Raw genomic sequence first — 72,089 nt, 5'->3', positions numbered from 1 at the left:
GTTTTTTTTTTTTTTTTGTAAGTGAACTGATTGATTTTGCACATCCATACATATACCTCAATAAATTTGTTCGAAAGTGTTATAAACGGTTTTATTCTCGCTTGCTCTTCGGTAATTTTCCTGTATCTAATTTGCGTTTGTAAGTTCGTTTACACATATATTTTTGAATACGTTAAATGTTAGAATTCGTTTAGCTTAAGTGTTAGTGCATTGAGAGAGAATATCAAAAGATTCCTCTCATTGCAAACACAATTCTTTGTTATGTAACCAAAATTAATTTTAATTAACATGAATCAAGTGTAAGTGGTATAAAACTATGTGATCTCAGGCGATGATTGTTATATTACGTTGGGACGGGAGAGATGTTTGACTCTCGTATAATGGTTGGGAAGGGAGAGAGCGGAGACTTAATAACATCTGAGTCTCCATAATGCAGTCCAATTCTTGTCGTTCTGTTGTCGTCTTGTTTCGCTATAACTTACGTTCCCCGTAGGAAACAATTTTCCATACGTCCGTCCGCTTACCTGATATTCTGTGTTGTCTGTGATTATTATCCGATGTGTAATTTGCTGTTGTTTATATTAGAATTTTATATAAGAAGAAAATCAAGTGCATGAAAATTATGTTTATGCATGTAAGCAGTGTGAATAATTATACAAGTATCCACCCCAGTCGAAGAGCTTAGACCAGGTCCAACTAGCATGCACGCCCGTATATTATTGCACTGCCGCTGTAACATCTAGCGAACCGAATTGGTATATTACATAAAAATGGCGCCCAACTAGGGGCCCTCGCTTTCGCGGGTACCCGCATAAAATTTTATCTGTTTATCAGTGTCAGGGGTGACAGAGTGTTGGAATTAGGTTAAAATGCGGAGGTCGTTGTCTTAACCACATTCAGTCATACTTTGACGAACAATTTCTCACTGCGGTGATTGATCTCATTTGCTTTTCTTTTGGAATAGAGTTGAAGTAACATGTTTGTTACACTCTATCATTGAATTGCTTCTGAATTTCAATCTTCTCAAACTATTATACTTTGGTAAACATTTGTATGACTTTTGATAGGTTGAGTGTTTAGAATCAATAACAGTCAGCAACGATCTGGCAAACAAACGATTTTATTTTAATGGCGAAGCAGACGAGAAGAAGGAAACATGATGGCCTCTTGAAATCAGCGCAGGATCACATATAAATACAAGGAATTTTATAAGAAAAATTTTGCTGAAAGATTTTCTGCATTTAAAGAAGAAAGATTTGATAAATGATATTTTTTTATATACTTTACATAACGTTTATATTTTTTTGCGCAAGTGATAATTCACGGAAAGCTAAATTTTCTGGGCAAATAAGACCCTTTATGCTAATTACTTTGTAGGTAATTTTGTTTGTGGCTTTTAAGCTGATTGAGTTTTGTTGTGCTTAACAAAATGCCTGTTCATCGCAGTGATGCGAATTTAGAAGTAGAGGTTGCACAAGATTCATTGTGTACCATTTGCAATTAAACTTTCTTGGATTCTGACATGGTATTTACTCCTTGTCAGCACAGATTCCATGGAGAATGTATGGCAAGGTGGGTGTATAGTAGCAATTCTTGCCCACTTTGTCGCAGACAAATTGATAGTAATTCTATGACCAATCATGGCGGACAAAATATATCTCTGGAACCCATATCAGAACCCATTTCTATGGGTGGACGAATCACTCATAGACGTTTAGCAGGGTCAGACACGGAACATGGTGAAGTAAATAACACAGGGGATTCGCGACGACAAAATCGTAATTTTCGTATTAACCGATTGAACCAAAATAGACTGACCCATCAAAATGATCTTGACCGTATAGAAGAAGTAGTAGAAACGGTAGTACGTCGACAACAAGAAATAGTAAGACGCAATATTCAAAATACTATTGAAAGGTTATTAACGAATTCTTTAGAAGGTAATTTTTGAGCGATGAACCTTAATCAGTCACGACCTCGCAATGATTTAACTAGTCAGGGTAGGGCAGCTGTTAATTTACAAAATAGTATGGTAGGACAAGCTTCCGCTGATCCGACACCTTACTATGCAGAAGCTACGCGTACACGTTCTGCTCGATCGCAAAGCGAAGAAACGTTTTTATCAGCAGGTGGGATTGCTAACATAATTTCAAATTGAAAATTAGTTGTTGATGGTTCTTTTCTAAGGCATATCAGTTAGCGAATTTATTTATAGGGTGAAAGCATTAACAACACATCGTTACGTGGCGACTTTGATGCCCTTTGCCAATACGCACATATTTTGTTTGAGGGTAAGGTCAAAAATTGTTTTTGGCGATACCATCGCGCTAATGGAGTATTTGAATGGTTTTCCTTCTGTGATGCTCTGAAAAGAAACTTTAAGGACATTCGTACAGATTTTGACATTAAAGAAACTATCCGCAACAGGAAACAAAAACCGAATGAGTCTTTTGAAAAATTTCTAGAAGGTGTATTATGTCTGTGTGATTCACTAAGCACTCCGTTGTCTGAAAGAGAGCTCGTGGAAACTTTAATACAAAATCTCAAACCTGATGTACGACTAGAATTACTACATTTCGACATTTCATCTCTTAACGATTTAAGTCGTTTTTGTCTAAGAGGCGAAAATTTCTTTGACACTGTGCAAGGTGCACAAAAATTTCCTTTTAATCAATTTCGAGTTCCAAGCAGATAAATTTCGGAAGTCGAACACGTGGATATTAATGAGGAAGTTAACAACATTTCCGATTAAATATCGGCAGTATCAGATTTAGCCAATAGGAAATGTTGGAATTGGGACGAGGCGGGACACAATTACAAGCAATGTATTAGCCGCGGCGTTTGTTTTGTTACGGTTGCGTTCTAATAGCATTCCTCTCGCCAACTAGTAGTAGGAAAAAGCCGGTTCTGGACCACATTTTGTATGGAAAAATGTGCAAGGAAAAGTTTATACACACCGACACACATATATATAGCGCAAACAATTTCGTTGCCTACTTTTAGGCGCATACGTTCTTAAGCTTGCAGCTTCTTGCATTTTATATAGAAAAACTCGGAGCATGACTCACCCTATCAACTCGTTATACGTTCTTCCGGTTTGTGTTCTGGCTGATCTTCCGCTAGGTGGCGCATAAGAAAAAGCTTAGTGGTATATAAGAAAAAGCTTAAAGTTTTTACCTTTAGCAGAGCTTATCCTGTTTTCACACAGAAACTTAATGATCTCATTTCACCTGCTAATGAAATCGTAAATTGTTTGCTTTCACACAGAAGAAACTGCTCGATTAGTATGAAGGATGAGACAGACAACCATGGCGGAACGATACAAGGTGGGAGCATGGTGACATACCTACAAACAAAAAAAATTCCATGTACTTGTAAATTCGATGGACAAATGTCAAAATCGTACTGCGCCGGCAGTTGATGTATCAAATCAATTAAAAAAGGTTATAATCAGCTGTTCGATGCGGCCACCTTGTATCGTTCCGCCATGCAGACAATGACATTTGCTTTGAAAACTAAGAAGCGGAAACGGAAGCGGAACGCTGCCAACAGAGTTGCATTGTGCTTTTGACTTCATTGGGCATTCGATTAGCTACTAATGAAATAATAATAGATTGAGCTCAATAAGCGTCTTAATGTAGAAAATTGCCTTTATTATTCAATAAGCCGTCTGTGTGAAATTAGTATTAGCTGTAAACATGACAGCACATAAATTATATATATATTGTAACAAATTTACTTGCAAATCCTCTTATTTGCCCTTTTGCTAAGTTCGTATCACTAAACTGTTGAATAAATAACTCCAATATTGAATAATGGAAAAATGGCCTTCATTAAAGTACTTAACAATAACACTTATATTTTGCAACTAGCTGGCTTAATAACCAAACTGATAGCTTAAATGAAACTGACTTTCAAAATAATACTGCTATGGCTCGCTAGAAAGCGTCTTAATCGAAACTGCTTGATAGCTCAAACCAAACTGAATTCCAGCGCCTCTACATTTGCTGCCTTTTATACTCTCAGATTTCAACGTTCGCATCTTCTAGGCACTTCCAGAATCTACTAGTTGCCATCAGCTCTCAAACTTCTCAGCTGTAACTACAATTGCACGATTTTATAGCTTCTCTCATTGCATACTTTCAGGAGTATCTCAGATATATGCATGTGTTTGTGTATTGATCCTCCGCTGCTCGTATACGTACATGGTACATATGTGTAGACGCAATTATTGTTTCGTTTATGTAGATACATAATGATTGAGTTATTGATGTGAATTCACGTCACTGCTTAGCATCGGCTTAGAGATAGCAGCACCCCTTAGTTTTGCTAATATTCGTAACACTGCCCTCCACCTAAGTTTGATCGTCCCGATCAGACAAATCTCTCGATCTAAATGCTGCTAGCATCGCCAAATGTACCACTCTTCTATTTCGTGATTTCCCAATTGCTTGTATGCGGTAGATGACATCAATGATCGTCTTCACAATTCTGTACGGGCCTTCCCAACTGCACCGATATTTGGATGGAACACCTTTCTGCCGGCCAGTGTTGTATAGCAGTACCAAATCTCCCTCCCGGAAACCTTCCGAACTATTTTCCTTGTCGTACCTGTGTTTCATCTTACTACTCATTATCCTGGATCGTTCCCTCGCACTCTGTTGCTTGGCCAATGAACTACTTCGTAGAGCTTGCGCTTGGCGGATTGGCTTCGCATAATCAGTATCGTTCCCACGTTTCACAACAGTAGTGCGCTCCGGCTTGAAACTACCCTCGCATTCTTTCTCGGAAATTCGTTGCTTCGTTTTCCTGCATCTTTTAGGTTTGGTCAATGCCAGTGTTTCGCTCGCAGGGTCTTTTGATTTTGATTTATTTGGCCCATTCGACCTATTAACCTTTGCCTTTGACCTCCGTGGTTTTTGTCGAGTCTTCTCCACCAGTACTCGATTACTACTGAATCCTTTCTGCAAACTGAAGTTAACTGGTATATCCTGGTTATTGTAACGCTTCACCCTTTTCTGCATATCGATCCTGATGTCATGGTCAACCAAGAAGTCCACTCCCAATATGACTTCTTCAACGATCTCCGCCACAACGAATTTGTGTAAAACCATGACCTTCCCAATTAAGACTTCACAGATCACTTCTCCCCGGACTTGGTTATACTCGCCAGTGACCGTACGCAACCTCGCTCCAGGTAATAACTTTACTCTCCTGTAGACCAAATCAGATCGAATCAAGGAATGAGATGCGCCCGTATCTACAGTCAGTACATACTCCTTGCCATCCACATTCCCTCTGACAGTAAGACTGCTTGATGTCCTTCCAATTTGCGACACAGATATCACAGGACATTCAATAGATGGATCTAGCTCTCGATCTCTACCTCTTGCTCGCTCTTGCTCATCTCCTCCAGCTTTGCGTTTACGGCCACTCACATTGTTGGAACTATTAGGACCAAGATCGCAATGACGTGCAATGTGACCGGACTTCCCGCATTTGAAGCATTTGATAACTTTTTCACTCCGCTTTTGCGATCCTTCCAGGGCCTTTAATATTGCGTCTACCCACTCTGGCCTTTCTACTTCCACACGGCCTGCTTTGAAAACTGGCTTACACAGAAGCGATGCTGTTTCCTGAATCAGAGCTTGTGACGCCGTTTCTGCGAATGTTGGCTTTGGGTTTGCTTATGTAGCTCGCTTTGTTTCGACGTCCCGTATGCCATTTATAAAGCTCTGAATCTTTACCCTTTCAGTGTATTCCACGGGTGCGTCCGCATTCGGTAAATGTGCTAGCCTTTCAATATCCGACGCAAACTCTTGCAATGTTTCACCAGGTCTCTGGAATCGGTTCAGCAACTCAATTGGGTATATCTGCCTCCTATGCTCAGTTCCGTATCGTCTCTCTAGAGCGCCCATCAATGCTTCATAACAGTTCCGTTCGCCCTGTGGAATGGTTTGTAAATCTCAGCTGCAGGCCCTTTCAACGCCATGAAGAGTGCAGCAACTTTATCTTCAGCATTCCAGTTGTTCGCTGCTGCGGTCTTCTCAAATTGTAGCTTAAAGACCTGGAAAGGAACATAACCGTCAAAAGATGGTGTTTTTACCTTTGGATTGCATGCTGAAACAGCTGGGCGGTTTAATTGCAACTGCTCCATACGACCCTTCAAATCATCGACTTCTGCCTGAAATTGAGCGATTTTTGCATCCTGCGCTTTCAGCTTTGATGTTACCCTTGCTTCCTGTTCTACTAACTGCGAAGACATTTGTGCCACCTGCAATGATAAGCGCTCCTCTTATTCTTCCATCTGGGATGTTATGCGTGTCTCCTGCGATTCCAGTTGGGATGGCATATTGGATGTAATCTGTGTCGAAATTTCTGACATACGCGTTTCTTGTGCTTCAATCTTCGATGTTATTTCTGACGACATTTCTGCAATATGTGCCTCCTGTGCTTCTATCTTGGATGTTATCTGTGTCGACATTTCTGACATACGCGTTTCTTGTGCTTCAATCTTTGATGTTATGCATGTCTCCTGCGATTCCAATTGTGATGACATGTTGGTAGATATTTGTGATGACATTTCGGACATTTGTGCCGATATTGCAGCCAATATCATGTTCAGGTCTGTGCTCGCCATTGTCTGCGGTGTTTCATTTTTCTCTTCAATTGTTGTTGTTGTCTCGTCCCCATCAGGATAAAAGACATACTTGTCCACATCAATTCCTTCTGCTTCCATTGCCTCTCGTAGCCGTTCCTGAAGTTCGAGTTTAACGCCGCTTGTATTCAATCCACGGCTCTCCAACTCCTACTTTAGTTGCTGGATCTTAAATTCACTGAACTTTGCCATGTCCTTGTTCTCCTCTGGAATTTATTCAACAATCCCACTTCTGACACCAATTGTAACGAATTTACTTGCAAATCCTATTATTTGCCCTTTCGCTAAGTTCGTAACACTAAACTGTTGAATAAATAACTCCAATATTGAATAATGGAAAAATGGCCTTTATTAAAGTACTTCACAATAACACTTATACTTTGCAACTAGCTGGCTTAATAACCAAACTGATAGCTTAAATGAAACTGACTTTCAAAATAATACTGCTATGGCTCGCTAGATTGCGTCTTAATCGAAACTGCTTGATAGCTCAAACCAAAATGAATTCCAGCGCATCTACATTTGCTGCCTTTTATACTCTCTGATTTCAACGTTCGCATCTTTTAGGCGCTTCCAGAATCTACTAGTTGCCATCAGCTCTCAAACTTCTCAGCTGTAACTACAATTGCACGATTTTACAGCTTCTCTCATTGCATACTTTCAGGAGTATCTCAGATATATGCATGTGTTTGTGCATTGATTCTCCGCTGCTCGTATACGTACATGGTACATATGTGTAGACGCAATTATTGTTTCGTTTATGTAGATACATAATGATTGAATTATTGATGTGAATTCACGTCACTGCTTAGCATCGGCTTAGAGATAGCAGCACCCCTTAGTTTTGCTAATATTCGTAACAATATATATCAACAAACCGCAAAATACATACCGACACAGGCACACCCATCCATATACATACATTTAGATAACGGCTAATTGTCTCATTGCATATAAATTGGACCTCTTTTCGGTAAAATAATGTAGTAAATTGTTGAAACCCGCTCAGCATTCATCTATATTTCACGAATAAACATTTACAAGGATTTTCAGCCGTGTTTAACCAGGATCACTTCTTGGAAACAGGAATAAACTTTAATACTTATACATCGTTACTTCTTTAACACCGTTGCTTATTGTAGGCATATTTCACATTATGAATCAAGCTCTTAAGGATTTAAAAGCAATTACAAAGGAAAAAAGCGCGAAAAAGCCAATTAATAAAAAAATAAAAATGTATCCGTGTAGTTCTTCTAAAAAGATATATACTCGAAAAAGGAGTTTAGTTAGACATATTACAATGAAACATCAAGTTATAACAAGTAAGGAAGGCTAAGATCGGACATGGCTCAATCAAATTTTTTTTTGATCCAGATGATTTTGATATATGGAAGTCTATATCTATCTCGATTCCTTTATACCTGTACAACCAACCGTTATCCAATCAAAGTTAATATACTCTGTGAGCTCTGCTCAACTTTTTTTTGCGAGCAACGTAAAATTCAAGTGAAACAAAATGTATGGTCAGCACACTTGAGAACAAATATACATAAAAAGAATTGTATGCATAATGTAAATAGTAATATTGTAACGAATTTACTTGCAAATCCTCTTATTTGCAATCCTCTGCTAAGTTCGAATCACTAAACTGTTGAATAAATAACTCCAATATTGAACAATGGAAAAATGGCCTTTATTAAAGTACTTCACAATAACACTTATACTTTGCTACTCGCTGGCTTAATAACCAAACTGATTGATAACTCAAATGAAACTCTACTATTGGCCGCCAGATCGCGTGCTTAATCAAACTGATTGATAGCTCAACTCAAACTGAATTACTTCTTACTCGTCTGCCCCGCTTTTATAGTTTACGCTGCATACTTCTAGGCTCTTCGATTTCCAGAACTTACTAGTTATTTTCGCTACAAAATCGCCAGCCACAACTACGTGCACAAATTATTGCTCTCTCTTGTGCCAACTCAGATAAGATATATGCATGTGTCTGTGCATTGCCGCTCCGCTGCTCGTATACGTACATATGTGTAGACGCAATTATTTATTCGTTTATGTAGATACATAATGATTGAATTATTGATGTGAATGTTTGTAGTTTACAGTCTCTCGCGCATACATAGGCGCATAAGTAAATGCATCTGTGTGTGACATCTCCTTCGGCTGCCTTATATATGTGTATACATGATTTGATTATTGACGTAAATACTGCTTGGCATGGCCTTAGCATCGCCTTAGTGATGGTACAGCTCAGCGATGCCAATATCCGTGAGAATATTAAATGTATTGACGCTATGTTTAATAATCGTATTGAGACATACGTTTTGGAAAACGATCAACCCAATGATTTAATTGTTGAACATTTTTTTGAAAAACATTTCAACGAATTATCTGCACTTTTACAGAAATCTATAGAAAAGCATGAAAGCATCAAATTTAACTTTGAGTTATTTTGTAAATATATTCAAATAAAAGAAAATATTGAAGAATTCGCTATAATGTCACACCAAACATTAATGACTGAAGCATTTATGGAGAACAATAAAGTTGGTGGAATAATTAAGGGAAAGTTTAGTAAATTGATTGAATAAATGAAAAAATTTCAAGAGCGAGATAGTGGTTGGAGTCTAAGTGAAATTATCCATCGAGAAGTAAAAATAAATAAATACCAACCAATTAGAGGATCATTATATATACCACTACCAAAAGTAATAGCAGATAAAAAAGCTTGTATTAATATTGTTAACAATGATATATATTGATTTAATTGAGCCATAATTTCATCTCTTTACCAACCCTCAACACTTGGACAAAGGTGTTCTACATATCACATTAGAAATATCCAAGATTCCACTATAACTTTAATTAATAATAATGTAGTCAATTTTGAAAATTTAAGTCTCCCATTACAAGTAAAATATATTGAAATATTTGAATCAAATAATCCAGATATTAGTGTACATGTGTTTGGTATAGAAGACAATTTGGTAGTAGGACCCTATTATTTAACAAAAGAAGAAAAATCTCACCACCTTAATCTTATTTCTTTATACAGTGATGATTTCAATGAAATCCATTATATTTGGATAAAAAATTTAAGTAGATTAATGGGGCATCAAGTTACAAGCCTTGACCATAAATTTTATTTTTGCAATACATGCCTAAAACATTTTGATAAGGAAGAAAAATTACTAACCCATAAAAAGCATTGTAGAAAAATTGTAACACTCATGCCTACACCTGAGTAAAGAATGCTAAAATTTGGAAATTTCAAAAAACAATTAGATGTTCCATTTACTATATATGCAGATTTCGAATGTATTCTAAAACCAATAGATATTCAAAATTCTAGTAGGACTCAAGGTGTACAAGAACATATTCCTGATGCCTATTGTTATTTTATTAAGTGCTCATATAATAACCAACTGAATCGCTTAAAAATATATAGCGGTGTTGATGCTCCAAAACATTTTTTTAAAAGTATTTTCGATAATATTTTAGATATTTACCACCTATATTTAAGTAAAATTGTTAGAATGCATCCATTAACTGCCAACCAACTTAGGCGTCAAAACGAGGATATATTTTGCCATATTTGTGGAATGGAACTTTTATTAAATGATAGTGTAGCAGACCATTGCCATTTAACTGGTGAATATAGATGTCCAGCATATAATAAATGTAATTTAGAATATCAGATATCAAATTTTATTCCAGTATTTTTTCATAATTTATCTAAATTTTCTAAATCAAAATGTATTTTCATTGTATTGTCTTATATTCCTCCCAATAGTACTATTGATGTTTATGAAAAGCATTTATCCAACCTAATCTTGGTATACAATAATTTAACTCAATTCGATGAACTTATTTACCTTGGTGACTTTAATTTAGGTAATATTGAATGGATATCCACTGATAATTTAACCTCACCATCCAATTTGAGATCAGATATCGATATACTGTTTGTGAGCAATATATTATCTTATAACTTAAATCAAATTAATTCTATTGTTAATTATTTAAATCGCTTTTTAGACCTAGTTTTTATTTCTGCTGATTTGAATTCTTCTTGTGGGGAATGCATTGCACCATTATTAAATAATAGTATTCATCACAAAGCACTAATCATAGAATTTCAATTCTACGAATTCGATAAGAACGTCGTTGATGATACCAAGTCATATAACTATAATAAAGCAGATGTTACTGGAATTAGTAATTATCTTAATAATGTTGACTGGTCATTTCTAGACTCCCTAGATGATCCACAGTTATTATACAGCAAGATAACCCAGATATTTACTCTTCTGATTTCAAATTTTGTTCCTAAACATAAATTAAGGTCCAACAATAAGCCTCCTTGGTTCAATCACAGATTGTGTCACCTCAAAAATTTAAAAAATAAAGCCTACAAAAAGTATAAAACAACGGCTTCAGAGGCCGACCTTTCAGTCTTCATCCGTCTAAGAAAGGACTTTGATTGTTTGAATAATTTTCTCTACAAGCAACATATGTTTAGAATTGAATCCAACTTGAGACAAAATCCTAAAAGTTTTTGGCAATACATCAACACGAAACGAAAAAGTTGTGGGTTTCCAACTACCCTGTCCTACGATGGTACTGTATCCGACAACATAGTTGATTCTTGTAATCTCTTCGCAAATTTTTTTCAAAAAGTGTATGAAGTTCATGCACCTAGTGACTATGCAACGCCAAATGCCTTGACATTGGATCAAGTTGATGGCTTTAGCGTCTCACCACAGGATGTTGCGAACGCAATATCTATTCTAAAAAACAGCTCAAAAGCTGATCACGAGGGGTTTCCTCCAATATTTTTCAGGCTACTTAACTCAATCATATCTACTCCCATCGCTAAATTATTCAATAAGTGCTTAAGTAAAGGTATCTTTTTAGACTCTTGGAAGCTTTGCACAATATTGCCAGTCTACAAATCGGGTAACCGAAATGACGTATCTAACTATAGACCCATTGTGAAACAAAGTAATTTTGCAAAAATCTTCGATCACGTGGTCAAAGCTAAACTGTACGATCACGTTCAATCATATATCTCTATACATCAACACGGATTTGTCCCCTCGAGATCAACTTGCTCAAATCTGGTCTTAATTACAAACAAAATAGTTAACGCCTTCGAGAGCCAAGCACAGTTAGATGTAGTTTACACTGACTTTTCTAAGGCATTCGACAAGGTAGACCACTCCATTCTCTTGGAAAAACTCAAAGCATTCGGCATTAACGGAAATCTTCTAGATTTTTTCTCAAGTTTTCTTATGGGACGAAAACTTTTCGTCCAAATGGAATCCGCTAGATCTCAAACTTACATACATGCTTGGTCAGGTATCCCCCAAGGTACACATCTTGGGCCTCTCCTCTTTTTACTATTTATTAATGACCTTCCTGATCAATTTTCAACTGCGGATTGTCTTATGTTTGCGGATGATGTTAAATTATTCCTAAAAATTCAAAATACAATTGACTGTTCTAGTCTTCAGTCTGATCTAAATAATCTTTCTAATTGGTGTATATTAAATCATCTCCATCTAAATGTTAGTAAATGTTGCGTCATCACGTTTGCTAAAAAGTCTAAGACAGTGACTTGCGACTATGTACTAAATGGACAAAAATTGTGCCGTAAAGATACTATTAAGGATCTAGGGGTTATTTTCGACTCTAGGTTGACCTTTTCCAACCATGTAGACCATGTGGTGTCGAAGTCTTTTTCTATGATTGGTTTTATACGCAGAAACACTGTGGATTTTGTTGACCCACTTACTCTCAAAGCGCTGTACATATCTTTAGTGCGTAGTCAATTAGACTATTGCTGTATAATTTGGAACCCTTACTATCAAAATCTTACTTCTATAATTGAAAAGGTGCAAAGGGTGTTCACTAGAATGGCTTTGCGTCCTCTGTCGTGGCCTGATGGGCTTCCAAACTATATTGGCAGACGCAAGTTGCTAGGCCTACAAAGTTTGGAAGAGAGAAGGTCTTATTTTTCTATTATTTTTGTGTATAATGTGATGAATTCTAGAATCAACTGTGAACTCATTTCTAATTTAATACATGTTCACTCATCAAGTCTTAATTTAAGGACAACTCGTTTATTCGATGTAACTTTTCACGCAACCAACTGTGGTTTCAATGAGCCACTCACAAGATGCGTTCGAATATGCAATTCGTATGCTAAAAATTTGAATTTCAGTTTAGAGATAAGTAGATTTAAGACTAGTCTCTTTATGCTTTTTAATTAATGAGTCTGTTAGAACTATTCGGTAGACAATAATAAATAAATAAATAAATAAATAAATATGATTGTAATTTATTTATTAACCCTTTCAATGGCTAAACCAAACTAGCAGTGAAATAATTTTTTTAGGGCAATATTCCCACCACTTAGGCCCTAAGAAAATATAAAAAAATTACATTTGATTTTTACCTGCTCGGGTTACTTTTTTGTGGGTGGTCCATTATAATGGACACAGCAAGTCAAGGGTTGTAGAGCAATATACATCCAATGTTAATAAAATGCTAATGCAAACCCATTTTGGCCCAATATTAGTGTATGGAGGAATGATATAATAGAAAATAAGGTTAAGGTGCGTAAATGCCCTTATGGACTTTTTATTGAAAACAAATAATTATAATGCTAGTAATAATATAGAAATATTAGTTGTAAACAAAGCAGACTCTTCATTCGTAAAAAATAATTATGATAATAATAGATAGAATAGATCCAGATAAATGTAAACTCAAGGCTTGTGATAATTAATGAAACAATTTTTTCCCCTTTTTACGTATAAAAATACTTCACATTTTCCGCATATTATATAGGTTTTTGAGTTACATTTGTCGTCAGCGCAATGTTGATCATTTTTTATGTCATGGAATTTTGGAACATGACCCACTTGATCCTGTCTTACATTAAACTTTGACCCAAACGTCGTCGTTTTTCTGGCGGCGAGGATGTGGCGCATTCTGGCTCCCTAGCCGTAGAACGACCAACGCGTTTCAATACGTATTTTTTTTTTTTTTATGTTTTGCATAAACTAATTTTAAATGTTACAAATCCATTCGTCCCTTTGGATAAACATGGAATTTCGATAGTTGCACCTTCATCTTCATCGGTTGCTTGGGCTATTGGGGCGTCTACAGCAGCAGCATGAAGAGAACGTTTCGAAAAGTTTGCGTCACTATGCATATCTGATGGCACTACTCTTCTATTATGCAATACTTTCGGATCGTGCTGCACTGTAGTCATGTTTTCGTTCGTATAATAGTCTTCAACTTCGCTTGAATCTCCTTCAGACTCCGATTCAGGTGGTTTTCTAAATGCAATTGAATTTGGCAGCATGGGAGTATCTGCTTCATCATCACTTAGATCTAGATCATATCCATTCTCGATTGCTTCTAGCAGTTCTTTTTCAGTTAGTGGTCTTTTGTATTCCCTTCTTCTGTTGTTGTTATTGTAGGAGTGCTTCGCCCCATCCAATAGGTGCGACCGATCACAAATTGTTATCAATATCCTCTAACGAGAGTCCAAGGAAACCTGCTGCTTCAACAGGGGTGGACTATAATGAGAGGGGTGTTAGAGGCGTTGGTCCACATTACAATTAAAGAGATGGTTGGTGTCATGTGGGGACATATTGCAAGCGGGGCATACATTTTATATGTCGGGTTTGATTCTGGATAGGGAAGAGTTTAACCTGTTACAGTCACCAGATCGAAGTTGAGCTAGAGTGACTCGTGTTTCCTTGGAGTGTGCGTTCCTCTTCCGCAAGTTTTGGGTACTGTTCTTTGAGTACTGGATTCACCGGGCAATTCCCGGCATAAAGGTCCGACGCCTGTGTGTGGAGTTCACTGAGGACCTGTTTGTATTTTTTTGGCTTCATACGACTGAGTTCTCAGGTGCCGTATTTCCTTATAATGCTTACGGAGATGACTCCTTAAGCACCTAGGCGGTGTTACGATTCTGCCTTGCGGTAGTGAGTCACGGCGGTATGCAGGCATACTTGTTAGCCCACGCTAGCTCGTCGGATGGGGGGGGGGGGGGGGGGGGGGGGGGGTCTTTTCCACCGGCCTCACCTGCAGTACTCGTAAACAAATTATGTGTAAGTCATGCCTATGCTTGTGAAAGGTGATATCGTGAAAGGAAGCGAAAAGAAAGATAGAAAAGAAGATGCCCGTCTAGCTCAGTCGGTAGAGCATGAGACTCTTAACCTCAGGGTCGTGGGTTCGGGCCCCACGTTGGGCGCCATTGTTACGTTACTGCCTGTTCTTAAGGTAAGGGACGGTGGCAAGCAGGCATGCTTGCGAGCCCTGGCTAACTCGTCGGTTGGGGGGGGGGGGTCTTTTCCACCGCCCTCGCCTACAGTACGCGTAAACAAAAATAGAGGGATTCATGCATGTGTGTACATATAGAGATAGGGTGAGTAATAGACAAGGTGATAGGAAAGTGGAGGCCCGTCCAGGTCAGGTGGAGTCTACCCTCCCTCTTCTACATATGGAATGTAGCCTTGGGCTTCGCTATGACTCCTTATCCCGAGCGAAGCCCCTTAGCCTGACACTAGTCCGTCCGTCAAAAGTCTAAAAAGTCCCTAATTACCCTCACATTTGTCCATGTCAGTCGACATACCCACGCCCCCTCTTCCGCACCTGCGCAACGCCTACACCAAACAAAAGTGGAATCATATCTACTCATAGTGGTATTTCAACCCATTAACCCAAAGAAAATACCGAAGAATAGAAATAATCCAAATCGATTTTTTTTTTTTTGAACGTTATAAACATATTTCTTAATGTATATTTCAGATAATAAACAAATCCAACAAAAAAAGGAATTTAATGGTTCTTAAGCCTATGTGCCTAAACCTCTAACAATTATATAACGAAGAATTCAACTCGAATTTCAAGTTTATGCTTAAACTAGCTCAGAGGTATTTTCTAACTTTTCCCCAATTGTTACCAAAATCTATCTGTAATATGTGCCTTACTTAAAAGAAAAACTGCTACGTTAACATTAAATTTCAAGCTAGAAATATAAAGATAACCGCAAAAAAATTTTGTAAAAAAAATTATATAAAGGAATATTAATATTCGCGATTCTTATCGCCCGTTCATTTACGTGGTTCTATAACCACGGCCGATTTTCTAACTTTTCACCAATTGTTACCAAAATCTATCTGTAATATGTGCCTTACTTCAAAGAAAAACTTTTACGTTAACATTAAATTTCAAGCTAGAAATATAAAGATAACCGCAAAAAAATTGTGTAAAAAGAATTATATAAAGGAATATTAATATTCGCGATTCTTATCGCCCGTTCATTTACGTGGCCGTAACGTAACAATGGCGCCCAACGATATAGCCCAAACTCTTTCTAGTGTTTTACCATTTTATTATTCTTCCGTTACTTTCCTCCCTCTACCTACGTATCAATAACTTTTCTATTTCTATCGATTTTTCTTTCAAATTTCATTACCTATCCTTAAGGTTTTCGACATGTTAGGGTTATAGCAGCGACGCAGTTTGGACCAGTCAAAACTGTTAGTGCTGCTATGACAAAGAGTGGGGTATATCTGTCCGGCATTAGTAGTACCTTGTAAGGACCTCAGCGCTGTTGCAAGTGGAATCCTGATGTCTGGCGGATATCAGAAGGGGGGGATAATATTCCAATTTTTTTGTTTTAGTTAGTTGGCCGCTACTCAGGCTGCCATGCGCGCAGTCCAGCATTGCGTGCATGTGAGGTTTGCAGTGAGTCAACGCAATGGGGGTAAGGGGTGTACTAGGATATGGGAGAATGTGGTTTCCAGGCATGGGTTCAATTTTCGAATACTGTTGTGCCACATTCGACAATAGGGGAAATCTAGCTGACGGTGACTTTGGACGGATGACGAACATACGGACCTAGCACACTCATTACGACCTTGCTAAGGTACAACGCCGTAAACACACCAAATGATTTTTTATGCACATTTCGTTTCAAGTTTTTTTGTATAAGAAGAGGACCAAGTTAATGCTGTCTTGAACTCCTTTTAAACATACACGCTACGTATATAAATTTTAGAAATACGTATATTATTGGTTGGAAAATACCTCCATGCTCATTTATAATTTTAAATTTATATAAATACATAGTTATATCCATATCTTTTTTGAAATAAATATATTAATAATTTTTCTGCACATACTAAACACACAGGTATTTAATTAGTTCACATTATTTATCTGAATTTTTTTTGATTGTTGATTAGTTTTATTTTCTTTGCAATAAAAACCGAATTAATTACGTGTTCATTTTGTATGCGTAATTTCACACAAAAAAAAAACAATTAATTATCTTTTTAAGTTTTTTTGAGTTTTAAGAAACCCCTTTCGTTCACAGGCACATTTAAACACATCTAGCCATTGAAACTAATGTGGGTATTTGCATAGTTAAATATTCAGAAATGAATCAAGTTATTTTCGTTACTTTCGCACTTTTTTAAAGTTTGGCAAAGTTTCCAAAATAGATCATAATTAGGCTACACTTAGTTTTAATGGTATTTTTTATTTTTTTACTGAAATCTCCATAAAATTAAGTTTAACTGGAATTAGTACACATATATACACTATTTATAATTAAATCTTCTCCTTTTTTTCTTCTCTTTTCATTGTATTTATTTTATATATTTTTTAGTTCGCAAACGTTTGGAATTTTTGAATTTTTAGATTTATACCTAGTTGTTATATTTTTCTTTTGTTGTTTTTCTGAATTTTATTGAATTCTTTTGTCTTCAAATTCGATTGGAATTTTTTTTCTTGAAGTTTTTTTTTTTGCATTATTTGCCTTCGAGTTTAATGTACTGAATTTATTTTAGATACATTTTCAAAAATCTGATTTAGTTGCGAAGTTTGCAAATTAGTATTTTTTTTTCATCACTGCATTTGATGTATAGTCTTTCTTTTATAAGGTTTCGATTCACCTTTAATAGCGATCGGTGCAACGTTGTTTTTTTCGTTTTGCACCAAACCAACCAATTTCGGTGTTGATAAGTTCGGCTTGTGAACCCAGGTGTGCCAAATTTCCCTCGCTCGTGTGTTTGTGTGAGTGAATGGAGGAGGGAGACCACCCAGATAGAGTTACTGGTGGGTTGCGATTGTTTAGTACTGATAGGCGTATCACCAGGAGTGTGACAAGGCAACTGGAGAATCAGGTGGCAGGATCCCTGTTTAATCAAATAGATACGGGAATACCATTCCCAGTGATAGGCGTATCACCAGGAGTGTGACTAGGCAGCTGGAGAATCAGGTGGCAGGATCCCTGTTTAATCAAATAGATACGGGAATACCATTCCCAGTTGACTTTGTCCCTTCCGACCTTTTTAATCGGTGTGCAGCCAGAATTTTCGGAACGAGTGAGAGCGATACAAATAGACGTTCTACAGTGTCGATCACCAACCAAGTGCCCATCAACGAATCTAACAACAGCCTAAGTTTTTCTACAAAAATAGAGAATATGCCAGAAACCGGAACACCAGGAGGAGCGGATGTCGTGCAAGATGGACAGCCAGTGAATTCGGGAGCTGGTGGTTCGAAGGCCTCAGGAAACGGACCAAGTGCAACAGCCGCCGGCACCGAACAGCTAGAGCGGATAATGGAGATGATGGCTGCACAAAACCAAGTTATGGCGTAGTACATGAACGCGGTTCGCGACCTGAGGACCGACGTTTCGCACCCCAGCAACCGTATGGGGGACTTAGAGGTTTCGGCTCAAGCGCTGAACCAGCAAGCCGCTAACGCATCCACTCCGCAAGGGGGGGGGGGGGGGGAGATAGGGCCAAAACAGGAATAATGCCGAAGCTGCCACGGGTCAGGGCAGAAATGGGGAGCCTTCGCACCCACATTGGAGGAAGGTCGACCTAGACAAGTGGCACGTCAAGTTCGATGGGTCTGCTAGGGGGATCACCGTGGAAAGCTTTTTATTTAGGATAGAGAAGTTGAGGGCTCAGTATGACATCTCTTACAATCGTCTCTTCACTGATTTCCATTATCTCGTGATAGGCTCCGCGCTTAAGTGGTACTCGCAGGTTCTTGAGGATCATGCCGACGACCCTGCTTTTGGCTACTTCGAGCTCAAGGCAGAGCTGTTGGCCTACTTTAAAACCGCTGAGTCTGATTACGAGATAATCAGGGAAATCATGGAGAGGAAGCAGTCAGGTCAAGAGAGTTTTGATGATTTTTATGGCGAGGTCCACGACTTGACGTTCAGGCTAAAGCAGAAAATCCCGGAAAAGGAGCTGGTGGGCATCATTAAGGGGAATTTAAAGCCTTATTTGGCAAACTTAACGTTCGCAGCAAAAATGGATACCTTGGCCGATCTAAAGACGGAGTGTCGGCGTGCAGAACGCCCAATCAAGGAGAATAGGAGTAGGTCGGCAAGAACAGTGAACGAGATGGTATTTCCCGTAGCACAAGTTGAGGCAGAAGTAGATGGGGGGAAGCTCGTCGAGGCACTCGAAAAGCCAGCCAAACCGAGACTAGGGTTTAATCAGCCACTTAATAGTAATAATTCTGGGCCTTTTTCCACTACTGGTGGTGTGTCTGTTGGAACTAACTCCACGACAGGTCCTAAACCCACTGTTAACTCCTTCTGTACGTCTCCATTCCACATAATGTTATGTGTTACGTGTGGTATGCCTGTGAACTACTTTGTCATGAATCCGTCGGCGGCGTTGAAACAAAATAGGTGTAAGTCTCGTTTTCACAGTATGGTTTGTTTTGCTTGTGGTAGTGCCACGTCTTTTTGTGTTTTTAAGCCCGGGAAGGGAAACTCCACACTGGCGGAGATTTCTGGGACCTCCAGCCAGGAACAGGCGCAACCGGAAACAAACCGGAATACAGGGTTTTGAAAAGGGATAGAACCGTTCGTGGTACAGAGGAAGTAGGATCTGGAGTGAAAACCGATTTAAAAAGTTTGCACCAAAGGAAAATTGATTATGAAGCAGCACGTAGGAGAATTTTTTGTGAGGAAATTATACTAGAGAAAAAGAAACGAAACTTTGAGAAAATAAGAAAGATGAGAGAAAAGGCAAACAGAATTAAGAGGATTTTTAATAAAATTATCTCAACGATAGTAACGGTTAAGGGAGAAAATAGGATCTTTGCCCAGACAACCATTGGTGGCCGGGAAGCGGTAGCTCTTTTGGATTCGGGTGCGGGGGCTAGCTGTTTAGGAAAAAATTGTCAAAGACTATTAGAGGGCAAAGAAAACTTAATACTCCTGATAAGTGGGCAAAACATTCGTACCGCGAACGGTGGAGAAATGCCAGTTGTGGGAGAATTCACCCTTCCCGTGCATTGGGATGGGATGTGTAAGGAATTGGAGTTTTTGATTGTCCCGGGGTTGCAACAGGATGTGTATCTTGGTATCGACTTTTGGCAGGTGTTTGACTTGAACGTGTTGATTAGGGGAGCTATGTTACATTCAGGACAGGTAGTCGTTGCAGAACTCGGTCCCGCCGAAGGGGACTTGTCCTTTGATGCCGTGCAGCATACGTTGACGCTGGAAGAGAGTAAAGCGTTGGAAAAGGTGAAAGCGAAGTTTCCATCTTTTGCAGTGTTAGGATTAGGGCGTACAGATGTAGAGGAACACATCATTGAGGTCGTTAATGAAAACTTACCCGTTAAGCAGAGACATTACCCGATCTCGCCGGCGATACAGAAGCTTGTGTACCAGGAATTAGACAGAATGATAGATATGGGAGTGATAGAAGAGAGTAATAGTAGTTGGAGTTCTCCCGTATCGTTAGTAATTAAAGGAACAAAAAATAGGCTCTGTCTAGATGCGAGAAAAGTTAATGAACGCACGGTGAAGGACGCATACCCTCTTCCCCACATTGACGGGATTCTTAGCCGTTTGCAAAACACACGTTTTATTTCCGCGATAGATCTTAAAGATGCATTGTGGCAAATACCACTGGAGCAAAAGTCCAGGGAAAAGACCGCTTTTACTGTACCAGGAAGACCCCTTTACCAGTTTACTGTGATGCCCTTCGGTCTTTCTAATGCTGCACAAAGAATGTGCAGGTTAATGGACAAAGTTATACCCGCTTCTTTACGTGAATGTGTTTTTGTGTATTTAGACGATTTGTTAGTGTGTTCTGAGGATTTCTTGTCGCACTTGTCTTTGTTAGAAAAGGTCGCTCGGTGTTTGCGAGAAGAAAAACTAACAATTAATGTCGAGAAAAGCAAGTTTTGCTATAAGGAGGTCCAATACCTAGGATATGTAGTTGGAGACGGATGCATTCGTACTGATGCCAACAAAGTAGCAGCGGTGAGGGACTTTCCGGAACCCAAAACGCCGAAGCAATTACGACGGTTCCTCGGGATGTCCGGCTGGTACCGAAGATTTATCCAGGACTATGCGACAATCGCAGCGCCGCTGCACGACTGCCTCCAAAAGGACAAGATTAAACGATTTACAATGACCGAAGACGCACGAAAGTCCTTTACCCGACTAAAACAAAGCCTGATCACTGCCCCTGTACTGACGCATCCGGACTTTTCTAAACATTTCTACATCCAATGTGACGCGTCGACGGACGGAGTGGGTTGGGTTTTTTTTCAATTAGACGAGGACGGCAACGAACGACCCATCGCATACGTTTCCGCTAAGCTTAATAAAGCTCAAAAGAATTATAACATCACCGAACTTTAGTGTTATGCTGCTATCGTTAGTGTAAAACGATTCAGACCCTACGTAGAAGGACTTCCGTTCACCATAATTACTGACCATGCCAGCCTTAAGTGGCTGATGAACCAAGAGGACTTATCAGGCAGACTGGCACGATGGAGCCTAAAACTTCAAGGGTATGACTTCGACATCCAACACCGGAAAGGATCGCAAAATGTAGTGCCCGACACCTTGTCAAGGATGAATATGGAGGAACTAAGCTTGGGTGAAAGGAATGTCGAAGTCTGCCTGGACTATCCTTGCTTCAAATCGGAAGAATAGCTGGAACTTATAAAGATTGTTGACGGAAACAAAGACATACTACCTGGTCTGTGTACCTCGGACGGTTACATTTATCGACGAACGCAATTTGACCGGGGAGACGGACTCCAATCGGACCAGACGTGGAAACTCTGGGTTCCGTCGGGATTGAGAGCGGGGTTAGTGGAACGCGCCCACAGTTCGCCATCTGTTGGCCACGGAGGTATCCACAAAACCCTAGCACGAATCCGCGAGAAATACTACTGGCCAGGGATGGTGACTGATGTAAAAAAATTGTTAAAAATGTGATATTTGTAAGGGGAATACAAATCTTAATAATTTTCATAAGCCAATGATGGAAAAACAGCACATCACCGAACGGCCGTTTCAACGTGTGTTTATAGATTTTATAGGTCCATACCCACTTACTTGTGATGGCAATGTTTATGTGTTTGTATGTCTTAATCACTTTTTAAAATTTGTGTTTCTGAAACCAATGAAAAATGCGACTTTCGCGGAAGTAATAAAGTTTTTAGAGCGCGACGTCTTTCATGTCTTTGGTGTCCCTGAATACCTCCACTCGGATAATGGGGAGCAATTTGTTTCTGAGTTATTTTCGAAGTTATTGGAAAAATACGGAACAAAGTGATATGTATCTAAACAAATTAACATGTATTTTAATACTTTACAACACTAACAGTAAGAACTGTCAATGACAGCTAAAAAAGCGGACAACCTCTTTTGCTTCTTCTCGATTTGACGGCCGAAAGAAAAAGATACGTATAGCACTTTACCCTCCACGTTTTTGTATATAAATTATATTTAATAAAGTTATGTTATAGAAATCAACTCGTGTATTTAAAATTGGCAAACATAACCTTACTACATCTACACAGATAAGCCACATTGAATTAAATATTGGGCCGGCGAAATCAATGTGGACTCTTTCCCAAGGACCTTTTGCTTCTGGCCAGCTGAGATATTCGCGTGCAGGCGCCGGATTAGCCATTGTGCAGATGTCGCATTCACATGCTACCTTTGCAATGTCATCGTCTATTTTTGGCCACCAGACGTGATGTCGAGCCAGCTGTTTCATTCTGACGATTCCCCAGTGCCCCTCGTGTAACAATTGCAAAATTTTTGATTTTAAAGTTTTTGGAATGATAATTCGATTTACCTCATTGTTTAAGCACAACAAATTTTTGTAGATGGTTAACGAAAACCTACGCTGAAAGTATGGTTGGATGTCCGTATCCCCCGGAGATAACTTTTCAGGCCAGCCGTTTTCGACAAAGTTACGGACTTTTGTAAGGGTGCCATCTTGAATTGTATGCTTTCCAATAACATCTGCATCGATTGGTGTTTTAATTTCTGAAATATTATGGCAAGCTTCACTTAAGTCGAATTGTTCATCGGTACTCACGGGTAACCGAGAAAGTGCGTCGGCATTACCATGTGCATGTGTGTTGCGGTATTTGATGCTGAAATTGTACGCCATTAAAATTAAAGCCCAACGTTGTAAACGGTGCGACGTCATTTGTGGCAGACTTTTACTTGGATTGAAAATATGTACAAGTGGCTTATGGTCAGTAATGAGGACAAACTTCCGACCATACAAGTATTGGTGAAACTTTTGAATACCATAAACAATGGCGAGACCCTCCTTCTCAATTTGACTGTATTTAAGTTGGTGCTTATCCAACGTTTTCGACGCGAAAGCAATCGGACGTTCGCTTCCATCCGGATTGATGTGCGATAAGACAACGCCAATTCCAAAAGACGATGCATCCGCGGCAAGGCTTAGTGGTAACTTCTCATTAAAATGTGCTAACTGTGTAGCATTGATAATATGTGCCTTCAGGGCAGTAAAAGACTCTTGCTGTGTAGTACCCCACACAAATTTCACATTTTTACGACGTAGCATGTTGAGTGGCGCTGCTAGCTGTGAAAAATTAGGTATGAAGTTGCAATAGTAGTTTATTTTACCTACAAAAGCTTCTAATTGCGCCAAGTTACTAGGCGGTTTAAGCAATTTAATAGCTTGTACCCCTGAGTCATCTGGGAGTATTCCCTTTGCGCTAATTTTTCTACCCAAATATTCTATTTCTTCCTTCAAAAAGAAACACTTCTGCTTTTTGCATTTTATGCCATTGTCTTTTAATACCTTCAAGACTTGCTCTAGGCGACCTATGTGTTCTTCAATTGACGGTGCGGTTATAATTATATCGTCTAAATAATTGCCACATCCTTCTATGCCATGGAGGAGTTGTTCCAGATAGCGCTGAAAAATTGCGGGCGCACTGGCGATGCCATATGGCAGTCGTTGGTACTGAAAGAGGCCTAAAGGAGTGTTCACTACCATCATTTGCTTTGACTCTTCATCTATTTCCATCTGTAAATAGGCATCTTTCAGATCTATTTTGGAAAAATGAGTGCCCCGACGAATGGTGTGTAACAACTCTTCGCGTTTTGGCAAGGGGTATTGTTCAATTTCTAATTGCGAATTAACCGCAATTTTAAAATCGCCACAGATTCTCACTGAGCCATCAGGCTTTGGTGCTAATACAATTGGTGACGCCCAATTGCTAAATTTGATGGGTTTCCAAATACCTGCTTTGATAAGTCTATCAGCTTCTTCACGAAACTTTGTTACCTGTGCGAATGGTACTGGCCTGCTTTTAAAAAATTTGGGCGTAGCCGTAGCTTTCATTTGAATCGTTGCTTTAAAGTTTTGTATCGAACCTGAGGTAGTATTGTCAAAAATATCGTGGTATTTCTTACACAATTCGTTTATTTGTTGTGAATAAGCTTCCATTTCGGAAACGTTGGCTATTTCGGTAATCTCAAAACCAAATTCTCTGAAAAGGTCTAAACCAAAAAGATTGTAAGAATTTTCTACATTTGCTACTATTATCACAATACTTTTCTGCTTGTTTCCACACCTAGCTTCAGTGTGTAATTCACCCAAAATTGGAATTGGCTTATGCCCAAATGCGTACAAACTCTTGGTGCACTCTACCAATTTTGGTTGGTTCAATAAATCGTATGTTTTTCTATTTATTATTGACACAGTAGCCCCTGAATCTAATTGAAACTTTATTGTTTTGTTTTTAATTTCCAATTCGATCATTTTCTTACTTTGTTCAGATTTTATTATACCTGTAACTGCATTCACTGCATCTAATGTGTCAATACGATGTTCATTTTCTTTTTTGCCTTTATCGGAGTTTCTTTTCTTACTCATTTGTTTTGTTTGCTTTGACATGCAGACTGCTGCAATATGTCCCTTTTTGCTGCACCTGTTACAAATGACATTTCGAAATTTACAATGTTCTCTTGAGTAAGAATGGCCACAGCCTGAGCACGATTGAAATTTCACTTGCTTTGTTGAGTGCTTATGTACCTGTTGTTCATTCTTATTACTTTGCTTATTAGCTTCATTCCTCCCGACTTTGTGTGTTTGCATAGCGTTTACTTGCGCTAGGGATGAATTATTATTCTCTTTGAGTGTCGCTACCGTTTTAGTTGTTGCCTCAAATGTTTCGGCAATTAAAAGCACATCTTCTAATGACGGCTGAAGCTTTTGTAGAGCGGCGGTACGTACTTGATCAAAAGGGGTACGAACTATGATTTGGTCACGTATCAGTTCATCAACAAAATTTGCTGTACAATTGGTTGCGGTACAAATGAATTTGCATACTCTTGCGATACCACGTAGGTCAGCAACCCACTCTCTGTGCTTTTGAGTGTTTTTCATTTCCCGCTTCAAGAACTCGTAGCGAGCTGCCACTACATGTCTTTTTGAGTGGAAGTGTTCTGTTAATTTGGATGTTAATTCCTTGAAGGTCGGCGATTGGAGATTTGTTACACCAAACAAATTCTTCAATAACTCAAACAATTCCGTACCAATCCACGATAGAAAAAATGATTTTTGCTTATCTGGACTGCTTACCGAATATGCCACGAAATGTTGCGAAAGCTGCTCCAAGTACGACTCCCAATTTTGTTGGTCTTTATTAAACGAGTGAAATGGTGGGACCACTGTCGCTTCTCCAGTGCAACTTGACTCATTCGCATTAAAAAACGATTGCTGCATGGCCTGCATCCACTGCTTTTGCTGTTCGAGCAATTATGTTGCAAATATTTGCTGCTGCTGGATTATTTCCTCAATAGCTTGCTCGTTTGCCATTTTACTTTATGGAAACTTTTCTTTTTTTTTCCCTCGTCGCCAGTAATGTTATGTTTGCCAATTTTAAATACACGAATTGATTTCTATAACATAACTTTATTAAATATAATTTATATACAAAAACGTGGAGGGTAAAGTGCTATACGTATCTTTTTCTTTCGGCGGTCAAATCGAGAAGAAGCAAAAGAGGTTGTCCGCTTTTTTAGCTGTCATTGACAGTTCTTACTGTTAGTGTTGTAAAGTATTAAAATACATGTTAATTTGTTATCACAAAGCATATAAGGACAGCATTTTATTCACCACAGGGCAACGCCGCCGAAAGAGTTAATAGATCAGTTCTTCAGATAATTAGGTCCTTCATAAATGAGAATCAGCTTGATTGGGACAAATGCATCAGCGATGCAGCGTTTGCTCTCCGTAGTGCGGTGCATACATCCATCAACTGTTCTCCTTACTATGCAATATTCGGCATGCCGATGATGCAACACGCGGCGTCTTACGAAATTTGTCGAAAACTTCATTCCGTGAAAAATGTAGATTTCCAAGTGGAGGCAGGGACAGACCGATTGCAACATATTCGCGAAAAGATCATGAAAGAATTAAAATTAGCGCATGAAAGAAGTCAGAAAGTTTATAATACAAGGAGTAAGGACATAAGGTTTCAGATACAAGCTCTCAAATTGACCATTACAACGCGAAACTTGCCCCAAAACAAGTCAAGTGCGTAGTGTTACGGGCGATAGGGAACTCCATGTACGAGCTTGGTGATTCCAGTGGCAAGAAAATCGGCGTATACCACGCTAAAGATATGTTTGCTGTTTAGATAGTGCATGTTGGGATGTTCGTTACTATGTATGTAGGTTTTTTGTGATTAATGTTATCTGTACCTTTTTGGATGAACTACACTAGTAGGAATCAATTGTATCTAACCACAATGTAATTATTTAGGCAATTTGTTTATTGATGTAGATGTAGGTACATATTCACTTGACAATCCCTTAATCACTTTTTTTGCTTGATTTATCCTCAGTTGTTTATTTATTCCTTTTTTTTTTGGATTTTTTTATTAACTTTGACCGACTTTCTTACTGCATTATTCTCTTTAGTTTAGTTATAGTTAGAAACCTGTGATATAGATTTAGGCTTTTATCTGTGATATACATATTTACTGAACTAGTCTGTGATATAGCACGTAGTGGTAAACCGAAATAATTTAAGTGCATGATGTACACGTAGCTACTTTCGAAATTTTATGGGCAACGCTAAGGCAACCAGATTAGGTGAAATTATGAAGCCCGGCTTTGGGGCATGGTTCGAAGCCATACGCTTGGTTAGGAAAATAGGCTACAGGCTGTGTTTATAATTTTTTTACGAACACGTTCCAAGTTGCAGGCAACCTCGACGACTGCGAGCCTGTAACGACAGCCTGTTGTAGTGGATGCAACATAAATTTATCAGAGCCCTAGGAAACACGTCAAACCAAATCGCCCCATCGTCGAACAAATAAAGCAACATCGAACAGTCAAACCAGTTGCCAATGCCTAGTGCACAACCATGTCAAACCCTACTTCGTGTGTGTGAATGTATGTATGCATAGAAGGTATTTTCCCTTGTGAAAGCGTGAATGTCTATATAGATAGCTTGTAGGTGTCGGTTTTAGTGGCTGTGTAGGCATGTATGTATCTGTGAATAACGTTTAGTGGCAAGAATGTATAGGTAATTTCTTCGGGTGCTGAGTGAAAAACGGGCGAGGGAAACCTGCCGTTCCATTTTGGCGATGGCTGCGCTTAATACTTACTTACTTACGTCTTACATATAACCAGTGCGTAAAAAAAAGAAAATATTAAAAAGTTTTTTATAAAGTGAACTTGTAAAAATATTCGAATTTTTTTTTAATTGCAAGTGACCGCAAGTTTACGGATCTGGCCACCGGTACACTCAAAACGGACCTGCAACAAGCTTTAAGGTCCCCACCTGGCGGGGTTATCCCTGGACCGCATCCACCCAAGAAGTTTGATGTTAATTTAATTGCGTCTAAGCCGGCGGAAAATCCGCATAGAGGAAACATCGTAGATATTAAATAAAGTAAAAACCTAGCGCAATGTTATGTTGAGCAGTCGGATGGAAAAGCAACCACCAATAAGCCAAAGAAGGAAAAACACAAAGGCAGCGAAAACCACAACATCCACAGAGAGGACGGAGAGACTGGCAGCGCTTTGCTTTTTTAATAACTCCTATATACTTTATGTATATGTGTATAATTTTTGTTATATGCGCCAGCGAATTTATTGTATTTTTGTGAGGAGAATTTAGTGTGGGGGGCAATTCCACGTTTGGGGTCTGATTTTATTTTGCACTAAACTTTCGGTGCCTGTTTGTTCTTTTGATTTTTTTTCTTCATATATTTTTTACACAAATCGTTTGTGAACTCAATAATTTGATTTTTGAGATAGCCTTCTCTTACTTTTGGCGAGTTTTGAATTTAGATTTCCACTTGTTTGTTGCACCAACTTCAAGGCCTTGTAGCTTACCACAGCTCAAAGCAAAAAAAAAAAAACAAAAAAATATAAGCGTTAAGGAACAAACCAACAAATTAATTAAACGTAGCTTTTAAATCGCAGTTTATATAAATATGCATGTATACATATCTATACATATATATATATATATATATATATGCATATATATATATGCATGTAAAACACTTCTATACGCCAGAAGGCTCAGTCCACTGGGCAAATATTTATAATTTGTTATCACGATCTACTTCACTACTATTTACTTAGTTAATCACTTACAATTATTATTTAAATGGTTCCGGAACCAAGTTAAATACATGTTTTTTTTGACCCCGTAATTTGGCTACGGCGTTTCAGCCCATGACCGCGTGACTAAAAGCGGAACCTCATCCAAAGTAGCTCCTCTCTATAATACATCTCGTTAGGCATTGGAAGGCAGATCTCTTTACTATCTGTCCTTATCCATCGTTAGGTAAATACATAGGTGTTTTATTGTAACTTTTCAGCACGGCTCTCCGAGATGCGGCGCCTCATCGTGGGATAAAGCGGTAAGTGCAAGACAATAATACACTACGTTTACCTATTTAGTACACGCGGTTTTTTGCGTGCGTATGTATATTCTTTTGCTTTGGTTTGGAATTTTTTTGCAACTGCTTGGGAAAGGGAGAGGAATTAGGTTGGATTGGGAGAAGCCTACAGCAGCGGCCGTGGTTATAGAACCACGTAAATGAACGGGCGATAAGAATCGGCAATATTAATATTCCTTTATATAATTCTTTTTACACAATTTTTTTGCGGTTATCTTTATATTTCTATCTTGAAATTTAATGTTAACGTAGCAGTTTTTCTTTGAAGTAAGGCACATATTACAGATAGATTTTGGTAACAATTGGAGAAAAGTTAGAAAATACCTCTGAGCTAGTTTAAGCAGAAACTTGAAATTTGAGTTGAATTCTTCGTTATATAATTGTTAGAGGTTTAGGCACATAGGCTTAAGGACCATTAAATTGCTTTTTTTTGTTGGATTTGTTTATTATCTTAAATATAAATTAAGAAATACGTTTATAACGTTCAAAAAAAAAAAAAAAAAAAATCGATTTGGATTATTTCTATTCTTCGGTATTTTCTGTGGGTTAATGGGTTGAAATACCACTATGAGTAGATAGGATTCCACTTTTGTTTGGTGTGGGCGTTGCGCAGGTGCGGAAGAGGGGGCGTGGGTATGTCGACTGACATGGACAAATGTGAGGGTAATTAGGGACTTTTTAGACTTTTGACGGACGGACTAGTATCAGGTTAAGGGGGCTTCGCTCGGGATAAGGAGTCATAGCGAAGCCTAAGGCTACATTCCATATGTAGAAGAGGGGGGGTAGACTCCACCTGACCTGGACGGGCCTTCACTTTCCTATCACCTTGTCTATTTCTCACCCTATCTCTATATGTAAACACAGTCATGAATCCCTCTATTTTTGTTTACGGGTACTGTAGGCGAGGGCGTTGGAAAAGACCCCCCCAACCGACGAGCTAGCCAGGCCTCGCAAGCATGCCTGCTTGCCACCGTCCCTTACCTTAAGAACAGGCAATAACGTAACAGCGGTGTTGTCTCATCAATCAAATACCTGTTGGGATGCCCAGGTTTCTGGGTATTCAACAGGAACTGTTTGGTTAGCATCTCATTTCTCTCCCTGATGGGGAGTATTCGTGCCTCATTATGTAGATGGTGCTCTGGGACATAAGAAGACAGCCCGTGGCGATTCTGAGAGTAGTATTTTGGCAGGCCTGTAGCTTCTTCCAGTGAGTAGTTTTAAGGCTTGGCGACCATTTAGGGGACGCGTAGCGTGCAGTCGGCTAGACAATTGTTTTGTAAGTAGTAATGAGCGTTTCTTTATCTTTTCCCCAAGTACTGCCAGCAACAGATTTGAGGATGGCTCTGGATTTTCGGTACAATTGCGGCTGCATGCTCACCAAAATGTAGATCCTGATCAAACGTCACACCCAAGATTTTGGGATGTAGGACAGTCGACAGTCGGTAGCGTAGTGCCATCGACGTGGATGCTCAAAATGGTCGACATTCGGGACGTCCAAGTTGTAAATAAGGTCGCGGATGATTTAGTCGGTGACAACGCCAGGTTTCGCGAGGCGAAAAAACTGGAGAGATCAGGGAGGTAGCCGTTTATTCTATTGCAAAGCTCATCGATCTGTGTGCTCGGGCTGTGGCCATTATTGTGCAGTCATCGGCGTAAGAAACGATATTAACTCCTTCCGGTAGCGAAGGTAGTTTTGGTATGTAGAAATTAAACAAAGGTGGGGATAGGTCACCACCCTGTGGCACCCCTTGTTTAATTCTTCTTGGCTTTAATGTTTCGTTGCTGAATTGCACCGATGCCTGCCGACCACCCAGATAATTTGCGGTCCACCTTTTAAGACATGGGGGAAGGGTAGACCCTTCCAAGTCTTGCAGTAACGTGCCATGGTTGACCGTACCAAAAGCTTTTAATAGGTCTAGCGTAACGAGTACTATTCGGGGCTTTCGATTTAAACCGCAATTTATTTGGGTTCTAATGACATTTAGCGCGGTGGTGGCCTTCCCTTCTTCTCTTTTTTCTTCTTTATCTTCCATGTCTAAAAGTCAAAACAAGCCTTAGTCTATTTCAAAATTAAACTTTGAAAAAAGTAAACAATCGGTTGGTACTAAATAAATAGTATCTATATATGTACATATACCGCAAAAATCGATCAACTATAACTGTATTGGAGACAGCTGCACACACACCTTACACGTATTACTTTATAAATATGTATATATGAGCCGTTTATTTTGAAAGTGGCATAAGTCATTTTCAACTCATGGTCTTAAATGCATTGTTATTTTTGAACGAATGCATATATCAACAGGAACTGTGATAATAAGAATTGCATCTTTTGGATATTGGACTCTAACAAACTGGAGGCGAGGAGAGATACAAACAAATTATCACTGAACCTAAACGACATGAAATGACTTATGCCACTTTCAAAATAAACGGCTCATATGTAAATAAATTAAATAATTTAATTGAAACACATAGAAGTTGCACCAAAACTTACGAAAAAATAAAAAAAAAAATCATTGTTTAGGCCCAATGCCTAACTTTCACTTGATTGACGGCGCCCCTCCCTAATGTTTTAATAATATTTCCAGCCACCCACACTCACGTCGCATTTGTGTGCATGCATTCACATGCATGCGTTGCGTACACATGCATGTGTGTGTGCAGGTTGTCAGCACCCATGCACGTATACGTAAGGGTGGTTGTGTGTGTGGTTTTTCCCCTCCTTAATACCAGAGGACCTTTTCGCGGCTTAGCGGTTGTCATCAACGGCACAACCGGCCTCTTTTTCGATCAACCGCCTACCGATACGCATCGTCCAAGGATCAACGCTGTACTTTGTTACACAGGTAAAATAACCCTTGTCATCTTTACATTGTACATTTCCGTTCAATTCCATTAAATACATTATTATAACGAGGAATTCCTCTTGGTGTTTTCTTTCTCGTATTTCTTTCGAGTGCACTATCAACCCGAGATCGACCCGTGTGCGCCTACCCATTGCCGGTTTCAGACGCACCCAGGCCGAACATTGGTCCTGCTCACCAGGAACTAAAAGCGCCTCTTTATATATACAGTCCACAACACAGCACATTTGCCTACTACTATTTGCACGAATTGCCACAAAAAAAAAAAATCATCAAAAGTTTATTTGTCACAGCATAGTCCAGCAGAACCACCAAAAAGTTGGAAGTTTGATATTATACACGACATTAGTAGCCGCCGGAGATACAGCCATCACATCAATTTTTCCACAAAAACAAAGTAAGTTTATATTTCTTGCCACTTTTTTTTGAGTGTTGTTTTTTGCAAAGTAAAGAAAAAAACCCCGTGTAGTGCGCGAAAAATTAAAAATAAAAGTGAAAACAGTGAAGTGATTTAGTGAGCACCAATTTATTTTTCTAATTTCAAAGGTAAAATCACTCGGTTTGTTAGCCTTTATTTTCAGCCCTTGTGATTATCTGGTCTATCCCCCCACCAGTGGTAAGGTTTTCCAGACACAACACAAGGAAGAGGGTAACCTAACCTCACTTTCCGCACCATACTAAATAGGTTTTTGTTGTTGTTTTTTTGTACTTCACAAACACGAAATTAAGTTCAATTTAATTAATTAATCCGGTGCTCACTTCACTTTTTAAACACTTTTTACACTTTTTTTGGCGCTTGTTTTGCAATATCGCACGCATTTTTTCACTTCTTCAAAAATACACCCATTATTTGTGGAGGTGGCGAGTGGTCCCCTTTTTGTTGTTGCCGCTGAGACAAAAATTTGTACATTAAATCTTTTGCTGTTTTCGCTGCTGTGACAAAAAGTCCAAAAATAAATCCTTTTTGTTGTCCCTGTTGTGACAAAAAGTTGAAAAATAAACCTCTGTTGTTGTTGCTACCGAGACAAAAAGTCTGCAATATAAAAAGAAATAATAAAGCTTCGAATTTCAATAGTGTTTATTTACGGCTGGGTAGGTATTTTTACTCAAAATCGTTCCATTTCTCTAATCAGCAATTATTTCTTTAATAAATTCAAATAAGACCATGGAAACCTACATCAGACTGGTAGAATTAATCGCAGAGTTTGATACAGATTACAGCCTTATTCCGGAAAGCGACCATAGCAAACACACCCTTGCGATACAGCAGGAAGAGTTGCGGTCCTTGTGGAAGAAGGTAAAGTCTGCGTTTGATTCGCTACTAGGATCTGAGGAGGTGTCAGGGGATGACGTTATGGCGGTAAGAAAAAAGCAAAAAGCAGCATACGCAATCTACATGCGATGCCTAGCGTCTATATCTGCTGAGGCAGAAAAATACAAGAAAGCAGACAAGAACGTCAACCCTGAGTTAGAACCTAATGCGCATAAAATTCGCCTCCCTGCTTGCGACACGGAAGTTTTTAAAGGGGATTACCTGTCTTGGCCAACTTTTCGCGACCTTTTCACGGCAATTTATATAAACAATTCCAGCTTGAAAGGGGTGGAAAAGTTATTCCATCTCAACAACAAAACGCAGGGCGAAGCAAAAGATATCGTTAAAAAATGCCCTCTCACAAATGAAGGTTTCGAGATGGCCTGGAAAAACTTGTGTGAAAGATACGAAAACAAACGTATCTTAGTTAACACACAACTACAAATTTTATTTAACTTAAAAAAGGTAGAAAGTGAGTGTGGAAATTCAATAAAAAAGCTGCAAAATGATATAAATAATTGTATTTCGTCCCTCAAATGCCACAAAATTGACACTTCCAATTGGGATGCAATCCTGACCTATCTATGCTCAACCAAGTTACCAGAGAGCACGCTGGCTCTTTGGGAGCAAAGTATAGACCATAAAATGGACATATCCAAGTGGGAGGATATGGATAAATTCCTGTCTAATCGGTTTCAGACACTTGAAACAGTGTCTGGTTTTACAGGGCATGCCACTTCGAAAGTGCAAAAACAAAACGCGTCGCGACAATCGTCAGAAACCCCTACGAAAAGACTTGGTGCTTTTCAAACGAAAGTATGCAAACAAACAATAAAATCAATTTGTAAAATGTGTAAATCCCCTGAACACAGATTACGCAACTGTTCACGCTTCTGCGAGTTAACCCCAGTAGAAAGGATTAAATTTATAAAATCCACAAGTAGCTGCCTGAATTGCTTATCCCCAGGACACACCGTGACGAAGTGCACCAGTTCCTACAACTGTTCCAAATGCCACTCTCGTCACCACACGCTCCTACATGCGGATACATCTCAGCACACGGCTGTACCCAATCCTTTCAAAGATGCGGATAACATCCCAACAACTTCGGCTCAGGCGCGACAATCTGCGAACCAGAATGTAAAATCCTGTCATGCCAATTCCAGCACAGGCGTGCTATTAGGAACTGCTCGCGTACACATTCGCCATAATGGTACCGACTTCTCCGCACGGGCATTAATTGATTCAGGGTCCGAATGTTCCTTTATAACTGAAAGACTGAAACGCAGAATCAATTTGCCAGCGAGAAAAATGCATGCCCAAGTTTCAGGCATCACAAATGCGGTGTCAGCTCAGGTGAAAAAATTGAATTACGTTCACCAGTGGATGCCTGCTTCAGCCTGACTAAACCCGTTCTAGTCCTAGCCAAACTCACTGGGAATCTTCCATCCTGCCATATCAACGCCATGACTATGCAGGCATTCCCAGACTTGGTGTTGGCAGACAAAAGGTTCTACATCAACGAAGACGTAGACCTCATACTTGGAGGAGACATATATCCCCAAATTATACTGAGCGGTCTGAAAAAGAATGTACTAAATACACTTTTGGCCCAAGAGACAGTGTTCGGTTGGATACTAACCGGTCGCATCGAAGCACCGAGTCCAACGAAGAGCATCATGTCATTCTACAACGAGGTTGCGTTGGACAACCAATTAAAAGCTTTCTGGGAGGTAGAAAATGTTCCCAAAAACAAAATGCTTAATGAAGAAGAAAGGTATTGTGAACAATTATTTAAGGACACAACAAAACGTGATGAAAGTGGAAGATATACAGTTTCGCTACCATTCAGGCAGGATTACCCTGAGAAGATTGCATTAGGACCGTCCCTAAAGCGCGCATGTTCACAATTCTTCAGAAATGAGGGGCGATTACTGAAAAACCAAGAGTTAGGGAAAGAGTATGTTCGGGTGTTATCCGAATACGAAACGCTTGGACATATGAAAAAAATTAAAAATAATGTACCATCCGACGATTCGGATAATTATTTTCTGCCACACCACGCCGTTGTCAAAGCAGAAAGTGTAACGACGAAAGTCCGAGTCGTTTTCAATGCCTCAAGCCCGACGGCTAATGGCACCAGCCTAAACGACATTCTCCTCCTTGGTCCAATACTACAAGCAGATCTCCCAATTCTTATTCTACGTTGGAGACTCTATCGATATGTCTTTAATAGCGATATAGAGAAAATGTATAGGCAAATTTGGATGGATGCCAACCATATCAAATTTCAGAGGATTGTTTTCCGAAAGGACATTAGTGAACCAATAGGCCTCTACGAGTTAAAGACTGTAACGTTCGGAGTTAACTGCGCTCCATACCTGGCCATCAGAACGCTTCTACAGCTAGCTGACGATGTGGAACATTCCCATCCAACAGCATCGAGCATCCTGCGAGAGTGCATGTATGTAGACGACGTATTAGCGGGAGGACACACCATCGCATCGGCCATTAAGGCAAGGGATGAAATACGACAGGTTCTACAGTCAGCTGGTTTTCCACTTCGGAAATGGACATCAAACTCGGAGGCAGTTCTAAAAGACATCCCGAAAACTGATCGACTAAGCAAAGACTTTCTGGCGTTCGAAGACACCAGCACCGTGAAGGCATTGGGCATAAGATGGAATGCACACTCCGATCTCTTTTATTTTAAAGCAGGACCACTGGAGGATCCAGAAAAACTAACTAAGCGAGAAATATTGTCAGCCATCGCCAAGCTGTTCGACCCATTAGGGTGGCTCGCCCAATGGTCATAGTGGCGAAAATATTAATGCAGAATATTTGGTTAGAAGGCACCGGATGGGATGAGCCTGTCTCACCAAATACATTAGAACGGTGGAAAACCTTCACCCAACACTATGGCGAAATAGATAACATACGGATACCGGAAGGCGAAATAGAAATCCACGGTTTCTGTGACGCTTCCGAGAAAGCATATGCTGCAGCGATATATATGCGCGTAAAAAGAGACGATCAGGTCTTCATACACTTACTCTTAGCAAAAACCAGGGTGGCTCCAGTGAAAATCATCTCGCTACCACGTTTAGAACTCTGCGGCGCCGTGCTTCTCGCAGAGATGATGGAATCAATATTCCGAAATATTCATTTGGGACCAGTAAAAGTTCACCTCTGGACGGATTCAACCATTGTACTCGCATGGATACGCAAGCCGCCCTGTACTTCGTCAACCTTCGTCGCACATCGAATCACCAAGATCCTCGATATGGTCGGTAATAAGGACTGGCTTCACGTTGACTCGGAATCTAACCCAGCGGACTTAGGGAGCAGAGGACTACTAGCGTCAGGTTTGGTCAACAATTCGTTGTGGTGGCAGGGACCTTCTTGGCTGCAAGAAGACAATTCCCACTGGCCAGCACAAGACACCGAATACAACACGTCAATTGAGGAAAAGCGGATAGAGGTTCATGCAGCGTCAGTAGACAACAATCCTAACATCCTTGATAGGTTCTCCGACCTTTCAAGGGCGCTGCGGGTTATATCTTACATTTTTCGATTTGCCCGCAGGACACATCCCAAAACTAGAGTTTCCTTCAATAGGCAGTCTCATACAATCGCACCTGATGAAATCGAAACTACGTCACAACGATTGATAGCTATATGCCAGAGGAAATATTATCAAGCAGAGTATGCCAACTTGAAGTCAGGGAAACCAATTCATGGGAAGAGTGAAATTTTACCCTTAAACCCATTTATCGATTCTGATGGTATAATCAGAACTGGTGGTAGGATTGACGCATCCAAAGATATGCCCTACAACGAACGACACCCAATTATCCTGCCGTACACTTGTAGGCTATCCAGACTCCTAGTTGAGTTTATACATAAGATCTCCCTCCATGGAGAAAACCAGCTGATGCTGCGCTTTATTCGCACTCAGTACTGGATACCGCGTGTTAAAACCATGATTAGGTCTGTCATCCACAAATGTAAAGTGTGTACTATTTACAAGAGGCGGGCACAAACTCAACTCATGGGCATCCTTCCCAAGGAGCGCACCACTTTTGCCAGGGCCTTCACAAATACAGGGGTAGATTTCGCCGGACCTTTTGACATAAAGTCCTACCGAAGGAGAGGGTGTCGTACCTCAAAGGGATATGTATGTTTGTTCGTCTGCTTTTCAACGAAAGCTATTCATCTTGAAGCGACAAACGACCTTAGTACCGGGTCCTTCTTGGCTGCCTTTTCCAGATTTGTATCCAGACGAGGATGCCCAAAAAACGTCTACTCCAACAACGGTACAAACTTTGTCGGAGCTTCACGATTCTTACGATCGGAGTTCAAGGCATTTCTTCGGGAAGCGAGGGACGATACCATGAATAAATATAGCCACCAAACTCTCGCATGGCATTTCATACCCCCAGGTGCTCCTCACATGGGAGGCTTGTGGGAGGCAGGGGTAAAAAGTTTTAAAACCCATTATAAAAAGATCGCGTCCGACCATAAATATACCTTCGAGGAGTTTACGACCCTGTTATGCCGAATAGAGGCATGTCTTAACTCCAGACCACTGAGTCCCTCATCAAATGAACCTTCCGACCTGGAGCCGCTTACCCCAGGCCATTTTCTCGTGGGTGGGCATCTGTTAGCTCCACCCGAACTCGACTGTGACGAGAATCCTACCTCAATAGTCAACAGATGGCAAAAAATGAAGGCCTTGCATCATACTTTCTGCCAAAGATGGAAATTGGAATATCTCACCGAGATCCAGAAACGATATAAGGGGAAACATCCACAATCCAATTTAAAATCCGGAGACCTGGTCGTTATCAAGGAGGATAACCTCCAACCTAACGAGTGGAGAATGGGGAGGATCGTCAACATAGACCCAGGCTCTGACAACCGTGTGCGTGTTGTTGACGTCCAGACAACCAAGGGACAAATAACTAGACCAATTTCGAAATTGGTACTCCTTCCGTCCCACGACAAGGAGGAGGAAATGTAAGGGGCAAAATTCCGCCTCACAAAACCCCAGAAAACCACAACACTATTTCCCCCGACTACCTACAATTAGAGGCCCACGAATAGGGATAGCATCGAAAGCATATTAAGGAACCCACGTCTTCGTGTCTCTCTATCCCTAAGCTTGTGTTTCTCCCGAGCCATATATTATCATCAACCCCCCGGTCTCGTGAGGGTTGCGAGTCTACCGGAGGGGAAACCTAAGGCGTACTACGCGATGGCAATGGGGAAAGGGAGCGCGGGACATAAAGACGCGTTCAACCACGCGCCGTGATGCCCCGCTATCCCTAAGCTTGCGTCGCTCCCGAGGCCCTAATTATAATCAACCACCCCGGTCTCGTGATACTGCGAGTCTACCGGAGGGCGATCCTACATCTTATTTTTCTTTTTTTTCTCACCCCCGGTCTCGTACCGAGTCTGCCGGAGGGGGAATCCTACACCTAGCTACTTGTGGGCAATGGGGAAAGGGAGCTAGAGGCACGAGGACGCATGAGAGCTTATCAAAAGCTCGCAAAACCAAAAGGCACAACTCAGTGCTTCATGAAGACACTAACCGCGGGCCCCTTGAAGAAACCATCCCACAAGTCACTCGCTCACCCAGAGCGAAGACACCAGAAAACACCCAAATTCACTCACTCTCCAGAGCGAGGACAACATCAAACCCCAATTCACTCGCTCCCCCAGAGCGAGGACACCAGAAAAGCCTACCGCAGAAGGGGAAGCCATCTGCCACAGAAAGCCAAGGCATTCGGCCCATTAAATTTTTAAACAAATTTCACAAGGTCAACGCAAATTTCACTCGTTCGCCCGAAACGAGGCCATCCAACAATCCTAACGCAGATTCGCTATCTGCTACAGAACCTAAAGACATGCGACCCAATATATTTTTAAATTTTCAAAAGAACATCCCACAATTCACTCGCTCAACCCGTGCGAGGACACCAGAACCCTACCGCAGATCCATTATCTGCCACAGAATACCATTACACAACCTAAGAAACCATCAAGATTCGCAATTTCGCATTTAGCATTACAATTACCCGAACGTACACTCATCACTGTTGACTCCTGTGACTAACAAGTTAACGTCCAGGCAGTCAAAATACGCAAGTGCACGATAGTCATGTCCATTCAAGACAGATATGAGAGGCTCTTTGAGAGACCAACCCCTTCCAAAGCGCAGAAAACACAACTTGGTGCGTTCAGTTTCTTCTCTTTATATATCCCCAGCATTCATAAATACATTTACACGAACTCAAAGAGTCAGAGGGAGTGTTTTCCTATAAGCTTCAAAGATCCCTTAAGAGTTGATTTTTGCTTGGCTAACAGGGCGCTACTAGGGGATTAGAAGTTAATCGGTGTACCAAAGGCGATACCGAAACCCGGTATCAACACCCAACAATTACCGAAATGCGTTTAATTTATTTTCAACCGCTACGAAACAATATTCCGAATTCGAAATCTACCTTGGAAATTTTTTGCCAAAGTTCTAAAATTATTTAAAGCTTCAGCATATTTAATAACGCTTTACTACTGACTCAAACTAATTGTTAATTTATTGTTTGTTAATTTATTGTTTATTTTAAAACAAATGGCGCTGAAACTCTAATACAATCTAAAGATACGCTTATATGTAGTCATCTTCGGAAACGAATATTCAGAATGTAAAAAAAAAGGGGTAGTAAACAACCCAAAGAGTCAATAAAAACGAGTTCAGCAATACTGGCTGTGATTATCAATAGGCCTTGTACTACTACATAGCCTAGCCAAACTTGTTGCATCATGATTTTTAGCATTTTTTATGCTTTACAGCAGGTCATTAAGCCCGAAAATTTGCATTGGAAGGGATTGTCTTAAAAATTATAATATAAAATAAAATTGACAAATATTTAAGGTGCCAAGAACGTGACTGCAATGCAAAGTGCTTACCAATTCTAAGAAAAAAAAACAATAAACTTGAACAGTAATACAATCCAGAAAATATCAGTACATAATACAATAATAGATACTCAAAAGGGTTTTGCATGCGCTTTCATTATTTCATCAAATTTTCGAATAAATTAAATTGTATATAATTCAAAACTAAAAAGCTTACTTATCCTAGCGTCCTTTTCTTTAACTATATGTTTGATATTTTATTATTGTAATAAAAAAGCAGAGTCTGTAAGTTTAGTTTGTGTTTATGTTCATCAAATACCAATAGGCCGGAAGCATTTAATGTGGAATACTCATAATTTTTTATTCTAATTGGCTTTTTTACGGCTGCAGCATTATACTCATTAAAATTCTAAATCTCCCTTAAATAGGAATTGCTATAAAACTACTTCTTTAGGCTCTGCACAAATTTTATTTGCTAATGGCAATTCACAAGCGTTAATCCAAATGTGGAATTTTTATTCTATAAAACGATCGATTTGACACAGACAAGTGATTTATTAACATCATTGCAGTTAATTGAAATTGCAGCGCCTAATTTTTTACACGTCCCAAATGATTCAACGCCTAAGGAAGTTGTCATCAATCGTTTCTTTGAATTATTGCCACATTATGGGGTTCTTATGACACATCCACTGAAACCGGTTCGTCACATGATTGCTCTATGTATTGCCGCGCTAGCCACGACCGATCTGGTGCGCACTATGCATTTTGGGCTCGATATATTGCTCGTTAAAATCGAGAAAGTGGTACAGCGTCAAGGTGCCGTAGAAGCTATTGAACGTGTAGTTGATAAGTTGCAATTGCGTATTGTACCCTATATTGTGCTTCTGGTCGTGCCATTATTGGGTTGTATGAGCGATCCAGATGAATTCGTACGTTTACTCTCCACACATTGGTTTGCAACGCTTATATAGCTAATGCCGTTAGATTCGCGTAGCAAATCAATTAAGAGCGAAATACCATCGGTAGAGTTGCAGCAGCGTAAGATACGTGATCATGAATATCTTGACTACCTCTTCATGCCAAAGACCCGACTATAAACTACCAGTGCCATTAACCGTAGAATTACGTTCATATCAGCAAGCTGGTATTAATTGGCTGTGGGTCTTAAATAAATATAATTTACATGGCATTCTATGCGATGATGTGGGTTTAGGTAAAACTTTGCAAACAATTTGCATACTTGCTGGCGATCACTATCAACGTTTGGTTGATAAAGCTGGGCCATTGCCAAACCTGGTTGTTTGCCCACTAACACTTACCGGTCATTGGGTTTATGAAATAGAGAAATCTAAAGGTTTACGCCCACTACATTATGTGAACTTACCCAGTGGACGTGAAAAGCTGCGTTGCCATATTGGGTCATGTAATTTAGTCGTGACCTCATACGATACAATACAAAATAATATAGATTTCTTTAGCATAATACATTGGAATTATTGTGTGCCGGACTAGGGCCATATTATAAAAAATGGTAAAACAAAAAAAATTCAAAAGCAACTAAAATGCTTAAAGCCACACATCGTCCCATCCTATCAGGCACACCAAGACAAAATAATGTACTTGAACTTTGGTCACTTTTGGAGTTTCTAATGGCCGGGTTTTTTGGGTACTGAACAACAATTTATTGCACTCTACAGTCGCCCTATACTTGCTTCACGCGATTCAAAGAGTTCCTCAAAAGAACAAGAAGAGTTTTGACAATGGAGGCGTTGCATCGTCAAGGATTGCCGTTCTTGTTGCGCCGTGTTAAAGAGGATGTGTTAACAGATTTACCACAGACAATTACACAAGATTTATTATGTGAATTAAGTACATTATAAGAACGCTTATATGAAGATTTTTAGTCGTACACATTTGAATACATAATTGAAAGATTGTTTGGAAAATATTCGTGAAGATGATAATATTAGTAAGAAAGCACATATTTTTCATGATTTGCGTTATTTACAAAACGTTTGCAATCATCCGAAGTTGGTGTTGACGCCAAAGCATTCAGAATATATGAGGATTGCACGAGAGTTACAGCAACAACAAAGCTCTTTGGATGATATAGAGCATTCAGCGAAATTGACGGCTTTAAAACAACTTCTGCTTGATTGTGGTATTGGTGTACAAACCGAATCGGTACGTCAACATCGTGCATTGGGCTTCTGTCAGCTGAAGGCCATGTTAGGTATGGTTGAGCATGATTTGCTGCGTAAGCATATGCCTTCTGTTATATATTTGCGTCTGGATGGCAGTGTACCAGCGTCGCTACGTCGGGACATTGTAAACAATTTCAATACTGATCCGAGTATCGATGTCCTATTGCTGGGTGGGTGTTTTAGGCCTAAGCTTAACAGGTGCTGATACGGTTATATTTGCCGAGCACGCTTGGGAATCCAATGAAAGATCTGCAAGCAATGGATCGTGCACATCGCATTGTCCAAAAGAGGGTTGTTAACGTATACCGTGTGATTACGCACAGAGCAATAGAAGAGAAAATAATGGGTTTGCAAAAGTTTAAAATACTTACAGCGAATACAGTGGTTGGTTCGGAGAATGCTTCCATGGATACAGTGGCTACTGGCCAACTGTTCGATTTCTTCAATGCAAATGGTCAAAATGATAACGCAGAACCTTGCAGCTCCACTGCAATAAATACTGGGCGGGCGTATTTTAAACCAAAAAAATTTTTTTTTGTACACTATTGTAGGGGGTACAAATATACTTCTATGGATTTCGTAAATTTATAATATTGATCATCGGCATTGCTTGATATGCAATTTTGCACGTGCGACTCTACATCAAATACTTTTGACGTTGTTTTTTTACTAGACACACGAGAATAGTGTTATGCCCGGCCACGCCGTAATCCAGAATGAAAAAAACAAACGGAAAAAAAATCATTCCATGTATTTTCCGTTGTTTCAATTCATCGGAATTTCCAATTGAATACACGTATATAAGTATGGATACGTTTTTTTGTTTTATCATTGCCGTTGGTATGCTTGTACCAGTGCGCGGACCTTTAACGTTAACAGGAATGTTGGTAGATTTTATTTGGAAAACAGTAGCGAGACTGAATATTTGTACAAAACAATTCATAATTTATTGCAAAATAAATAAAGCACATTTCAGGGAAATAACACTTTTAAAAACATTTAAGCAAGATAAAAGTACATGTAAATTGGTATATAAATAGCTTATGCCGATATAATACTCACTTTTTCGGCATTGTATGTACTTAAAACGTGGACTTTCGTTCAAATTTAATCACAAGAACTGGAGATGTTTGCGAACTCATTTGCAACATTTATCTCATAATCTGTACACAAATTTTTTCAAAATTGGTTAGTGTCATCCCTAAATGTTAGTTAGGTATACTCGGCAATTAAGCACATGTACCAAAGGATCGCAGTATATGTTTTCAGTGCGAAAATACTGAAATATTGGTAGAATCTAAGTTTTGGTGGCAGAAGTCGTAGAAGTAGTAGAAAATAAAAAATGGGTCAAAACGGTTGGTCACTCTACCAACGCGGTAAAGTCCGTGCACTGACTGTCCATATACTTGTACCAACGTATGTACATATATGCCGTGTTTTAAATGTACATTATATTAGGGATGCATAAAAAGAGGCAAGCGGGTACCCAAAAACCCGTTTCTGAGAAATCGGTATCGGAATCAAATACCCCTCCGGAACCGTGCCTTTTGATAAAAGCCACCAATAAAACAGGACTACAAACGTACTTGGGGAAGGTTGAACAAATAAGCGTAGAACAATACAAACAAATAAAAAAAAATTATACATTTTATAAATCTCTCCCCTCTTCCAAAACGAACATTTCTTTTATTTCTTCTTTATATAGCATACGATTTTGCTGTCCAAACATTTTTTTTGCGGCGGGAAGGAAAGTTGTTGGTTTTTAGCACCAACAACACAAATAACAGCGACTCAACAGAACCCACGCTATACACTTTCTACCCGGTTCGGTACCAGAATGTGCGAACCGAAAATCGTAAATGCTAATTTTTCTGTAGCATTAGTGTGCCCGTGGCTAACTAAAACGCTACCGTGTGACACAAAATAAACAAAATAAGGCACTAAAGACCCAGGCACATAACGTGCGGGGAAAGAGGCCATGCGCATAATGCACGCCACATATTAATATTTTTTTATGCAGCGACAGATGTTTCCCCTTATGCGCGCGCTAATAAAATTTCCCAAATCCCCAATAATACAACTAGGGACCACTCGCCCCTGCATCTCGAGAATGACTCGACCCAGTCAAACATATTGCATTTCTTTCAGAAAAATGGGTCGCTTTGCCGCTATGCAACGAAGCGCTGCCAAGAACGTCATGCGTTATACGTCGGAATGCCGCGCTTGTTTTAAGCAACATCCCATACGCCTGTGCCCCATCTTTCGGGCCAAAAAACCCGAGGAGCGCCTTTACTTAGCGATCCGCGGGAGCTGCTGTGGAAATTGCTTGGCTCTAGACCACCGCTCGAACGCGTGCCCAAGCCAAGGCCGATGTAAAAAATGCGGCGAAAAACATCACACGATGCTTCACATCTCCTCGATTGATGAAGAGGAACAGCTACTCCACGAAGCCCGCTCCAAGCCATGGAGTGTACAAGTTGAGGAGGAGCTGGAATCACCCCGTGAGCGGATTGACGACTCCATCTCGTTTTATGCGTCAGATGCTGGAACGGAGACTCGGTCTCTTCGCCCGAACACAACACCAGCAGCCAAATCGTATCGACCGCTTTTGCAGCACGGAAGGAAGCGGCTCCAGCACAACCCGTCTACAGTCCAGCGCCATGTTCGTGACGGCCGAGCGGAGACTCGGTCTCTTCGCCGGAAAACTAAGGACCCTCAACGAAGACAACCACCGCGCGATCGCAGAGCGGAGACAAGGCCTCTTCGCCTGCAACAACGACATCACACCCATCATCAACCACGAGATCGCAGTCACGGATCCAACTCGCTGCAGCTCACCACCGTGTCCGCCTTCCGGGCAGGGCTCCTAGCCCCGCATTCAGCTGCCACCACCACCATGATACCGACGGTAGCGATCACCCCCACCGCGGTCGTGAAAATAGAAGCAGGGGGGCGGCTACACCTCGTTCGCGCCTTAATCGATGGATGCTCCCCCACCACAGTGATTGCGGATGAGCTCGCCCAGGAGCTCCAACTTCCTACCAGCAGCATTGGCGGGCAAGCAGGATGTCTGCTGCGTATCCGAGGAAGACACGGACAGAACAAAAGGATTGCGACCCATGCTGCGGTCGTATCCAATTTTCGGCACATGACACCCACGACCAGCGATATCGCAGCCCCGTACGCACATCTCCGTCTTGCGGATCCGCAGTTCCATGCATCCGCGCCGATCCGCCTCATCCTAGGAACAGATGTATATGCGGAGATAATATTACCAGGGATTCTGCCCACCACGTTTGGCCCTTTGCTGGCTCAGAGTACCATCTTCGGTTGGGTACTCTCGGGCACAACCAAGGCCTAACATGAAAATGTTCGGTAACGACCGAAATACAGGAATTTTTACACTTTTTATTCGTTTTTTATTTATTTTTAATTGAATTTCTGGTGTACACATTCGCAAGAGGTGTGCATTGTGACTTCGTACAAGTGAAAAATCTTTCTATCCCTCCATTGCCATACCTACGTGTCAAATCATAGCTGACAGGGAGGACGGCTGTCGCGAAGGGCCAGAGAATGGAAGAAAGGTTTCTTTTTCTTGTGTTCGCCGTTATTAAATTGAAGTGCCATGAATTGCGCATTTGTTTCAAATCAGCTTTTCCTTTAAATTTGTATACAGAAAATCAGACTACAGATTAATACTCACTCGCTGTTCACTATTGTGAACGTTTTATCAAAAATTCGCCACTTGTATGAATTCACAATGGAGGTGTGCGTTTAAAATCTTGTATCATTACAATAAGTTATTTTTTATTGAATTTTCTTCATACAAAATTCTATGCTTGTTCATTTCCAATGAATTTGTAATAAACGGCAAGAAATATGAACATATATATTTATTTTTTACTTTTTTGCAATCCCTAGCTCTAGGCAAACATGGCTCAGGCTTCTAACCATGACGGGAAAGTGGCGAATGACCGAGGCATCGGCAACCAAGCCCGCACACTACGCAACTCATCGTGCGTGCTGCCAAGCCGGCGGACTGTCCGTCGTTAGGTTAAGTTAGTTATAAGTTTTTTAATTTTTTTTCCTCTTGTTTACGGTCGGTGATCCTTGGAGGACTGTGAGGTTGCGTACCGCAAAGGGGCGGCATGTTTAGGCCCAATGCCTAACTTTCACTTGATTGACGGCGCCCCTCCCTAATGTTTTAATAATATTTCCAGCCACCCACACTCACGCCGCATTTGTGTGCAAGCATGCACATGCATGCGTTGCGTACACATGCATGTGTGTGTGCAGGTTGTCAGCACCCATGCACGTATACGTAAGGGTGGTTGTGTGTGTGGTTTTTCCCCTCCTTAATACCAGAGGACCTTTTCGCGGCTTAGCGGTTGTCATCAACGGCACAACCGGCCTCTTTTTCGATCAACCGCCTACCGATACGCATCGTCCAAGGATCAACGCTGTACTTTGTTACACAGGTAAAATAACCCTTGTCATCTTTACATTGTACATTTCCGTTCAATTCCATTAAATACATTATTATAACGAGGAATTCCTCTTGGTGTTTTCTTTCTCGTATTTCTTTCGAGTGCACTATCAACCCGAGATCGACCCGTGTGCGCCTACCCATTGCCGGTTTCAGACGCACCCAGGCCGAACAATCATTAAATATTTATTGAATTACAACCGTTGATTGCTTTTTTCCATTATAATGGACAGAACGTAAGCAGTCCTAGTTTACTTACCTTACACTGTATTAGAATGATACCGGTACAAATGGGTAATTTATATAATACTAGACGACCCGACAACAACAACCCGACAGACGTTGTCCTGCCCTAAATTTGGCCTATCTGCATACATTTCAATAAGCTTTTTCCGTCTGACTCTGCCCTCCCATCCTCTTCACTTATTCCCAATCCTTTTATTTATTCCTCTCTCCGTATTTTTCGCTTCATCTATCTCCATCTTCGTCTCATCTCTTTTCTCTTCTCTCAATTCCTTCTCATCCTTCTGCATCCCTTATTGCCTGTTCCAGAGGGTGGTATGTATTTTATTCCAGTCCCAGTCCCAGTCCCACTCCGGGTCTCAGTCCCAGTCCTAGTCCTAATCCCAGTCCCAGTTCGTCTCTGGAGAATATATTACTCTGTACTAAAGCACTCATCAACAGCTTTCATTTGATATCCATATTGTATAAACACTGTCTAGGCATTCACTGGCCCACGTTTTGACCTATAACTCGAGACCCTAGTCACCCAGGGGTATGAAAATTACCCTCTACACAACTAAGGACTCTCCTTAATTAAAAAAAATGTCATAGTACCTAAATGTCATAGTAACCTATCCTATGTCTCAAGTTAGATCAAACTACACATGGGGTGTAAAACAAATTCAAAATCGGTTCAGTAGTTTAGGAGTCCATCGCGGCCGAAAATGTTGTGACATGTGTTTTGTATATATTAAGATTTTATCAAAGAGATCAATTTACAAAGCACGTAAAAAATTGTATCCAATTTTTTTTGGGATAAAACGTTTAAAATTACCACATACACAAAAAAACGCTTCAGCTCGCCAGAAAACCACAAATAAAACTAGCAAAATTTCGCTTTTTTTTTAATCAACGATTTCTACGTTGACAACATTCTATTTCAAGGCTTGCTATAAAGCAAATTCTAAAAATATGAAGCAAAGTAATTTTTACAATTTTTTGAAGATGTGTCCATTATATTGGGGAAATCCAATGAAAGGGTTAAAGAGTTGTCATCTGTAGAGGGGGATATAAATATTATTCCCTTAAACAAAGAGTTGTATATCTCAATATCAAAGAGAATATATGTTAATAATAAAGCCACCATTGAACTTAGGTTTTTAGATTCATTTCGATTCATGCCTTTTAGCTTAGACAGTTTAGCTAAGAATTTAAGTAATAATGATTTAGAAATAACAAAGGCTTATTTCCCCAACGATCATCATTTTTTTTATTTTTTATGATTTGTAGGCTAGTCTGATCTAATTTATGCTGGTGCAAATAAAACGATTAATTCACCTTACGCCCGACGTTTCGCTGAAAATTTCAGCATCCTCAGGGGCAACACTATTTATTTTCAAATTAAATAAACAAACAAAAAATATTTTATGTTGAAAAGCACATACATATAAATTAACACAGTATTTTTAAAGTAAACAAAAATTCTACACTTACAACAATATCGGACAATATTAACATTTACTCATCAGTACCACCTTGTGTGGTAGTCTTGTCATAACTAATTTGTTTTCTGTTTAGACAAAGCATGTATGCTGCGGCAATATTATCGATATCTTCCTTCTTGTTCATGGTCCTTTCTCTGTTTTCTAAAATGTGCAAGCTTTCCAAGGTATATCTCGTCATTTCTCTTTTCTCCTTATCAATAATTGTCGTGTTGGTAAAATCTGCTGTATGGCCGTTGCTAATCATATGTTGTGGTAGGGCTGTAGTGGGTTTTTGTTTTTTTATGTCTGCTTCGTGTTCGGCAATGCGAATACCTAGTGGGCCTTTTGTCGTCCCAATGTATGCTTTATCACATTGCTGGTTTTCTTTTCCCATGCATTCAATTTTATATATGACGTTGTTTTGTTGTTGCTTGTCTATTGGAGATTTTGTTCTTGTGTATATTTTGGATAATGTATTGTTGGACCTGTAGGCTAGTGTGATGGTTTGTTGTTCGAGTATATTGTGATCGATGCTTGCACTTAATTTCGGTATGTATGTCACACTGTAGTATTTCTTTATATCTGTTGTTACTGTGTTAGAAGGTATGTTGTGTTGGTTGCTGTTTTTCATGGTTTCCTGGTTGATAAATTCGTGTATAAGGTGGTCGGGGTAGTTATTATTTTTCAATATTGCGTGTATCTTTTCTAAATTGGCATCATGGAAATCTCGGTGGCTTAGCGTTAGTATTTTGTGTATAAGATTCTTCGCTGTATTAATTTTGTACTTGGTCGGTTGGGACGAAAAGAAATTGATCAGGCGACCAGAGGATGTTGGCTTCGAGTACCAATTTAATTTGATTTTGTTGTTATCTCTGTATATGCGAATATCGAGGAAAGGGATGCTCGCGTTCTCCTCCATTTCCATGGTGAACTGGAGTTGTGGTGGTGTAGTCAAAAAGGTCGTCCATAATAATATCGGCGATTGTAGGTGAAAGTGGGTTTCCCATTGGCATTCCAAAAGTCTGAGTGTATATTTTGTTATTGCACATAAAGTAATTATTCTCTCTGAGACAAAAATCTAGAATTTGTTGAAACTTGGCTTTATTGATCTCAGTTTTATTTTGTATTTTCTCCCATTTTCTCATTATAATTTTAGTTGATAACATTGTAGGTATGTTCGTAAACAAGGAACACACACAGAATTTGATTAGAATTTGATGTAGATAGACTGAAACAAACAAATTTTTTTAGCTGCGGCAGATTACTAAACGTCCAAAAAGCATAACCACCAAACTCAACAATTCAGTCAAACTTTAGGCGTTAAAATAACTTAAGAGTGTACGGCAGCTATAGTTCTGAAAAATCCCATTTGTAGGGAAGCTGCCACGCCCCTTTCGATAGTTCGTTTCCATAGCCAAAAAACAAAAACATTTAAATTTAAAATTCTTAATTCTGAAATATTAAAAACTTTCGTCTGGATCGAAGAAATCTACAGCCAAAATTTGGTGATGATTGAAGTATGGGAAACACGTTTTCATAGGGAACACACACACAGAATTTGATTTTTATAGAGCACTAGCAGACCGGCATACGTTTTTCTGCCCTAAATTTGGCCTATCTGCATACATTTTAATAAGCTTTTTCCGTGCAGATAGACCGAAACAAAACAAATTTTTTTAGCTGTGGCAGATTACTAAACGTCCAAAAAGCATAACAGCCAAACTCAACAATGCAGTCAAACTTTAGATGTTAAAATAACTTAAGTTTTTACGCCAGCCATAATTTTGAAAAATCCCACTTGTAGGGAAGGTGCCACGCCCCTTTGATAGTTCGTTTGCATAGCCAAGAAACAAAAACATTTAAATTTAAAATTCTTAATTCTGAACTATGAACAACTTTCGTCTTGATCGAAGGAACCTACAGCCAAAATTTTGTGATGATTGAAGTATGGGAAACACGTTTTCATAGGGAACACACACACAGAATTAGATTTTTATAGAGCACTAGCAGACCCGGCAGACGTTTTCTGCCCTAAATTTGGCCTATCTGCATACATTTTAATAAGCTTTTTCCGTCTAACTCTGGCCTACCCCTCTACACTTTTTCCTAATCTTTTTATTCACTCCTCCCTCCGTCTTTTTCGCTTCATCTCCATCTTCGTCTCATTTTATCTCTTTCTCAGCCTCCTTCTCCCTTTTCTCTTCTCTCAAGTTTTTCTCCTTCTTCTTCATCTCTTATTGCCAGTCCCAGAGGATGGTATGTATTTTGTTCCAGTCCCAATCCGAGTTTCAGTGCCAGTCTTCCTCCGAGTCTCAGTCTCAGTAACAGTCCTAGTCCTAATCCCAGTCCCAGTCCCTTTCTGGTATACTTCCCGGAAAAAAACATCGTAAATACTAATATAGGCAAATTTATATACGAAATTTCAGGCAAATGGAATAGGACGTATATAAATAGGTATGTGGGTATTATTAATTATTGTCTTTATTTCGGCTTCGCATGCATATTTATCAGTTTTGCCAGGTTGACGCAACTAAATCGAATATCACAATGAACTTTAGCCACTCAGCGGTGTAAAACTTACTCTGTAATATAGCACACATCAACAGCTTCAATTTGATACCCGTAATATAAAAACACATTCTAGGTGTATCCGGGTCCATGTTTTGGCCTATATCTCGAGACCCTAGCCTCCCAGTTGTATGAAAATTATCCTGTACTATAGCACTCATCAACATAAAATAAATAAATGTAAGGCGCGATAACCTCCGAAGAGATCTAAGGCCGAGCTTCTCTTCCAATTTGCGTCGCGCTCCTCTTGATTTTCCCTACAAATTGGCCGTACGGGACCTACATGTTTTATGCCGACTCCGAACGTCATCTGCAAGGCATATGAGTTTTCACTGTACTATAGCACCCATCAACAGCTTTCATTTGATATCCATATTGTATCAACACATTATAGGGGTACCCGGGTCCACGTTTTGGGCTATATCTCGAGACCCTAGCCTCCCAGTGTATGAAAATTATCCTGTACTATAGCACTCATCAACAGCTTTCATTTGATATCCATATTGTATAAACACATTCTAGGGGTACCCGGTCCACGTTTTGATCTCGAGACCCTAGACACGGAGCGAAAAAGAAGGTAGACACACTCAACAATGCAGTCAAACTTTAGGTGTTAAATTAACTTAAGTTTGTACGGCAGCCATAGTTCTGAAAAATCCCATTTGTAGGGAAGGTGCCACGCCCCTTTTGATAGTTCGTTTGCATAGCCAAAAAACAAAAACATTTAAATTTAAAATTCTTAATTCTGAAATATGGAAAACTTTCGTCTTGATCGAAGGAACCTACAGCCAAAATTTGGTGATGATTGAAGTATGGGAAACACATTTTCATAGGGAACACACACACAGAATTTGATTTTTATAGAAGATATAGATAGACTGAAATTAAAAAAATTTTTTAACTGCGGAAGATTACTAAACTTCCAAAAAGCATAACAGCCAAACTCAACAATGCAGTCAAACTTTAGGTGTTCAAATAACTCAAGTTTGTACGGCAGCCATAGTTCTGAAAAATCCCATTTGTAGGGAAGGTGCTATGCACCTCTGATAGCTCGTTTGCCTAGCCAAGAAACAATAACATTTAAATTTAAAATTCTTAGTTCTGAAATATGAAAAACTTTCGCCTTGATCGAAGGAACGAACAGCCAAAATTTGGTGATGATTGGAGTATGGGAAACACGTTTTCATAGGGAACACACACACAGAATTTTATTTTTATAGAAGATGTATATAGACTGAAACTAAAAAATTTTTTTAACTGCGGCAGATTACTAAACGTCCCAAAAGCATAACAGCCAAACTCAACATGCAGTCAAACTTTAGGTGTTAAAATAACTTAAGTTTGTACGGCAGCCATAGTTCTGAAAAATCCCATTTGTAGAGAAGGTGCCACGCCCCTTTTGATATTTCGCTTGCATAGCCAAAAAAACAAAAACATTTAAATTTAAATATGAAATATGAAAATCTTTCGTCTTGATCGAAGGAACTTACAGCCAAAATTTGGTGATGATTGAAGTATGGGAAACGGGTTTTCATAGGGAACACACACACAGAATTTGATTTTTATAGAAGATGTAGATAAACTGAAACTAAAGAAAATTTTTAACTGCGGAAGATTACTAAACGTCCAAAAAACATAACAGCCAAACTCAACAATGCAGTCAAACTTTAGGTGTTAAAATAACTTAAGTTTGTACGGCAGCCATAGTTCTGAAAAATCCCATTTGTTGGGAAGGTGCCACGCTCCTTTTGATAGTTAGTTTGCATAGCAAAAAAAAAAAAACATTTAAATTAAAAATTCTTAATTCTGAAATATGAAGAACTTTCGTCTTGATCGAAGGAACCTACAGCCAAAATTTGGTGATGATTGAAGTATGGGAAACACGTTTTCATAGGGAAAACACACACAGATTTTGATTTTTATAGAAGATGTAGATAGACTGAAACTAAAAAAGTTGTTTAACTGCGGCAGATTACTAAACGTCCCAAAAGCATAACAGCCAAACTCAACATGCCGTCAAACAATTTTTAACAGCGGCAGATTATTAGCGTTCAAAAGGCATAACAGCCAAACTCAACATGCAGTCAAACTTTAGGTGTTAAAATAACTTAAGTTTGTACGGCAGCCATAGATCTGAAAAATCCCATTTGTAGGGAAGGTGCAACGCCCCTTTTGATAGTTCGCTTACATAGCCAAAAACAAAACCTTTTAAATTTAAAATTCTCAATTCTGAAATCCGAATAACTTTCGTCTTGGTCGAAGGAACCTACAGCTAAAATTTGGTGATGTTTGAAGTATTGGAAACACATTTTCATAGGGAACACACACACAGGATTTGATTTTTATAGAAGACTAGCTTTACCCGGGGTACGTTGTAAAGCCCGAAATCGAATGAATGTTGCGGTGTTTTTTCTGTTTTGTTTGCTGATCATTTAATTTATTGTTCTGTAAATTGAATTGAATTTTGTACACATATTTGGTGAAATTTTCTGTTAAAACATTTTATTTTTGTATCCTATTGTAATGCATGTGGGTACACAATAGTTTTGGTTCATTCATTCGGTGCAAAGATAAACAAATTTTTCGGTGTTCCAACTCTAGAGCAAGCAACATATACCTGGCCGTGGGAAAAGCACGGACTCTCTAAATTTAAGCCTGCAACAGTAAGTGTTTGTCCTTGTGCTTTGTTGATTGTAATTGCGAAAGCAAGGCGTTGTAAGCGCTTAAAATTTAATGGCAAATCGGTAGGAATCATTGGGATCCATGGTATGAGCATACCTTCACCTTTGCTTTTACCGCTGATGATTATTGCTTCGATTACATTCGGCATTAATTTCTAAACGCAAAGTATGGTTCCGTTGCACAATTTTGGTGATTGGTGAACCAATTTTCAAAGTTGATATATGCGCAAGCATTCCTTTTGGTTCTAAGGAGTTTAGAAATTCAATTGGATAATTCACAATTTTATCTTCATCTGTAACTGTGTCGATCGATTTATATTTCGTCACTTCACCAGGAAAGTGGTTTTGAATGCGATCATTGATTTTATTAACGTGATCATTTTTAGGAGCTAAAATAGTTCTTTCGCATAGCCGAAAAACAAAAACATTTAAATTTAAAATTCTTAATTGTGAAATATGAAATGTGGAAAACACGTTTTCATATGGAACACACACACAGAATTTGATTTTTATAGAAGATGTAGATAGACTGAAACAAAAAAATTTTTTAGCTGCAGCAGATTACTAAACGTCCAAAAAGCATAACAGCCAAACTCAACAATGCAGTCAAACTTTAGGCGTTATAATAAATTAAGTTTTTACGGCAGGCATAGTTTTGAAAAATCCAATTTGTAGGGAAGGTGCCATGCCCCTTTTGATAGTACGTTTGCATAGCCAAAAAACAAAAACATTTAAATTTAAAATTCTTAATCCTGAAATATGAAAAACTTTGATTTTTATAGAAGATGTACATAGACTGAAACCAAAAAAAAAAATTTTAACTGCGGCAGATCACTAAACGTCCAAAAACATAACAGCCAAACTCGACAATGCGGTCAAACTTTAGGTGTTAAAATAACTTAAGTTTGTACGGCAGCCATAGTTCTGAAAAATCCCATTTGTAGGGAAGGTGCCACGCCCCTTTTCCCCATCCCCCATTTTACTGGTGGTGTTAGGACTTAACGTCATACAGCTCCTTACCAATTTTCATTATCCTACCCTTACTACATCCAGAGATATGCAGTATAAGATATTCCACTTGTATGGGAGGTGCCACGCCCCCTTTTTCCCAATTCCATATTTTCTTGGAAGTGTTAGGGATTGACCTCATATATCTCCTTACTGAATTTCAATGTTCGAGCATGCATACCTTCAAAATTATGCAGTACCAAAGTTTCCATTTGCATGGGAGGTGCCACGCCCCTTTTATACATCGAAATTATTTTTAGCCTAAAACCTTCCAGTTGATCGAAGGAACTTATTAACAAAATTTGGTGATGATTGAAGTGTGGGAAATACGATTCCATAGCGAACACACACACAGAATTTGATATTTACAGAAGATGTAGATAGATTGAAAAATTTTTTTAACTGCGGCAGATTACTAAACGTCCAAAAAGCATAACCGCCAAACTCAACAATGCAGTCAAACTTTAGGTGTTGAAATAAATTAAATTTATACGGCAGCCATAGTTCTGAAAAATCCCATTTGTAGGGAAGGTGCCACACCCCTTTGGATAGTTCGCTTGCATAGCCAAAAACAAAAACTTTTAAATTTTAAATTCCCAATTCTGAAATACGAAAAACTTTCGTCTTGATCGAAGGACCTTACAGCCGAAATTTGGTGATGTTTGAATTATGGGAAACACGTTTTCATAGGAACACACCCACAGGATTTGATTTTTATAGAAGACTAGCTTTACCCGGCGTACGTTGTACCGCCTGAGATCGAATGAATGTTGCGGTATTTTTTCTGTTTTGTTTGCTGATAATTCAATTTATTGTTCTATAAATTGAATTGAATTTTGTACGCATATTTGGTGAAATTTTCTGTTAAAACATTTTATTTTTGTATTTTATTGTAATGCATGTGGGTACACAATAGTTTTGGTTCATTCATTCGGTGCAAAGATAAACAAATTTCTCGGTGTTCCAAATCTAGAGCAAGCAACATATACATGGCCGTGGGAAAAGCACGGACTCTCTAAATTTAAGCCTGCAACATTAAGTGATTGTCCTTGTGCTTTGTTGATTGTAATTGCAAAAGCAAGGCGTACAGGAAGCTGTAAGCGCTTAAAATTGAATGACAAATGGGTAGGAAACATTGGGATCCGTGGTGTGAGCATATCTTCACCTTTGCTTTTACCGCTGATGATTGTTGCTTCGATTACATTCGGCATTCATTTCTAAATGCAAAGTATGGTTCCGTTGCACAATTTTGGTGGGTTTAAATTCCGAAGAAGCATGATTGGTAAGCCAATTTTCAAAGTTGATATATGCGCAGGCATTCCTTTTGGTTCTAAAGAGTATAGAAATTCATTTGGATAATTCACAATTTTATCTTCATCTGTAACTGTGTCGATGGATTTATATTTCGTCACTTCACCAGGAAATTCGTTTTGAATGCGATCATTGATTTTGTTAACATGATCATTTTTAGGAGCTAAGATAGTTCGTTCGCATAGCCAGAAAACAAAAATATTTAAATTTAAAATTCTTAATTCTGAAATATGAAAAAGATTTGGTGATACTCGAAGCATGGCAAACACGTTTTCATAAGGAACACACACACAGAATTTGATTTTTATAGAAGATGTAGATAGACTGAAGCTAAACAATTTTTCAACAGTGGCAGATTATTAACGTCCAAAAGGCATAACAGCCAAACTCAACAATGCAGTCAAAATTTAGGTGCTAAAATAACATAAGTTTGTACGGCAGCCATAGTCTTTCCACATTCCACATTTTACTGGAGGTGTTAGGACTTAACGTCACATAGCTCGTTACCAATTTTAATTATCCTACCATTACGACATCCAGATGTATGCAGTATAATATATTCAATTTGTATGGGAGGTGCCACGCCCCCTTTTTCTCAATTCCATATTTTCTTGGAGGTGTTAGGGATTGACCTCGTATAACTCCTTACTAAATTTCAATGTTCTGGCATGTATACCTTCAAAGTTATGCAGTACCAAATATTCCATTTGTATGGGATGTGCCACGCCCCATTTTTCCCAATTCCGCATTTTCTTGGTGGTGTTAGTGATTGATCTCATATAACTCCTTACTGAATTTCAATGTTCTGGCATGTATACCTTCAAAGTTATGCAGTACCAAAGATTCCATTTGTATGGGAGATGCCACGCCGCTTTTATATATCGAAATTATTTTTAGCCCATAACCTTCCCGTTGATCGAAGGAAAACATAACCAAAATTTGGTGATGATTGAAGTGTGGGAAATACGTTTCCATATCGAACACACACACACACACACACAGAATTTGATTTTTATATATATAGACGTAGATAGACTGAAACAAAAAAAATTTTTTAACTGCGGCAGATTACCAAACGTCCAAAAAGCATAAAAGCCAAACTCAACAATGCAGTCAAACTTTAGGTGTTAAAATAACTTAAGTTTGTACGGCAGCCATAGTTCTGAAATATCCCATTTGTAGGGAAGGTGCCACGCCCCTTTTGATAGTTCGTTTGCATAGCCAAAAAACAAAAACATTTAAATTTAAAATTCTTAATTCTGAAATAGGGAAAAGCTTTCGTCTTGATCGAAGGAACCTACAGCCAAAATTTGGTCATGATTGAAGTATCGGAAACACGTTTTCATAGGGAACACACACACAGAATTTGATTTTTATAGAAGATGTAGATATACTGAAACTAAAATTTTTTTTTGCCTGCGGCAGATTACTAAGCGTCCAAAAAGCATAACGGCCAAGCTCAACAATGTAGTCAAACTATAGATGTTAAAATAACTTAAGTTTTTACGCCAGCCATAGTTCTGAAAAGTCCCGTTTGTAGGAAAATGTAGATGGACTGAAACTAAAAATTTTTTTTAAATGTGGCAGATTACTAAACGTCCAAAAAGCATAACAGTCAAATTCAACAATGCAGTCAAACTTTAGGTGTTAAAATAACTTAAGTTTGTACGGCAGCCATAGTTCTGAAAAATACCATTTGTAGGGAAGGTGCCACACCTCCTTTGATATTTCATTTGCACAGCCAAAAAACAAAAACAAAAATATTTAAATTTAAAATTCTTAATTCTGAAATATGAAAAACTTTCGTCTTGATCGAAGGAACGTACAGCCAAAATTTGGTGATGATTGGTGTATGGGAAACACGTTTCCATAGGGAACACACACAGGATTTGATTTTTATAGAAGATGTAGATAGACTGAGTCTAAAAAATATTTTTAACTGCGGCAGATTTCTAAACGTCCCAAAAGCATAACAGCCAAACTCAACATGCAGTCAAACTTTAGGTGTTAAAATAACTTAAGTTTGTACGGCAGCCATAGTTCTGAAAAATCCCATTTTTAGGGAAGGTGCCATGCCCCTTTTGATAGTTCGCTTGCATAGCCAAAAAACAAAATTATTTAAATTTAAAATTCCTAATTCTGAAATACGAAAAACTTTCGTCTTGATCGAAGTATGTGAAACACGTTTTCATAGGGAACACACACACAGAATTTGATTTTTATAGAAGATTAGCTTTACCTGGCGTACGTTGTAACGCCCGAGATCGAATGAACTTTGCTTTATTTTTTCTATTTTGTTTGTTGATAATTTAATTTATTGTTCTGTAAATTGAATTGAATTGTGTACGCATATTTGGTGAAATTTTCTGTTAAAACATTTTCTTCTTGTATCTTATTTTAATGCATGTGGGTACACAATAATTTTGGTTTATTCATTCGGTGCAAAGATAAACAAATTTTTTGGTGTTCCAACTCTAGAGCAAGCAACATATAGCTGGCCATGGGAAAAGTACGGACTCTCTAATTTAAGCCTGCAACAGTTAGCGACTGTCCTTGTGCTTTGTTGATTGTAATTGCAAAAGCAAGGCGTACAGGAAATTGTAAGCGCTTAAAATTGTATGGCAAATCTCTAGGATTCATTGGGATCCGTGGTATGAGCACATCTTCATCTTTGCTTTTACCGCTGATGATTGTTGCTTCGATTACATTCCGCATTAATTTCTAAACGAAAATTCTGGTTCCATTGCACAATTTTGGTGGGTTTAAATTCCGAAGAAGCATGATTGGTGAGCCAATTTTCAAGGTTGATATATGCGCAGGCATTCCTTTTGGTTCTAAGGAGTTTAGATATTCAATTGGATAATTACACAATCTTATCTTCATCTGTAACTGTGTCGATCGATTTGTATTTCGTCACTTCAACAGGAAATTGGTTTTGAATGCGATGTTGTTGTTGTTGTTGTAGCAGTGCTTCGCCCCACCTAACAGCCGCGACCGATCACAAATTGTCATTAATATCCTCTAACGGGAGTCCAAGGAAACTTGCTGTTTCAACAGGGCTGGACCACAAGGAAAGGGGTGTTAGAGGAGTTGGTTTCACGCTACAATTAAAGAGATGGTTGGTGTCATGTGGGGAGACACTGCAAGCGGGGCATACATTTTGTATGTCAGGGTTGATTCTGGATAGGTAAGAGTTTAACCTGCTACAGTATCCAGAACGAAGTTGAGCAAGAGTGACACGCGTTTCCCTGGGGAGTAGACGTTCCTCTTCCCCGTGTTTTGGATACTTTTGAAGTTTACTTCTATAGCGGCATGCATTTGAGAAAAACTGTAATGAAATTGGAAGACAACAACCATATGAATGTTGTTGTTGCGAAGCAACAACCACACCGCACTCATATAGCAAAAGCACCATAGACAATCTTAAGGACGGCAGTTGACATGAAAATGAAAGCATCAATATGGCTCATGTGGTAAGCGTGCGAATGAGCGCGCAAAGGTCGCGGGTTCGACGCTGTCTACTGTTTCTAATTTTTTTTTGTTTCTAATTTTTTTTTTTACGTTTTCAACAATATTAACAAAAATTGGTGATGGCCAGCTGTTAGACGAGGAAGAGTTGGAATTAATGGTGTCACGATTTTACTCCGAAGAGGAGGCTGACACAATTTGCCCAAATGGTATACGATTGTTCTTCGTTAATCATTCAGTTGCTAATTACAATAATAAAATTTTAAACACTGCAATCGAAAAAGTCATCTCCGAAGCAACAGATGTATACATTGGTTGCCAAGGTGTTGAACAGCAAACTTTTATGAGGCAAAAATTACACAAAATGTCCGTTATCGATACAGGAGGTTTGCCTTATGAAATTACGTTGGTTATCAATAAACCATACATTCTAACAACTAATATTGACGTGTCAGATGGGTTAGCTAATGGCGCTACCGGAAACTTAATTTTTATAGAATAGAATGACAATCGGGAAATTGGTCGTTTATGGCCGCATTTCGCTGATTCTGCTAAAACTGGTGAAAAAATCAAAAGAAAAGCAGCGGCGTTAATACATAAGTACAATATTTCACAACTGGCAGTGCCAATAGACCGAAGAACTTCCTCTATACCATTAAAAATAAATAAATGTAAGGCGCGATAACCTCCGAAGAGATCTAAGGCCGAGCTTCTCTTCCAATTTGCGTCGTGCTCCTCTTGATTTTTCCCTACAAATTGGCCGGACGGGACCTACATGTTTTATGCCGACTCCGAACGGCATCTGCAAGGCAGATGAGTTTTCACTGAGAGCTTTTCATGGCAGAAATACAATCGGAGCGCTTGCCAGACACTGCCGAGGGGCGACCCCGCTTAGAAAAATTTTCTTCTAATTGAAAAATCTTATTTCTAAAATTTTGATGTTGCTTTGCCCGGGAGTTGATCCCAGGGCATACGGTGTGATAGGCGGAGCACGCTACCATCACACCACGGTGGCCGCCATACCATTAACACGCAATAAAACAGTTCTTGTAAAGCGAAACCATTTTCCTCTGGTCTCTGCGTGTGCGAAAACGATTCATAAGTCACAAGGTGGTACATTTGGTGAGATCGTCTACCAGTATGATAAATCACATGCTCAACAACTACTATACGTCGCATTATCACGAGTAACATCGATCCAAGGGCTTCATCTTGTCTCAAAAAAAAAATGATAGAACATTTCATCACGGCCGGAGACCAACAGTATCCACAATGAGTTGCGAGCTGAATTTGAAAGGCTTAATTTGATTCGACTTGAAACAATTGAAAATGTATTATATGATTTTATAAATGCGAGAAATGGATTGTCATTGTTCACTTTTAATTGCCAAAGCTTACGCGCCCATTTACAAGATATTTAACTAGACAGAATAGCATCATCGTCGGATTTTCTAATTCTTTCCGAGACGTGGATTGATAATGATACGTTTTTAGACATTCCCAATTTCGATAAAGTAATCCAATTTAAAATACCATTTACAACAGCCGGTGGGGTTGCAATCTACCATAACACACATGACCGGGGTAGTATTGTTAGTCCACAAACAACACTCAATGCAAAAAAATTGGAATCAATGTCCGTTCAGATTTCTAAGGTGGGAGAAATATGTGCTTGTGAGAGTACATTGGGTAGCAACAAAACAATTGTAATTGCAGCAATATATATTTCTCCCAATAAAGCAATAACTAAAATTATTGAATTCATCCACGAGGGTTTAATAAAATATACCACAAAAGACTACCAGAAAATGCCGATGATTTTAAGTGGAGATTTCAATGTAAATTTTGCCTCGGATACATCGATCTCATTAATTGAATTTCTCGCCACCAAATTTAATTTAAAGCTTTGCAGCAGTCGTACTGAATCTACAACACGATCAAAAACAGCAATTGACGCCGTGTTTCAAAGGAAAATTGATCAAATCGAAACTAAGGCATATGTTTCATATTTTAGTTATCATAAGCCACTTGTATCTTTTGTAGAAATTTGATTAATAATAATAAAATTAAAAGTCTAAAAATATTCCTTAATTTAATTTAAAGAAGGTTACACTTCAGAATTACCGATATCTGTCAACAAACAGATTTTCAGAGTATAAAATCACCATTCATTTATTTCAGAGGTTTTATACTATTTTCACACAAACGGCTTATTGAATAATAAAGGCAGTTTTCTACATTAAGACGCTTATTGAGCTCAATCTTCCCTACAAAATTCGAATCAATAATTATTTCATTAGTAGCTAATCGAATGCCTAATGAAGTCAAAAGCACAATGCAACTCTGTTGGCCGCGTTCCGCTTCCGTTTCCGCTTCTTAGTTTTTGGTGTGTTCAGTGCTTAAAAATGTCATTTGTCAAAGCAAATGTCATTGTCTGCATGGCGGAACGATACAAGGTGGCAGCATCGAACAGCTGATTATAACCTTTTTTATTTGATTTGATACATCAACTACCGGCGCAGTACGATTTTGACATTTGTCCATCGAATTCACAAGTACATGGAATTTTTTTTGTTTGTAGGTATGTCACCATGCTCCCACCTTGTATCGTTCCGCCAAGATTGTCTGTCTCATCCTTCATACTAATCGAGCAGTTACTTCTGTGTGAAAGCAAAAAATTTACGATTTCATTAGCAGGTGAAATGAGATCATTAAGATTCTGTGTGAAAACAGTATTAGAGTATAAAATCACCATTCCTTTATTTCAGAGTTTATAATTCAACATCACCACACTCATATAGCAACTAGTGATGCTTTGTATGTATATGTTTGTGTGGAATTTTACGAACACACCACACTCATATAGCAAAAGCACCATAGACAATGTTACGTCTGTATGGCACATGTGGTAAGCGTGCGAATGAGCATGCAAAGGTCGCGTGTTCGAGGCTGGCTACTTTTTCTAATTTGTTTTTTATACTCAGTTGAGCAGAGCTCACAGAGTATATTAACTTTGATTGGATAACGGTTGGTTGTACAGGTATAAAGGAATCGAGATAGATATAGACTTCCATATAACAAAATCATCAGGATCGAAAAAAAAATTGATTGAGCCATGTCCATCCGTCCGTCCGTCCGTTGACACGATAACTTGAGTAAATTTTGAGGTATCTTGATGAAATTTGGTATGTAGGTTCCTGAGCACTCATCTCAGATCGCTATTTAAAATGAACAATATCGGACTATAACCACGCCGAAAATTTCGAAAAACCGAAAAAGTGCGGTAATTCATTACCAAAGACGGATAAAGCGATGAAACTTGGTAAGTGAGTTGAACTTATGACGCAGAATAGAAAATTAGTAAGATTTTGGACAATGGGCGTGGCACCGCCCACTTTTACAAGAAGGTTATTTAAAAGTTTTGCAAGCTGTAATTTGGCAGTCGTTGAAGATATAATGATGAAATTTGGCAGGAAGGTTACTACTATTACTATATATGTGCTAAATAAAAATTAGTAAAATTGGATGAAGAACACGCCCACTTTAAAAAAAAAAAAATTTTTTAACAAAGAATTTAATATCTTTACTGTATATAAGTAAATTAAGTCAAAATTCAACTCCAGTAATAATATGATGCAACAAAATACAAAAATAAAAGAAAATTTCAAAATGGGCGTGGCTCTGCCCATTTTCATTTAGTTTGTCTAGAATACTTTTAATGCCATAAGTCGAACAAAAATTTACCAATCCTTCTCAAATTAGGTAGGGGCATAGATTCTATGACGGTAACTGTTCTCTGTGAAAATGGGCGAAATCGGTTGAAGCCACGCCCAGTTTTTATACACAGTCTACCGTCTGTCCTTCCGCTCGGCCGTTAACATAATAACTTGAGTAAAAACCGATATATCTTTACTAAACTTAGCCCACGTACTTATCTGAACTCACTTTATCTTGGTATAAAAAATGGCCGAAATCCGACCATAACCACACGCCCACTTTATCGATATCGAAAATTACGAAAAATGAAAAAAATGGCATAATTCTATACCAAATACGAAAAAAGGGATGAAACATGGTAATTGGATTGGTTTATTGACGCAAAATATAACTTTGGAAAAAACTTTGTAAAATGGGTGTGACACCTACCATATTAAGTAAAAGAAAATGAAAAAGTTCTACAAGGCGAAATCAACAGCGTTTGGAATCTTGGCAGGAATACTGTTAGTGGTATTGCATATATAAATAAATTAGCAGTACCCGACAGATGATTTTCTGGATCACCTGGTCCACATTTTGGTCGATATCGGGAAAACGCCTTAACATATACATCTAAGGGCACCTCGCTTTTAACACCCTCATTAATACCTTTAATTTGATATCCATATCGTACAAACACATTCTAGAGTCACCCCTGGGCCACCCTAATGGCGATATCTCGTTAAGGCGTCCACCTATAGACCTAATGCCCCCTCCCTCTTAAAATGCTCAGTAACACTTTTCGTTATTTACCAATATCGTACAAACATTCTAGAGTCACCCCTGGCCCACCCTAATGCCGATATCTCAAAAAGGCGTCCACCTATAGACCTAGTGCCCACTCCATCTTTAAAATGCTCAGTAACACCTTTCGTTTGACACCCATATCGTACAAACATTCTAGAGTCACCCCTGGCCCACCCTAATGGCGATATATCGAAAAGGCGTCCACCTATAGACCTAATGCCCACTCCCTCCTAAAATGCTCAGTAACACCTTTCGTTTGATACCCATATCGTACAAACATTCTAGAGTCACCCCTGGCCCACCCTAATGGCGATATCTCGAAAAGGTGTCCACCTATAGACCTAATGCCTACTCCCTCTTAAAATGCTCAGTAGCACCTTTCGTTTGATACCCATATCGTACAAACATTCTAGAGTCACCCCTGGCCCACCTTAATGGCGATATCTCGAAAAGGCGCCCACCTATAGACCTAATGTCCACTCCCTCTTAAAATGCTTAGTAACACCTTTCGTTGGATACCCATATCGTACAAACATTCTAGAGTCACCCCTGGCCCACCCTAATGGCGATATCTCGAAGAGGCGTCCACCTATAGACCTAATGCCCACTCCCTCTTAAAATGCTCAGTAACACCTTTCGTTTGATACCCATATCGTAGAAACACATTCTAGAGTCACCCCTGGCCCACCCTAATGGCGATATCTCGAAAAGGCGTCCACCCATAGGACCTAATGCCCACTCCCTCTTAAAATGCTCAGTAACACCTTTCGTTTGATACCCATATCGTACAAAGATTCTAGAGTCACCCCTGGTCCACCTTTATGGCGATATCTCGAAAAGGCTTCCACCTATAGAACTAAGGATTACTCCCTTTTAAAATACTCATTACCACCTTTCATTTGATACCCATATCGTACAAACATTCTAGAGTCACCCCTGGCCACCCTAATGGCGATATCTCGAAGAGGCGTCCACCTATAGACCTAATGCCCACTCCCTCTTAAAATGCTCAGTAACACCTTTCGTTTGATACCCATATCGTACAAACACATTCTAGAGTCACCCCTGGCCCACCCTAATGGCGATATCTCGAAAAGGCGTCCACCTATAGACCTAATGCCCACTCCCTCTTAAAATGCTCAGTAACACCTTTCATTTGATTCCCATATCGTGCAAACACATTCTGGAGTCACCCCTGGTCCACCTTTATGGCGATATCTCGAAACGGCGTCCACCTATGGAACTAAGGATCACTCCCTTTGAAAATACTCATTAACACCTTTCATTTGATACCCATATCGTACAAACACATTCTAGAGTCACCCCTGGCCCGCCTTAATGGCGATATCTCGAAAAGGCGTCCACCGATAGACCTAAGGCCCGCTCCCTCTTAAAATGCTCAGTAACACTTTTCATTTGATAGCCATATCGTACAAACAAATTCTAGAGTCAGCCCTGGTCCACCTTTATGGCGATTTCTCGAAAAGGCGTTCACCTATAGAACTAAAGCCCATTCCCTTTTAAAATACTCATTACCACCTTTCATTTGATACCCATATCGTACAAACACATTCTAGAGTCACCCCTGGCCCACCTTAATGGCGATATCTCGAAAAGGCGTCCACCGATAGACCTAAGGCCCGCTCCCTCTTAAAATGCTCAGTAACACCTTTCATTTGATACCCATATCGTACAAACAAATTCTAGAGTCAGCCCTGGTCCACCTTTATGGCGATATCCCTAAATGGCGTCCATCCATAGAATTATGGCCTACTCTCTCTTAAAATACTCTTTAATACCTTCCATTTGATACACATGTCATACAACCACATTCCAGGGTTACCCTAAGTTCATTTTCCTACATGGTGATTTTCCTTATTTTGTCTCCATAGCTCTCAACTGAGTATGTAATGTTCGGTTACACCCGAACTTAGCCTTCCTTACTTGTTTTATACTTAGTTGAGCAGAGCTCACAGAGTATATTAACTTTGATTGGATAACGGTTGGTTGTACAGGTATAAAGGAATCGAGATAGAAATAGACTTCCATATATCAAAATCATCAGTATCGAAAAAAAATTCGATTGAGCCATGTCCGTCCGTCCGTCTGTCCTTTAACACGATAACTTGAGTAAATTTCAAGGTATCTTGATGAAATTTGGTATGTAGGTTCCTGGGGACTCATCTCAGATCGCTATTTAAAATGAACGATATCGGACAATAACCACGCCCACTTTTTCGATATCGAAAATTTTGAAAAATCGAAAAAGTGCGATAATTCATTACCAAATACGGATTAAGCGATGAAACTTGGTAGGTGGGTTGAACTTATGACGCAATATAGAAAACTAGTAACATTTTTGATAATGGGCGTGGCACCGCCCACTTTTAAAAGAAGGTAATTTAGAAGTTTTGCAAGCTGTAATTTGGCAGTCGTTGAAGATATCATGATGAAATTTGGCAGGAACGTTACTATAATTACTATATATCTGCTTAATAAAAATTAGCAAAATCGGAGAACGACCACGCCCGCTTTTAAAAAAAATTTTTTTTTTAATTCAAATTTGAAAAGAAAAGTTAATATCTTTACAGTATATAAGTAAACTATTTCAAAATTCAACTCCAGTAATGATATGGTGCAAAAAAATACAAAAATAAAAGAAAATTTCAAAATGGGCGTGGCTCCGCCCTTTTTTATTTAATTTGTCTAGGATAATTTTAATGCCATAAGTCAAACAAAAATTTACCAATCCTTGTGAAATTTGGTAGAGGCTTAGATTCCAGGACGATAACAGTTTTCTGTGAAAAGGGGCGAAATCGGTTGAAGCCACGCCCAGTTTTTATACACAGTCGACCGTCTGTCCTTCCGCTCGGCCGTTAACACGATAACTTGAGCAAAAATCGGTATATCTTTACTAAACTCAGTTCACGTACTTATCTGAACTCACTTTGTATTGGTGTAAAAAATGGCCGAAATCCGACTATGAACACGCCCACTTTTTCGATATCGAAAATTACGAAAAATGAAAAAATTGCCATAACTATATATACCAAATACGAAAAAAGGGATGAAACATGGTAATTGTATTGTTCTATTGACGCAAAATATAACTTTAGAAAAAAACTTGGTAAAATGGGTGTGACAACTACCATATTAAGTAGAAGAAAATGAAAAAGTTTTGCAGGCGAAATCAAAAGCCCTTGGAATCTTGGAAGGAATACTGTTCGTGTTATTACATATATAAATAAATTTGCGGTACCCGACAGATGATGTTCTGGATCACCCTAGTCCACATTTTGGTCGATATCTCGAAAACGCCTTCACATATACAACCAAGGGCCACTTCCTTTTCAAACCCTCATTAATACCTTTAATTTGATACCCATATCGTACAAACACATTCTAGAGTCACCCCTGGTCCACGTTTATGGCGATATCTCGAAAAGGCGTCAACCTATAGAACTACGGCCCACTGCGTTTTAAAAAAAATCATTCACACCTTTCCTTTGATACCCATATCGTACAAACGCATTCTAGTCACCCCTGGTCCACCTTTATGGCGATATCTCGAAAAGGCATCCACCTATAGAACTGAGGCCCACTCCCTTTTAAAATACTTATTAACACCTTTCATTTGATACCCATATCGTACAAACAAATTCTAGAGTCAGCCCTGGTCCACCTTTATGGCGATATCTCGAAAAGGCGTCCACCCATAGAACTAAGGCCCACTTGACATGAAAGTGAAAACGTGGGTATGACACATGTGGTAAGCGTGCTAATGAGCACGCAAAGGTCGCGGGTTCAAGGCTTGCTACTTTTTCTAATTTGTTTTTTTTTTTCATATAATTTCTTTTTTTATCTTTAATATATATTTTTTTTTAATCATTGAATGCGAAACGGCATTTGATTTGTCTTTGTAATAGAAATTTATTACGGTTGTGATATTTTGTGAGAAATAGAATTACCGATATCTGTGAACAAATGAATTTTCATAATTTTTTTGGTTACGTTTAGGGACCGATATGCCGAAAGATAACAACGGGGCTCGTGATAGATGGCGAAATGCTAAATTAAAGAAGTAAACTTCCTCTGGGTGTGCACCGCACACACATATTTTTATTTTTTTTTTTTTGAGTACTGAATTTACCGGCCAATTCCCGGCATAAAAGTCCGACGCCTGTTTGTGGAGTTCACCAAGGACCTGCTTGTGTTTTTTCGCTTCATACGGCTGGGTTCTCAGATGCCGTATTTCCTCAAAATGCTTACGGAGATGACTCCTTAAGCCCCTAGGCGGTGCTGGCTCATCAATCAGATGTCTGTTGGGATGCTTAGGTTTCTGGGTATTCAACTGTTTGGTCAGCATCTCATTTCTCTCCCTGATGGGGAGTATTCTCGCCTCATTATGCAGATGGTGTTCTGGGGACATAAAAAGACATCGCCCGTGGCGATTATGAGAGCAGTATTTTGGCAGGCCTGTAGCTTCTTCCAGTGGGTAATTTTTAGCCTTGGTGAACATATGGGTGACGTGTAGCACGTAATCGGCTGGCTAATTGCTTTGTATGTAGTCAAGAGCGTTTCTTTGTCTTTTCCCCAAGTACTGCCAGCGAGGGATTGGAGGATTTTGTTACGGCTCTGTATTATCAGAACAATTGCGGTTGCGTGCTCACCAAAATGTAGATCCTGATCAAACGTCACACCCAAGATTTTGGGGTGTAGGACAGTCGGTAGCGTAGTGCCATCGACGTGGATGTTCAATATGGTCGACATTTGGGACGTCCATGTTGTAAATAAGGTCGCGGAAGATTTAGTCGGTGATAATGCCAGGTTTCGCGAGGCGAAAAAACTGGAGAGATCAGGGAGGTAGCCGTTTATTCTATTGCATAGCTCATCAATCTGTGGGCCTGGCCTGTGGCCATTATTGTGCAGTCATCGGCGTAGGAAACGATTGTGACTCCTTCCGGTGGTGCAGGTAGCTTAGATATATAGAAATTAAATAAAAGTGGGGACAGGACACCACCTTGTGCCACCCCTTGTTTAATTCTTTTTGGTTTTGATGTTTCGTTTCTAAATTGCACCGATGCCTGCCGACCACCCAGATAAATAGCGGTCCACCTTTTAAGACATGGGGGAAGGGTAGACCCTTCCAGGTCTTGCAGTAACGAGCCATGATTGACCGTATCAAAAGCTTTTGATAGGTCTAGCGCTACAAGTACTGTCCTACGGTGGGGGTTTTGATTTAAACCGCAATTTATCTGGGTGCTAATGGCATTTAGCGCGGTGGTAGTGCTATGGAGTTTTCTGAAGCCATGCTGATGATAGGCTAGCTGCAAATTTGCTTGGAAATAAGGGAGCGAAATGGCTTCAAGCGTCTTTGCTACTGGCGATAGGAGAGATATCGGACGATACGACTCTCCTATGTTAGCTGGTTTCCCAGGCTTTAGTAGCGGGACCACCGTGGCCATTTTCCATTTTTCGGGTATGACAAAGGTGGAAAGAGACAGGTGTAAGACATGCGCTAAATATTTGAAACCCTCTTTCCCTAGGCTTTTAAGCATCGGCATGGCTATGCCGTCTGGGCCCACTGCTTTGGATGGTTTAGCGTGACCAATGGCGTCCTCAACCTCGTTAGCGGTGATGGTGATTGGTGACGCGCTGAATTTGTGTTTATGTGCGTGTCTGTTGGCCCTACGTCTATCTTTGTCGACCTTAGAATGCATTATATATTGTCGGCAGAAAGCTCTCGCGCATTTTTTCGCATCCGACAGCACTTTATCGATAAAGGCGGTGGAAACTTTGTCTTTGTGCTTAGACGGATTCGATAGGGACTTTACGGTGGACCAAAGTTTACCTACATCGGGAGAGAGGTTACAACCTCTTAGGTGCTCCTCCCATTTCGCCCGCTTTTGTTCATCCACAAGCAATCTGATGCGTTGGTTTATATCCCTTATTTGGGGATCGCCTGGATCAAGCTGTCTTATAAGATCACGTTCTCTCGCTAGGTTTGCGGCCTCCGCCGGGAAGTGGGGTCGAATTTCGGGAATTCTCCCGGCGTTAATGCAACGTTCCGAGTCGGATTCAATGACCTTACGGAAGGCACGCTCCCCTTGGCGGGCATCAGTCGGGATAGGGAGGGTAGCAAAGAGGTTGTCTGTAAAAGATTTATATTCGTCCCACTTTCCTTTTTTGAAGTTTATAAAAATGCGTTTTTCTGTGACGATGAAGTCGGCGGTACGCTCGAGCGAAATACACAAGTATAGGCAGGTGGTCGGATGCCAATGTTACCATCGGCTGGCAGTTGACGCAGTTTACGAGTTCTGCGCTCACGATTGAGATATCTGGCGAACTGTGACAGCTTCCTACCATACGTGTGGGGGCGTCTCCGTTTATTGTGCAGAACATCGTTTCTTCTATTTGATGCGCCAACATCTCACCCCTACTGTCCGCCCGCAAATTTGAATGACATAGATCGTGATGGGCATTGAAATCGCCTAAGATAATGCGATTGTTGCCAGTGAGTAAGGCGCTGATATTACGCCGGTATCCACTGGGGCAACAGGTGGCAAGAGGGATGTAGATGTTGATGATGTCTAGGTTTGCATCGCCTGACCGGACAGATAGGTCTTGGCGTTCTAAGACATTGTCCCTGCGGTCGATGCCAGGGCCAAATATATAATATTGCACAGAGTGGTGTATGATAAACGCGAGGCCGCCTCCATTTCCGCTCTCGCGATCTTTTCTGTGGACATTATACCCAGAGCAGGTCTGCAATGCAGATCTCGCTGTTAGCTTAGTCTCTTGAATCGCAGCAATGCGGATGTTATGCCCCTTCATGAAATCGACTATCTCCGTAATCTTCCCAGTTAGTCCATTACAGTTTAACGCCAGAATTCTGAAGTGCTTAGGAGGAGACGTCGCCACTCTGGGGGTAAGCGACGGGTGACTACGCCTGGGTTGAGGAAAACTAGGACGCAATTGCTGTTGTGGCCCTGGGACTAGGCGTCCTTGGGCAAGCATTGGGGTACCCGGATGATTTGGGTTTGCGACCTGGCAACATCGCGCGATGAAACCCGTCGGAGGGTTGCCGTCGCGGAGACCAGAAAATCTAGGAAAATGGCACCACCCAAGGCAGGAGCTGCATTGGGCGGATGTCGCTATCCTATATATTCTGTGCTGGCAAACGGTGCAAACGGAGGTAGGGACTAAGAGTTTGTTTACCTGACCTACACGATTGCTGCCGGAAAAGAGGGGGTGGAGGGGAGAAGACGGGGCAGGGGCCGATGCTCAGCATTGCTACCGACTCTACTACAAAGATAGTAGTTATGAGTGGTAGCAGCTGTTTGAGTTGTTGTCGCCGTGGGGCGCGAGCCGCAGCATGTACTTGTTGTGGCTTGCTGAGCAGCGGGGCTGCTGGCAGTTAGTGGGGGCACTTAGGCGTAGACAACGGGACGCCCTTGGGCGTCAACAGCAAGGAGCCACAAAAGATTTATAAAAGTTACGCGGACGTCGGGTTTTGGGGTCAAGCCCAGAACAACCTCTCCGATGCAACCATCCCTTACACGAGACACACTGAACGGAGTATGACCGTCCTAAAAAGATTCTTTTTCGGCAGATGCAGCAAAACCATTTCTCAAGACCGGGGTCAGGAGACGGACCTGGCCAAAATTTGGTGATGATTGAAGTATGGGAAACACGTTTTCATAGGGAACATACACACAGAATTTGATTTTTATAGAAGACTAGTTTTACCCGGCGTACGTTGTAACGCCCGAGATCGAATGGATGTTGCGTTATTTTTATACCTTTCACGAACATGAAACGATATATTAAATTTGGTCCGATGTTTTTAACGTTGAGAAATATAGAAGACAGACTCACCATTAAGTATACCGAATTGATCAGGGCGACGAACTGAGTTGATATTTATTTATTTATTTATTTAATTTAATTTCAAAAATAGTCTAATGTTCTTACATACTACTTGAGTTTGTACTTAAAAATACAGACCTTAGCAATACAATCAAAAAATTACTACACTCAACAAAGATTTGAAGGTGGTCTTTGGCAAAGGTCTTGGCCAAAGAATTT

The 72,089-nt window shown here is 39.6% G+C and overlaps 1 pseudogene; it reads left to right on the top strand.

Moving 5' to 3' along the window:
• The first annotated feature begins 25,902 nt into the window (after positions 1 to 25,902).
• Positions 25,903 to 42,861, top strand: LOC137235306 (TATA-binding protein-associated factor 172 pseudogene; annotated as a pseudogene).
• The last annotated feature ends 29,228 nt before the right edge of the window (positions 42,862 to 72,089 follow it).

The sequence above is a fragment of the Eurosta solidaginis genome, chromosome X, assembly GCF_040869045.1.
Source record: "Eurosta solidaginis isolate ZX-2024a chromosome X, ASM4086904v1, whole genome shotgun sequence".
Taxonomy (NCBI): Eukaryota; Metazoa; Arthropoda; class Insecta; order Diptera; family Tephritidae; genus Eurosta; species Eurosta solidaginis.
The sequence above is the reverse complement of the archived record's forward strand: the minus strand, read 5'-3'. Positions and strand labels throughout refer to the sequence as shown.